A 72,089-nucleotide genomic window follows, 5' to 3' on the forward strand; every position below is an offset into this window, starting at 1 on the left:
TAACTAGATATTTGCTGTGGGACAAGCAACATATTAAATGCTTTACATGCATTATTTTATATATCCTTCACCAAACTCTGTGAGGTAGGTAATGTGATTACACTGTTTTACCAGTATAAATGTGGAATTAATGGCACAGAACAGTTGACGATCAAGCTGCACAGAAAGTAAGGGAGCAATGGAAAGCATGTGAGCTTAAGTCAGTTTGACTTCCAAACCCTCCCACTGTCCCTGTGCTGTGCTCTCTCCCGTCTCTCTCTTTTTCACTCCCTTTGTGTCTCTCACTCATACACACTCACCTATACTCATACACAGTCACATACTCACACACATATATATTCATATATATATAGCACTCACATACTAGTACACACTCACAGTCACACACTAATATACACACATATATATACACACTCACATATTACATATACTCACACAGTCACACTCATACACACACACATAATTCATACATACACCACCCATATACAGCACTCACATACATACTCACACAATCACATAATAATATACACACATACATACATATACTCACACACACAGTCACACACACATATATTCACAGTCACACCACAATTTCCTGGCCCCTGTCTCTACTCTGCTTAGGTGAAAATTCACTGTAGTCTCAGAATATCCAGGTTTGGCAAAGAAATGCTCGTTCACTTGCGTCAAACATGTGGCGGCTGAGCATTTCCTTACGAACTCAGGGAAGTAGAGGCAGGGAGGAGCCATCGTGTAGGGATTACACTGTCACGTGGTGCTGGGCCACGTTGGCTAGTATTGCTGAACGTTCACCTGGTGACACAAAGAAAGACGGACTGTACTCGGCGAGTTCCTTGATTAGTGAGTTCCTGGAGAATAAACTTCCTTCATTAGAAATAGGAGATCACTTTGCCAATCACATAAATGCCTCACCCCTACGCTGTACACCTGAAACTAATATCATAGGCTGTCAACTGTAATTGAAAAAAGAAATAGGGGCCTGCTCATTTGTTTTCATTCTTTTTAGAAAACAAGCAACTTATTCTGCAAAGCACAATTGCTCTTCTTTGCAGAAAAATACCTCAATAGAACATTTTTGCTTTTCATGGCCACTTTCAGATTCCCTGAGAATGATGTTTGAGTGATGATTGGAAATATGAACTAGACGGATTCCTTACACCGAGGAACTGGCAGGCACACGCAGCACTTGGAAAGCACAGAGAAGGCACGGTCTGGTGTGGGAGGAGGTGATGTCAGACAGTGTAACAGAGAGGTTAGGGTCCAAGCCCCAGCTCACCCCTCACAAGCCACGAGGTGGGGATGGCTACACAGTTTTCCTAAACACCAGTCACCTCACTCGCCCGGTGGGTGATACTATTTGGCTCACATTTTTGTATCCAAGCATTTACAGGAAATCACATTATCCTCTTCTCTTTCCACCACCTTCCCCTTCCCTTCATTGTGCTCTAATTTGGGGGTCCCCAGGATCACCCCTGGGCCTCTTGGCGTTTCTGTGTAACTCTCTCCCTTGGTTACCGCGCTCTCAGCCGTGTCTCCCCCAACATTCCCACCTCATCTGTGCACCTCCCGCAGTCACCCTGCTGAGCCGCTTTCACTCAACAGCAGCCACGCAGCCACGTTTGCTGTTTCTTCCCTACATTCAAAAGATGGCCCCTCGTCTCACACGCCCCAAAACTGAGTCATCCTTACGCTCTTTTCCTGTTCCTCATCTAATCAGTCACCACATTCTGCAGGTCCCTCCACCCAGCTTTCTCTAGGAGCCGCCTGGAAACACTGATGGCTTTCATAGTGGTGTCTGGCCAGGCTGCTTCCTCCATACAGATTTATTCACTTTAAAACTAAAACCAAAGGCACTCCCGGGTCTCTGCGTGCAGGGCCTCTCCCTGTGCAGCATCTTGCACACAACTCCGCAAATAAGCTGGTACTTCCTGCTGAAATCTCCATCAGCCCCCATGCACTAACACTGCCTGGTGTGGCGGCTTCTCTGTCAGCCTCTTCTGCCACCGCCCACGTGAAAGCCCCCATGCTCAGCCTCACGTAATCCCTTCCCTTTCTTGAAATCAACTGACATTTTCCTGACCCCAAACCTTTGTCATTCCATTCATTTCTCTTCCTATTTGTTCTATTGCATTGATAGATCTGTCGTTATGTAGCCAAGCCACTAGGCCACGGATTAGCCTCTTCCACCCTCATCAGCCAGGTTTCTCTCTCTCTTTTCTGAACACCCCACCCACTCTACATTGGTTGAGGCATTGCCATAACATTTATCCCATTTATTCCACCTCCCTGGTAGAATTTATTAATGTAAATTCCCTGACCCAATTTCTACATGGAGGACGGGGGGAGGGGCTTGAAGGTGGTGTTACATCAACACCAATAAATAATTCTCAGCACTCTGACACTATTTACCCGAGAGAGCATGGTATCACACAGGTTTAAGAGTTTAGTCCTATAAAACCCTCCCCCCAACACACACACACACACACACACACACACTACTAACAATTATTTCACACCAGCAGGGTGCCCAAGAAGTCACGTCCACTCTGACACTGTCTACTTAGAGACAAAGATGGCATCGAAATCCACTGGTTCAGGATTCAGTCCTACAAGACTGGCCTTCCCTCCAAACACACACACCTCAGATGACAGCAGCAAGCCCGGGCTTCTGTGCTTCTGGCCACTGGCCACAGATGGGAGGTTCCAGCAAACCCTCCTCTGAGAATGCCACAGGCAGGTGTTACCTGTGCTTCTAATCAACTGGCCGAAGTCAGAGGTTCCCACAACTCCGTCTGTGGGTGCCATCGGGTCACAGAACTCAGAGAAGCCTGTTAGTATAGGACTCTCTTTCACGGCCCGCGGCCTGGGTAGAAAGAGTTCCAATTCAGGGTTCAGGTTCTGGAGAAGGGCCGCACACAAATGAAAAGAGACTTGAAGAAATTCAATTTGGCGGTTTTGGGGGCCAGGCGGTAGTCCAACTCTAGTGGGAGAACTACTCCTGCTCTGGCCCTGCCATCCCCTTTTATTGAGGCTTTGGGGAACACATCTTAAGCAACATAAACAGAAATTTACATGTAGCCCTTAGGCAGGAAATAACAGAAACTTTCACAGACAAAGTAGATTCTGCTTCAGCTAACAAAATCTCAACTAAAGGTTAGACTGTAACTGTTAGAGCAATTAAGGTTTTTGACCAGCCTTCCTGGCTTCCTGTCAATATCTCTTTTTCAGTGAAACTGATTTGGTTTCCAGCCTGTTAGTTATTAGATCACTGGTTGATTGTAAGAGGCTATAACTCAGCAGCAGCCAGGAGGCGGAGATGCATGAAGTAGGGGGCAGATGGGCAGAGGGGCAGAGGGTTCAGCTCCCATGCCCTCTCCCATGAACCACTCTCCTGGCAACAACACGTGTTCACCAACCCTGAACCTTCCCGGACCCAGTCTTCTTGAGTTTTTATGTTGGCTTCATTGCAGTTCTGACTGATTAACTAATTGCCATGGGTAATTAACCTCTAACCTCTCTTTCCTGGAGGTCCAGGTGGGACTTAAAATTCCAACCCTCTATTGACATGGTTGGTTCCATTGCTAACCAGCCCCCATTCCTTTGTGAAGTCCAAAAGTCATCTCATTTAACATAATAAATTAAAAAAAAAACAACCTTTTCAGGCCTACCGGGTAAGGCTCAGTGGTTGAGTGTGGAACTATGAACCAGGAGGTCATGGTTTGGTTTCTGGTAGGGCACATGCCTGGGTGGGAAGCTCAATCCCCAGTGTGGAGTATGCAGGAAGCAGCTGATCCATGATCTTCTCTCATCATTGATGTTTCTATCTCTCTTTCCCTTTCTGAAATAAATAAAAATATATTTAAAATATTGTTTTAAGAAAACAAGTTTTTCAGTTTCAAATGCTTAGAAAATTCCAAGCGTTCTTGAGAGCTGTAAGCCAGGAATTGTGGACAAAAACCAAATAAATATAAGAAATATATTTAGATTGTCTTAATGACTCAATATACATTTCTTGAAAATCACAATTTCTTATATATCACAATTAGAGATTCCTGAATGCAAGTCCTGGCCCCGTCCTTACTATGCCTTTTAATACTAGATGATCTACAATTTGTTAAAAGCCTTTGATGTGGTCCCTGTATGGTTCCCGAGAGAGGGTGAAAGCTGTGTTAACTCTTTTCTGCCAAAAGCATAAACCTATTTTCTATTAAATGTTTAACCTAAATTTATCATTTTGGAACTGGAAAGCTCTACAGAGACTATTTCAGTTCTAAAGTCTTTCTTAACCAATGTGGAAATGAAACCCTGAGGGATAGGGTGACTGGGCTTAGAACGCAAGCTAGCTTCTGGTAGATTAAGTCTGAAGACTCGGGTCTACGTACTGTTGACATAGAGGGAGGTTGATTTGGGTGGGACACAAGCTTGCTTCCCAAACCAACCTCCCAAAGTACCTAATTCAGTGTCCTCAGGCGGAAGACACCTTTGCTGACTGCCTGCAGCAAAAAGAATGCAGTGTGGTGGAATAAAAGAGGTTCAGTATAGGTTTGGAATCAAACAAATTGGATTTAGATTCGGGCCTGGTCACTTAATAAGCCGCTCAGATTTTGGTTAATTAACTTCTTGGCTTGTTTCCTCATCAATGAAATGTGGGCCATTATTCCCAGTCCATGACGTTGTGTTGGTGAAAAGGTAAAATGTATTATATGAAATGACTGAAACCACAATAATTTGAGGTCATTATTTAAAATAATCCTTAGTAAGTTACAAATTTGCATATTTAATGTTTCTTAATAATCATATATTTTCATCCTAGAAACTTTTTCTGAATTGAGTAAGTGAATACTTTTGCCGGCAGAATGTTGAAATTTTGGGGGTGGGCAGAAGTCACCCAGTTATTTCTCCTAAAGTTCCTTTTTTTTTTTTTCTTAAATATATTTTATTGATTTTTTTTTTATAGAGAGAAAGGGAGAGAAATAGAGTTAGAAACATCAATGAGAGAAAACATCGATCAGCTGCCTCCTCCTGCATACCCCCCACTGGGGATGTGACCGCAACCAAGGTACATGCCCTTGACTGGAAGCGAACCCGGGGCCTTTCAGTCCATAGGCCAACGCTCTATCCACTGAGTCACACCGCTTAGGGCTCCTTTTTATTTATTTTTTTCTCAATGTATTATCAAGAAGTATGTGTTTTGGAAAGTGAGAGCTGAGAGCACTCAGTGCTGCTGGGGGACAGAGATAATTTTTTGGCACTCTGCTCTGAAGATAAGTCTTCTGGCAGCTCCATGGCTCATCTTGGCTTCAGCTCCTTGTCATGATGCTGCCTTGCCTTTCACACCAGTTCTATGAGCTCAGGCAGAAACAAAGACATACTGGCCTGGCAGAGGGTGTGGTGGGCAAGGTCCTGGGGCTCTGAGGGAGAATAAAGGAAGCCCTGGTGTCACTTCTAACGCACAGCTGGGCCCTGATAAACTTGGTGTTTTTATATCAAACTAGAGGCCCAGGGCACAAAATGAGTCCCTAGTGGCTGCCAGATGCCAGTCAGGGTCTCCCTCCCCGAGGTTGGCCAGCTAGCCCCACCCCTTGGTCGAACTTCTGGTCGAGGGGGCAATGTTCACATTAGGCTTTTATTATATAGTTTATGAAAGTAAAAGTAAGGTGGTTTAATATAAAACGTGAGAGTCACACTAGATGATTTAGAAGCCGAACTTCTATACTCTGGAGTGTTTTAATGCTGACGGGTTTTTATGAATGAGAACAGGAGTTTCTTTCCTGGAATCCCTAAGGGATCAGTCCAGCACGGTGGCCCAGGGCTCGGCTCAGTGTAAGTTAGCAGGAGTCAGAGGAAACGCTCCTGATGGGAAGCGCCGTTTCCTCTTTATGAAGCTCCCACTGGCCACAGAGAGCCATCCAGAGGCGTCTCAGGAGGAATACCGTGACCGGAGGCAACAAGTAGCCCCACTGCTGGCCCAGGGGCTGAGGCGAAATCCAAAGCCTGGGGTTTCACTCACCAGGTAAGGTGTTTGGGGCGCAGACAGGAAAGCGAGGCCAGGACTTTGCTAACCAGACTGAGTGACTGGGGGAAACGCTGAGGTCCCTGCCCGTGCTGTGAGCGGGGCCTGGCTCTGGTGTCCTTTGGCACAGGAGGGCTGGCCGGCTGAGGGCTGTGCGGTGGCCGATGCCGGTGCCCTTAACCAGCGTCCTCCGCCTGCGCACAGGGGATTACTCTCCGGACCCTCTCACCAGTCCGGTGCCCGCCATTCTCAGGAAACCCCTGAGGTGTGGCTGGGATTTGGATCTTGTTAAAAAGGGCACTACTTCTCCGCCCCAAGCCCGGAACCCACTGCTCTCAGCCTGAGGTCCCTTCTCAGGCTCCCGGGGCCTCTCCTCTGTCCCCAGTGTTTGTTACCTGGAAGCAGATCTTTCACTTTTCCGAGCCGCCCCGCCCAGCAAAGAGAAAAACTGTCCCTGCGCCCGGCCAGAGAGGGGGCTCCCAGTCCAAGTCCCAGTCCCGGGGCCGGGAGGCGGCGCCCCGCCCGCGCCCCGCCCCGGCCCGCGCCCCGCCCGCCTGGGTGCCCCGGGCTGCCCGCCGGCCCGGCCTCGGGTAACTGATTGCGGGGCCAGGACACTCCGCTCCGGCGGGAGCCGATCCCCGGAGGCTGGGTGCGGAGGCCCGCGCCATGCGCCCCGCCCGGAGCGGCGCCCCCCGCTGGCTGCCCCCGGCGCTGCTGCTGCCGCTGCTGCTGTGCTGCCCGCTGGCCGCGCGGGGTGCGTGGGGCCGGGACCCTGGCCTGAGGGGCTGTGCTGGGGTAGGGTGTTTGGGGACAGGGTCTGGGTCGGTCTCCGTGACCATCGGGGAAGGTGGGGTGTGGCGTCGGTAAGTGTCCCCGTATCCCCACCTTCAAGATCAGCCCCTGCCGGCCTCCCCGCGGCCCCCCGCCCCTGCGGTCTGTGTGCGCCCCCTCCCCGCACGGCTTGGGGTGAGGCGCCAGGACTCCGGAGCGGAAGGCGGCGCTGGGCGGCCCGGCGTCTCCCTCGGAGCGGAGCCGGAGAGCCCGCCGCCCGCCGGGTCCGGGGCAGCGGGGCCGGTCCCCGCGGGGCCCCGGCCGGACCGTCCTCCCGCCCCGCGGGGGCACTGAGCGCCCCCAATGCCGGGGTCACTCTCCGCTGACGCCGCTGAGCTCGCTGTCGGGGCTGGAGGCCGGCGGCACCGGCTGGAAATGTGGCACCGGCGGCTGCTTCTCTGGCCGGGGAGGGACGCCGATCTCCGTGGAAACACGGTCTGTGCCTCAGTTTCGCGTTTCCGTCGCCAGGTGACTGCGGGCTCCCCCCTGACGTGCCAGACGCCACGGCCCAGCTGGAGGGCCGCACGGCCTTCCCCCCTGGGAAACTGGTGGGCTACTACTGCAACGAGGGCTTCGCGAAGATCATTGGGAAGCCCAACGTGGTAAACTGCCTTCCCAGCGGCGAGTGGACTAGACTGGAGAAGTTATGTGAACGTAAGTTCTTCCTTTCTTTTCAGGAAAGTGATGGGGCCCTGGCCAGGTTGGTGCCGCTCAATGGTTTGCGCTTCCTTCCAGGCACCAACAGGTAGCTGGCTGAATTCCCAGTGGGGGCACATGCCAGGGTTACAAGCTCCATCCAGTAGGGCACGTGCAGGAAGCAGCTCATTCCATTGTCTCTCTGACCCTCTCCCTTCTCTCTCTAAAAATATTTTAAAAATCAATAAAAGCATATATATATATATATATATATATATATATATATATATATATATATATATATTTTTTTTTTTTTTTTTTTTTTTTAAGTTATGGGAATGGAATGTGACCTGTGAAGTTAAAATATATCGCTCTCCCCAGTGACTGGCACTTGGTACTCTTCTGGCTTTGTTACAGCCAGGATGTCCCTGTTAGCGCCTCACACTCTGTCCGGCCAGTTAACGGTGTTACTTCCAGGAACAGATCCTGTTCTTCGTTAGCAGCCCGCTGCTAGCCCCGCAGTGTCTCCTGACCTGACTGACAGGAAGTAACGATAATTACTGCTGTTGTTTAGGGAGTAACTTAAATAGGAGCGTGTTGGGTAATTGCATTGCGACACATGGCATGGGTGCTGGGTCTGAAATCTGATTTCCTGAAGAAGGACTTACCAAGTTCAGCACTGGGGTGGCATTTTTAAAATGTCTTATCTGTACCTCAAAACCTATGTATGGCCCAATAGCAGTTTTGACATACACAAGAAGGTGTAAAGATAAGAGTTTATTCCTGCCTTTGGACAAGTTTGGAGCATTGGGAGCGACAGTATACAAAAAACTGCCACCACAAGTTTTGGTTGGTTTTCTTTAACGGGTTTAACCTTTTTAAAAAAACGTATCTGTGGTAGAAGACAGTAGGTGGAAATGCTAAGCCTTGGCACATGGATCCTGTCACAGAGTTTGTGACGCTGCCGCCTCTATTACTTCCTTAATCCTCCAGACAGGCCATCAGTTCACAGCTGAGGAAAATGTCCTGAAAAGTTAACGCCCTTGAGATCCAAAGCTCTTATGCAGAAAAGCCCAGGCTCAAACTTGCGTGTTTGGACAATAAAGCCAACGGTCCCGTGCCTCCATCAGTTCCTGTTTGCCAGGGTGGCTCACCTCTGTGAATGCTGGAGTGTACACATCCGCTCCTCTGAGCTGCTGAGGGGTTGAATGAGTTTGCTGCAGAAAACGTTTAGAAGCCCCCATAAACTGAGCTATTGTTGTTACTGTAGCTGTCAACGTCCCCGACGTTAGCCAGGGGGGTGGGAACATTCACCAACCCCAGTGCTCCACGGGGCAGGCAGGGCAAGGGAGCCTGCGTGCAGTGAGCTGCGCCATGCAACGTCAACGGGTTATATTCTTCCAATGCTGGGCTGGTGACACCATGTGCCCAATCCACTTCACAGGCCTCTGGTCACTAGGAAACAAAAGCATACATTTCAATATGCTTGATACCCTACAAATGCCCTATTGATACTCATACAGCTAAGTGCCAAATGTGTACAAAGGAGGGGATGTGAAGACAGGTGGTTCTGATAATTAAACATAGATGATGAAATAAAGTGATATTACTCTTTGTTGTTGTTGGTTTGGTAATGCTTTTAGGTAGCTGTGGGATTACACCCAGAGTACCTTATGCACATAAGAAAGATATTTACATCCCAGTGAGTAATCACCACGCGGGTTTTGTTGTGGAATATGAGTGTAATCCGGGCTACGCAAGGAACCATTCCGTATCAGCGAACATAACTTGCCTTCAGAATTATACGTGGAGCAAACCAGAAATATTTTGCTACAGTGAGTATAATTTTAAAGAATTTTCTTAAACGTATGGTATTTAGGAAATAGTATTTAATCCTTTATTCATGCTGGAAGTCTGTGTGTCCATATTATTATTTGGAATGATTATTTAAAAAAAAAAAAAAAAAAGAATGATTAGAGTCATCTATGTATATAAAAGGCTAATATGCAAAGTGTCCCCTCGGGAGTTTGACCGGGAGTTCGCTCGCTTGCTATAACATGTGCTGACCACCAGGGGGTGGCACAGAATGTAGGAAAGCCCCAACCAGCAGCCGAAGGCCCTGATCGCCAGCCTGGCCTAGTGACCCTACCCGTGCACTACTTTCGTGCACCTGGCCTCTAGTTTTATTATAATTAGGCACACTAAATACTTGAGAGAGATAGGAATAGTAATTGATGCACAGACTTCACATTTAATTAGTTTAAGATTGCCTTACATGAAATAAAAGAAGTATATATTCCTAAATAGGCTGCTTCTTTGAAACTTATAAAATGACTGTAGGATTTAATCAGTCTCAGGATAAGAGATTACCAGTGGTTCAGATGATCAATTTGCATAGATGTGCCTAATAAATTAATTAAAAAAAATTTCTACTGTCTTCTAGAAAGATCATGTCCTGATCCTGGAAAAATAGAAAATGGTCATATCAATATACCAACTGACATATTATTCACCTCATACATCTACTTCTCATGTGACCCAGGGTAAGTTTTGAATACTAACCACTCTCTGTTAAACAAGCGAAAACACAAGTTAGAATTTAAGATGGAGATTTTAGAAATGTGTTCACAAGCCAGTAGCAATAAAGCAGTCCCTCTGCTCAAAGCTTTTCCTCCTGAGCTTATCAAAGTGAAACGCAGTAAAATGGGCTAAGACAGGAGGATGATTCATACCACCAAATCCTCGGATTTCTTAGGTGTGAGTACATATGGTTCAATATAAAAATTTTAATATCATTAGCAAAGGAAATTACTTGCAGAAATTAAATCCAAGAGTTAAATGAAACCATTCTTTAATTTACCTAAATAATAAATTTTCATAAGTTTTTTAGCATGTATTTATTTATTTTTATTTATTGATTAAGGTATTATGTGTCCTTATGCCCCCCACTATCCCTCCAGCTCCCCAACTCATGCCCTCATTCCCCTGGTGGCCGTGTCCATTGGTCGGGTTATATGCATGCATGCAAGGCCTTTGGTTGATCTCTCCCTCTTACCCCCACCCTCCCCTATCTTCCCTCTGAGGTTTGATTAATGCTTCTCTGTCTCTGGATCTGTTTTTGTTCATCAGTTTAGGTTGTTCATTATATTCCACAAATGAGTGAGATCATGGTAATATGTACTTTCTATGCAAACAATCTGTAATAAAATTTTTTAGGTTAAAAACATGTAGTCCTAGTGTTACAAGATCTCTGACCCAAGGTCTTTTATAAGATCTCTATGTAGAGAAAAGGGCCTCACTCATTGAGTATTGTCAGTGTCTCAGATCCTGCTGAAAACTTCATATTCATTTTCTCATTTAATATCTGCAAATTTTCTCATTTAATATCTGTGGATTTTACTCTGCGTGTATGTCCATTTTTTATAAAATAATATCAGTATCACTTATCTCCTGTACTAAACACCGATATTTAGATCATTAATATAAAATCTGGGAGTACTTTGAACCCTTTAAGTGTAAGTGTATTCTATTATTAAATGAAGCCTGTATTGATCTTTGAGAACTCAGAAATAGAAAATATTCAAGCATCAATATAATTTTAAAATCTTTTAAAACACTTTGATATTTTCTAAAATGTGACCCACCCAAATAAGAAATGTTTTGCATGTCTTATAATAGTTTATCCTTTGGATGTCACTTTTTTTAATTTAATTTTTTCTTTTTTAAAAAACTACCATACAAACTTTTATCAACTATTGTTTTATCTCCATCTACTAATCTATTGAATATTTTAAGATGATATTCTGGAGAATTTAAGAGAACCCAACTTTTCTTGTCCTCTCATTGTTTAGGTACAAATTAGTTGGTAAAACTTCTACTTCCTGTTATTATGAAGGAAATGATATGATTTGGGATGATCCATTTCCAAAGTGCCAAGGTAAGACTAAAAGAATCTAAGCACTCATATTGTGGGGCTAAATTATCAATGACAAATTACTTTCTGCGCATTAAGAATTATTCACAGTGTATATTTGTAGTACCCTTACCTTCTGTGTCTGAGCTAATTTAAAGACCTTTATTTGAAACTAGTGAACTGGTTCGTGAAATTCATGCACATTCCAAGGGGATTAATTAGAGAAAATAATTTAATATTGCCATTTGACCTTTCTCTATAATAGAAGTGTCAGAGATGAAAGAAAACCTTTCTCCTGTCACAGTCAGGGGCTCACCATGGGACCCAGAGTCCAGTCCCTGTCCACCCACATGCACCTCAAAATCACCTGAGACCCAGACCCAGCCACCCTGCCATTGGACTAGATTCAGACCCCACGGGTCCCACCCTTGTCAAGCCCTGTCAGGAAGGGGGTGTACTCTGAGATCCCCTGGCCCAGCAACAGGATGGGGGGCATGGCCTGAGGTCCCCCAGCCCAGACCCGGGCGGGAGTGTGCCTTGAGGTCCTCCATCAAACCCTGCCAAGTGGGGACACGGCCCGAGATCTCCTGTAAGCCCTGCTGGGTGGGGGGCATGGCCTGAGGACCCCCGTCAGCCCCACCAGGCAGGGGGCGTGCAGCCTCAGGTTCCCTGGCCCAGCACCAGAGGGGGATGCAGCCTCAGGTCCCCTGTCAAGCCACGCTGGGTGGGGGCATGGCCTGAGTTCCCCAACCCAGCACTCGGGGTGCACTTTGAGGTCCCTCATCAAGCCCTGCTGGGTGGAGGGTGTGGCCTGAGGTCCCCCGGCCTAGTGCTGGGGCAGCAGCCTGAGGTCCCTTAGCCCAGCACCAGGACAGGAAGCTCACCTTGAGGTCCCCCGTCAAGCCCTGCCGGGCAGTGGCCATGGACTCAGGTCCCCTGGCCTGGCACTGGGGCAGGTGGTGCAGTCTGAGGTCCCCCAGCCTGACACCACAGTGGGGTGCATGTCCTGAATCCCCTGTGAAGCCCCACAGGGGTGAGGGAGGATGTAGCCTCAGGTCCCTGCTGGTTGCTCATTAAGGCTCCTTATGGGAACTTGGCCTCAGCTGTGGGTGCAGCCATCTTTGTGATGCAGTGATGGTCAATTAGCATATTCCCTCTTTATTAGATAGGATTCTCCTTAATTTATTACCTTTGGAGATAAAGCATTAAAAACAAACTAAAATTTGTGTTGTTGTTAGTCATTTATTATCTTGCCATTCTTCCCACCAGTCAGACAAAATAGGGTGGGGGAGGAGCCCTCAATGGACTAGTCCTGTCAGCCCTGAAAATCCCCAGGTAGTGGAGAGAGGCACCCCCAGAGGAGGGCCGAGCATCGCCCTTTAAGGTGTGGGAGCTAGGGAGGAGCTCCATGTGCCTGAGTTCAAAGGTTATACTGATTGCAATGGCCTCGGCCTTCATTCTTGTATTTTATTACTGTTTCATCTACACTCTACCCAGAGTTATCCATCTGAAACACCAACATGACTTGTCTTTCCTTCGGATAGATTGTTGGGGCTGGCCAGCAGACCCTGAGTGATGAATGAATGATTACTTTGACCCAGGATGGCTGTGAAAGAGAGCGCTCAGGGACTGCCTGGCCGAAGGAACCAGACAGCCCCGATCACCCGCCTTGTTAAGCTTTTGTTGTGACAGTAGTTTGAGATAAAGTTTATCTTTGAGATACAATGAGCAGAGTAAGTGATCCCGGGAGAGCACACGTGTGTGCAGTGCCTTTAAGCAAGGACACCCAAGGATGAAGCATAAAGCTCCCTGTACACACCGGGGTCTGCACGTGCACAGACTTGTTTGGAGCGGTCAAGGAATAATTCGGGGTGCCATAAATGGCTGCCTTCACACACTTCCCTTTTCTCAATGTCCTCCTTAGAAACTTTCCAACCAGGTCCACGTGCTCCTCAGCATAGCTTATTAGTGTCTCCTCGTCACTTACAAAGTCCAAACGTCTTGGTATAATGTACAGGCTGCCTCGGTCCACCTACTTCTCCTCCCTCAGGTCGGCCCTCGAACTTCATGCTCTACCCACGCAGACTACAGTGGCTTCCTGTGTACCTCATGCTCTTCCTGTCCCCACATCATTCCTTAAACTGCTCACTCTGCTGATATGTCCCTTCTTTGCTTGATTGATTGGGTGTGTTTTTTCCTTCTTAGTGTGGGTCTGCTCCGATTGTCCTCCTAGAAGCTTTGTTTGTGACCTTCCAAGCTGGTTAACTGTCCTCTCTTTCCACACCACTGTGCATACATTTCTGTTAACCCTCTCCATTTTGTACTGAAATTATATCTTTATAGCTCTTTCCCTACAATATTTGAAGACATAGGAATGATATCTTATTCTGTTTTGTACTTCTATATGCACAATGCTTGGTGTGTATTAGGAGCTCAGGAAATGTGTGAACTGAACTGATGTGACACAGTGGTAATCACATACCTTAGCCTCGTGTAAATCAGATTACTCCTGATTTGCTCCTTGGTTTGATTAATGGCCTAAAAGGAATTTATAACGTTGTTAGTATTCTCTGGGTTCATAAGGACATTTGCTGTAATATAATTTGATGTCCACATGGGTTCACATTACTTTCCTGCTTAAATAAGAGAGGAACAACATCATGGCTTTATAGAATGTGGAATCGCTGAAACTTTTGTTGGGGCATCTGCTAGGGCAGACCTCTGCTTATAATACAATAGAGTAATTCTGCCTATATATGTTTTACAAACTCAGCTGCTCGATAAGATTTGCTTTAAATAAAAGGCTGTGAGTCAGTACATGCTTCAAGATTTGTATCCTAATGTCAAAATCAAAGTGGGACTTTTAAGATCTTTTGGTCTATTTCGATGATCTATTCCTAGTTCCCAAGTATGCTATTTGAATGCACAGTGTCTCTCATTTGATAACATTTCCCCAGGGAATGACAGCAATGCCTTTTTCTCAATTCTGTCTTAGAATAAGGGTACACCTTAGGTTTAAACCCAAGTCCCATTTACTCCCTGAAGTCTCTGTCCTGTGTTTTGGCCCCTGAACACCTTGACTTTTTCCAGACCCTGTTTGATAGATAACGCACGCAAAGTTATCTGTAGTTTTTGTTTTACACGTGTGTTCTAAACCTTATTGCAGTCCTGTGCTGCTAATGGCATTCCAGTCAATGGTGGGCTGCACTTACGATGATGGTTTCATAGGGTTATAATGGGACCTAGGTGTGCAGTCCCGTCTAGTTTGTGTAAGGTGCACTCTATGATGTTCCACCATGAACAAACTGCTTAACAAGGCCTTTCTCAGATCAAACCTCCATTGTCAATCTACACAGGACTATCTCTATAATTTGGTCTTAAAGTTAGCATTCATGTTTTACAGCATTTGTATTCACAACTCTAAATATACTACCTATTACTTACTAGGTATGTATAAGCATCCCTCAGTGATAATGCTAAATTTAGAAAAAAGGTAGATTTAAATCTTTTTTAATAAAATATTTTGATCTTACGTTAAGATCATAAAAATACAGCTAATTTAAATTATGTGGAAATTTTTCCAAATAATTTCTTGTCCAGAGCCACCAGAAATTAGCAATGGAATAATTCAAAGACAAAGGAGCTCATGAATATACTTTCCATAACAGATAAGGTGCTACAAAGACTTCTTCCTAATTGGAGACAACTCTACCTATTGTATTGCAAAGTGAACGTGGCCAAGGAAAATGGAGTGGCCCGAATGCAAAGCTTACCAGTTTACACAGCCATATTCTTACTGTCAGGCCCACATCTGGTCTTCAGAGATACTATTCACTCCCTGAGAAAGAATTGTACATACACATATTTGCATTTTTCTGGGGAGCACAATTTTTCATCAGATTTTCAGAGAGTTCTAAAAAGGAAGTTTTATATACTTACATACATGAAAGTATGTACACATATACATTTATATGCATACATATATGCCCCATATTTTTAGTGAATTAGCTTAAATTTGCTATCTCTATTTTTTTTTTAATTTAAAATTTTTTTAATTATTTCCATCCCTACCCCCTTTCTTTTGGCAACCATCGTTTTGTTCTCTATATCGATTGGTTTGTTTCTGTTTTGTTTTCTCATTTATTTTGTTTTCTTTTGTTTTTCAGATTCCACATATAAATGAAATAATATGGCATTTGTCTTTCTCTGTCTGACTTACTTTACCTAGCATAATACCCTCTAGGTCCATCAACTGTTGCAAATGGAAAGATTTTTTTTTTCAGTATTGATCTTATTTTATTTTTTAAAATAAATCTTTATTGTTCATATTATTACAGATGTTCCTCTTTCCCTCCCCCCCCCCCACCCATAGCTCCCCTCCACAAGATTCCTTCCCACCTAACCCTATACCCTTTCCCGCCGGACTGTCCTCAACCATAGATGTAAGATTTTTGTCCAATCTCTTCCCGCCCCCCTCACACCGCCTTCCCCATGAGAATTGTCAGTCCACTCCCTTTCTATGCCCCTGATTCTATTATATTCACCAGTTTATTCTGTTCATCAGATTTTTATTTCACTTTATTATTATTTATTTTCATTTTTTTTAAATAAATTTTTATTGTACATATTATTACAAATGTTCCTTTCCCCCCCCCCTCCATTGCTCCCCTCAACCAGGTTCCTGTCCCACCCTCTGCCCTTTCCCCACCCCCCATTGTCCTCATCCATAGGTGCACAGTTTATGTTCAGTCTCTTCCCACATCCCCTTCCCCCCTTTTCCCCAAGAATCGTCAGTTCACTCCCCTTCCATACCTCTGATTCTATTATATTCAACAGTTAATATGGTTAATCAGATTTTTTCCTTTTTGGTTTTAGATTCACTTGTTGATAGTTACGTATTTGTTGTTCATAATTTTTATCTTTATTTAATTTCTCTTCTGAAAGAACCCCTTTTAGCAATTCATATAATTCTGGTTTGGTGGTGATGAACTCCTTTAGCTTTTTTTATTAGTGAAGCTCTTTATCTAGCCTTCGATTCTGAGTGATAGCTTTTCTGGGTAGATTATCTTTGGCTGTATGTTCTTACTATTCATCACCTTGAATATTTCTTGCCACTCCTGTCTGGCCTGCATGGTTTCTGTTGAGAAATCAGCTGACAATCGTATAGGTGCTCCTTTATAGGTAACTACCTACTTTGCTCTTGCTGCTTTTAATATTCTCTCTTTGTCTTTTGCTCTTGGAATTTTAATTATGATTTGTCTTGGTGTGGTCCTCTTTGGATTCCTTTTGTTTGGAGTTCTATGTGCTTCCTGGACTTGTAAGTCTAATTCTTTCACCAGGTGTAGGAAGTTTTCTGTCACTATTTCTTTCAGTGTGTTTTCAATATCTTGCTCTCTCTCATCTTCTGGGACCCCATAATTCTGAGGTTGGTTCGCTTGAAGTTGTCCCAGAGGTTTCTTACATTATCTTCAATTTTCTGGATTCTCTTGCCTTCTTGCTTCTGCGGAGGAGTGTCTTCTGGCTCTTTATGTTCCAAATCTTTGACGTGATTCTTGCTATCTTCTCCATTCTGTTTTTAGGATTCTGTATAATATTTTTTATTTCAGACAATGTATTCTTTATTTCTTGTTGATCCCTTATCATTTCTTGTTGATTCCTTATTAATTCTAGTTGATCCCTTTTTATATCCTCATAGGTCTTATCAACCTTTTCTAGGAAATTCTTGAAAAACCTTATAAGCGTAGATTTGAACTCTATATCTAGTCGCTTTTTGTCCTCCAATTTTTTCGTTTGTGATCTATTTTGTTGTCTCGGCATTTTCACAGCTTCCCTGATTGGGCAGGGTTTCAGGGTGGAGCCTACAGCCTTGGCTTCTGTCATCCCAACCCTATGCGGTTCCTGAGTCTCAGTAATCCCCAGGGTCCTTCAGTACTATTTGCAAGCACCTCTGAAAGAAAGGTGCCCTTGATTTTCACCTGCTACAAAACAGTCTAGGCTCTCCCCCAATGAGCCCGGAACTGGGGTTCAGTTCAGTTGGAAGTGGAGTTGGAGGTGGCGTTCAAAGCAGTCCAGAGCTTTTGTCTCCTTCCCGCCAGGGCAATCCTGCGGCACTGCCAACCGTCCATTCTCTCCGCGCAATGTGCGCACCTCCAGGACCTCCTTTCACTGCTCCCCTGGGATTCTGCCTTACAGCCAAGCTCCCTCGGTTTGAGCCTGGGTCCCCGGGGTCTGGTCTAGAACTGGTGTTCAGAGCAGTCGGAACTGGGGCCCAGCACAGTCGGAGCTTTTATCTCCTTCCCGCTAGGGAACGCCAGCCAGGCACTCAGCCGCCCCTCCTCTCCGGCTCCGTCCTCTCCGCGCACCGCGTGTCTCCGTACCTTAGGCTTTTACAGCTCCTCCGCTCTTCCTTCTGGTTTTCTCCTTGCTTCTCATAGTAGAATTTCCAGTCAGTCAACTTTCCTGTAGTTCTGGGTAATGTCCATTTTATATTTTAGTTGTATTTTATTGAAATTGTTGTGTGTGGCTGTGGCTAGGTGTTTACCTGTGCTGCCATCTTGGATTCTCCCTCTATTTCACTTGATTTTTAGATTCACTTGTTGATAGATATGTATTTATTGTCACTTTGTTGTTCATAATTTTTATCTTTACTTTTTTCTTCTTCTTCCTCTTCTTAAAGAATACCCTTCAGCATTTCATGTAATCCTGGTTTGGTGGTGATGAATTTCTTTAGCTTTTTCTTGTCTGTGAAGCTCTTTAACTGACCTTCAATTCTAAATGATAGCTTTGCTGGGTAGAGTAATCTTGGTTGTAGGTTCTTGCTGTTCATCACTTTGAATATTTCTTGCCACTCCCATCTGGCCTGCATAGTTTCTGTTGAGAAATTAGCTGACAGTCATATGGGTGAGGTTGAGCATCATTTTACATGTATGTTGGGGATCTGTATGTCCGCTTTGGAGAGGTTTCTATCCGGGTCCTTTGCCTATTATTCAATTGGATTGTTTGTTTTTTTGGTGTTAAGTTGTATGAGTTTATAATGTATTTTTGAATATTAAACCCTTATTGAATGTATCAAATGCTGGTATCTTCTCCCATTCACTGGTTGTCTTTTCATTTTGTCAATAGTTTCCTTTGCTGTGCAACAATATTTTAGTTTGATGAAGTCATATTTGCTTTATTGTTTTGTTTTGTTTCCCTTGCCTAAGGAGGTATATCCAAAAAGATATTGTTAAGAACAGTGTCAAAGAGTTCAGGGCTTATGGTTTGTCCAGTATGTCTTGTAGTTTCAAGTCTTATACATAAGTCTTTAATCTGTCTTGAGTTTATTTTTGTATATGATGTAAACACATGGCCCAGTTTTATTATTATTTTTTGCATGTATGTGTTCATGTTTCCCTACAGCACTATTGAACAGACTGCCTTTATTTCATTTAGTTTTAATCTTTATTGTTAAAAGCATTATACATGCTCCATTTTTTCCCCTATTGACCTCGTCTAGTCCTCCCCTATCCCTTCCCCCAAGGCCTTCGCCACCCTATTGTCTGTCCATGGGTGGTGCATATATGCATACAAGTTCTTTGGTTGATCTTTTCCCATCCACCTGCCCAGCCCAGCCTTTCCTCTGAGATTTAACAGTCGTTCCATGCTTCTATGTCACTGGACCTAGAAAATGAACCTATACAAAATGAACAGACTGTGTTTAACCAATTGTATATATTTGCCTCCTTTTTGTAAATTAATTCTCTGTGTTAATGAGGATTTACTTTTGGGCTCTCCATTTTATTCCATCATTCTATATATCTGTTTTTAGGCCAGAACATAGTGTTTGGTTATTATAGCCAGATGCCTGGTGTACGAAATTTGTGCACTTGGGGTGTTCCCTCAGCCCTTGGGAGATATCTGACTGACGGCTTAGGCCTATCTCCTGCAGAAGTGGGCCTAAGCCATCAGTCAGACATCCTTAGTGCTGTCTCAGAGGTGGATGAGGCTCCTGACACTACCACTGTGCTCGCCAGCTGTGAGCCCAGCTTCTGGCTGAGCAGGGCAGCTCCTGCATTAAGCATCTGCCCCCTTATGGTTAGTGCGCGTCATAACAATGGGCTATTCCTCAGTTCAGTCTATTTGCATATTACCCTTTATTATATAGGATTTATAGTATAGTTTTATATCAGAAAGTGTGATACCTTCCACCTTGTTCTTTCTCAAAATTTCTTTGGTTATTTTGGGTCTTTTGTGGTGCCATATAAATTTTAAGATTAGTTGGAAACTCAAACAAATAATAAAAGCATGAAGTCGCAAAAAATGTAAAACTTGAAAATACAAGAGAATATGAAGAACACTGACAAGGGTAAATGAATACTGAAAGAAGAAATGCAGCATCTTGTGGGGTTTGAATTGTATGTAGGATACAGACATACAATAGCAATAAACCAATAGACAAGAAGGGTAACTTCAATGTAAAGGTTCCCAGGTTCCTACAGTACTAAAAAGTGGTCAGAGTGTTAATCTGCCTAACTGACTTACAGTCTAATACTGTAATCTCTAGGATTGTCTTGAGAATAGTAATAAAAGAATATAAAAATTACAAACTAACAAGGGAATTATAAGGAATATTTAATCCAAAAATCAACAAGAATGAAAGAGTGACAAAAAGAAACATAAAATAAGTCCTGGCCAGATGGCTCAGTTGATTGGAACATCATCCAGATACACCAAGGTTGCAGGTTTGATCCCCAGTCAGGGTACATACACAAATCAACCAATGAATGTGTTAATAAGTGCAACAACAAATCTATGTCTCTCTCTTTCTCTCTCTCTCTCTCTCTCTCTCTCTCTCTCTCTCTCTCTCTATCAATTCACAAAGGGAACAAAAAAAATGGATGGAGTAGAATACTGATAGTAATATGTTCAATCCAAATAAATGTAGATATATTATGATCACAATATAGATATAATTAACTGATACATTGTGACTTGACTAACATTGTCAGACTAGATTAATAAAATAAAAGTTAACTATTTGCTATTTATAAGAGCTGCAGTTTAATGATCAGAAAACTGAACAGGTGAAAGTTAAGGATGGAAAAAATATGCTATGCAAACAGTTACCAGAAAATAAAAAATTCCATTAGTATCCAAGCACACTTTAAGATAAACCAGCTAATCATCATAAAGAGGTCAGTTCCACTGGAGTATGTCCAAATCTGAACTCTATGTGCCCTTTGAAAACTTGCCTCAGTCTATCTATAGCAGAGATGGGGAGGAATAAAAATAGACAACTCCACAATTATAGTTTGAGAATTCCACATCTTTCTCTCAATAAGTAACCAAAAGTCAGAATATAGAAGACACGACCAACAATAAACTTTAAAAAAGTAGCTGATAAGAGTATCGAGCCCTAAAAGTGCTGTTTTAAAATATTCATGGAGTATGGACCATATCCCGGGCTCTGAAGCACCCTGCGTCTGAGAAGACTGAAGTTACTCAGAGCATGCTTCCTGACCCTGTGGAGTGAACGTAGACCTCCAATAAAAAGAGAACTAGAAAAGTAACTTCCAGGACATTTAGACTGCAGTACTACAAAGTCCTTTGATCAAAAATGAGAACTTGGAAGAACAAAACAAATTGTACATCTGATGGCCTTAGATGAGAAGTCCATGTGGAAACTTTACTTACCCTAATAATAAAGCCTATCACTTTCTGAGTGCCTGCTGGGAGCCGTGTCACCTGCTATGTATTTTACTTGTTATCCCTGGCAGGGTGGGGGACCTTTTACTGCCAAGGGCCATTTGCATATTTATAACATTGTTCATGGGCCTCACAACATTATCAGCTTTAATGTTCTTTATTATCCATAAATGAGTGAGGTCATATGGTGTTTCTCTTTCATTGACTGGCTTATTTCACTCAGCATGATGTTCTCCAATTCCATCCAGGTTGCTGCAAATGATGAATATTCCTCCTTTTTTATGGTAGCATAGTATTCCATTGTGTAGATGTACCATAGTTTTTGGATCCAATCATCTGTTGATGGGCACCTAGGTTGTTTCCAAATCCTAGCTATTGTAGATTGTGCTGCTATGAACATAGGGGTGCATATATTCTTTCTGATTGGTGTTTCTAGTTTCTTGGGATATATTCCTAGGAGTGGGATTACTGGGTCAAATGGGAGTTCCAATTTCATTTATTTGAGGAAACTCCACACTGTTCTCCACAGTGGTTGCACCAGTCTGCATTCCCACCAGCAGTGCACGAGGGTTCCTTTTTCTCCACAACCTCGCCAACACTTGACGTTTGTTGATTTGTTGATGTTGGCTATTCTGACAGGTGTGAGATGGTACCGCACTGTTGTTTTGATTTGCATCTCTCGGATAATTAGTGACTTTGAGCATTTTTTCCTGTGCCTTTTGGCCTTACTTCTGTCTTCTTTTGAAAATATTCTATTTTGGTACATTGCCCATTTTTTAATTGGATCATTCATCTTCCTTTTATTTAGTTGTATAAAGTGTCTGTAGATGTTGGAGATTAAACCTTTATCAGTGGTAACATTTGCAAATATGTTCTCCCACACAGTGGGCTTTCTTGTTGTTTTATTGATGGTTTCTTAAACTGATTAACCAAAAGATAGATATAGAGACAGTAAAGCAACAAGCAGACTGTCAAATTACAGCAGGGAGGGTAGGGAGATCTGGGGGAGATAAGAGATCAACCGAAGGACTGGTATACATGCATAGAAGTACAACCAATGGACGCAGAACTCTGGGGAGGGAGGGTGTGTATGGGAGGGGGGGAAATGTTAAAATATGCACACAGATAATAATTTAATTAAAAAATGTAAAAATAAAATAAAAATAAATAAATAGTGGTAGCAAAAACAAAACAAAACAAAACAAAAACATTATCAGCTTTAAAATGAGCCTGCTGTATTTGGTCATACACTGAATTAACTCACCCTAATACCTTGGCAGGGCCAGACCAAATCATTTCCTGGGCCTCACACGGCCTGCAGGCAGGAGCCCCCACCCCTGAAGCAGCATCCTGTGAGGCAGGTAGAGGATGTAGTGATATGGACACAGTGTCTGCGGGCCTAGAGCAGGGTGCGTGCTGAGGCTGTTGGCAGTAGTCGTGCTGGATGACATAAGATGTGGCTTCAGAGGCCGACTGTGTGACATAACTTACCCAAATTCTTCCCCTGACCCCTTACAGTGAGGTCACACAGCTGCTCTGTTTTCCCTCTTTGTATATGCCAGGAACCCGAAGTTCAGAGGGAGCAGAGAACTTGGTCTCTAGGATGCGCTGACACTGGCCTGAGCACTCTTCAGTACCCCCTTAAGAGGGCGAGGTGTTTGCATAGCAATCTGGAAAATATTATGCTAAGTGAAGTAAGCCAAAGGGAGAAAGCCAAATACACATGAGCTCACTTATTTGTGGAATCTAATGAACAACAGGAATTGGCCAGCAAAATAGGACCGGAGGGAGGGAAGCCTGAAGGCAGGGAAGCCTGGGACTGAGGACATACCTCGATGTGGGGTTTGGGGATAAGAAGAGATAAACCACAAACTTAATGCTTAGCCCATGGCCACGGGCAATAGAGTGGTAAAGAGCTGGGGAGATGGCGGGGTTGGGAGGAGGGGGAAGGAGGAGAAAGAAGGAGATGTCTGTAATACTATCAAAAATATATTTACAAAACAAACAGTTAAATGGTCTTGAAGACCTAAAATTTTACTCTGTTGTTATTTGTGATTCTCAAGAATAAGATCTTAACTGAAGTTGTACAGACATCTGTTAGCTCACCTAAATAATAATAATCAGACATCTGTTAGATCACCTAAAATAAGAGAGGAATAATCTAATGTGTGTAAAGTTGGTAACCAGCACAAGAGAAACAAGGGCAGTTGTTTTTTTCTGTCTGACTTTATTCCTTTAAAAAAGAAGTGAAACAAGAGACGTTTCAAGGTCACTGCCGTGTCCGGAGAGCCGCAGGAAGCAACTCTGCGATGGTCTGGGCCATGATGATCTCTTTGGTCCAGTGTTTGCATCCTGCTGCTCTTCGGTCTCGGCGTGAGCAAAGGAAGACGATGTGAGAGAGAAAGAGTCTTTGTCTGGGTGTGTCACAGAAGGAGGACACTGCCAGCTCAGACTTTGGTTTCCTTTCTCCACCCAGAGAGCAGTTTAAGTACCTCAGTACTGCTTTGGTGTGCTTAGTTGCCTACAGGTGTAATTTCTGTTGAAGCAAAAACAGTGTAGCATTTAGATCCTTGGGAAATACTCAAGGCCTGGATTACTAAATGTCATATTTAGGTGTTTGTGGGGTGAGAAAGAGAAGTCATTGAGTTAGAAATTGGTTCCTAAGTCTTAAGAGCATTCCTTTGCTAACTTTTAAAAACGTTTTCCTCCACAGAAATTCCGACAACTCCTCAGACACCCACCACAGCAGATGCTCAAGGTACCAAAGCCCCGTCAGCTCCTCCAAAACCCACCACAGTGACTGTTCCAGCTCCAAAGTCCCCGCCCCCCCCTCCACATCCCACCACAGCAACCATTCCAGACACGGAAGGCACACCAACTCTTCAGAATCTCCCTACAAGAAGTTCTTCAACTATAGAAGCCCTGCTGAGTCCTCAGAACCCCACCTCACCTGTCCTAGCTATGGATGCCCCACCACCTTCTCAGAAACCCGTCACAGCCAGTGACTCAGCCACAACAGCCAACACATCTCCTCTCTCAAAGGCTCTATCTCCAGAGCCCCAGCTAGCAGTCCAGACTCTCCTCCTGACAGATTCTCCTGCTACTCGAGCCACACCAGAACCCCAGAGCCTCACAACAGCAAAAGCCTCACATGCACAGAGTCTTCCAGAAACACAAACATTCTCTACTGTACATACTCCAGGGACTGAGGGTCCCCAGACAACCCAAAGATTGACCTCTGCTCATATTGCAGCAACACAGAATCGAACTGTTTTCCCGCCACCTAGCACCTCTAGAGGAAGCGGACTCCTTACAGCAGGTGAGCTGACACTGTTCGGTTCCAGAGTCCACGTGGATCTCTGTGTGATGGGGGAAATGTCTAGGTGACCAGGATTGTGTGGTTACATACTCTGGGATTTGTAGTCAGGGTTGTTTGCATTCTAACGTTTGGCACTTTCTTCAGAGGCAGAGTTGGATTGTAGTGGGGCAAATCTTTTACAAAGGAAACAGTTTTGCAATAATATAGAAAAGGGTGGCCCCATAAAAAACAATGCTGGGTTAAAGTTGGTGAAAAAATTCTGTTTTCTATATCAGCTTTAGGGAGTCATTGAATTTCTCAAGACTCTTCAAAGAACCAAATATATGCCATCCTTGAAGTTGGTTTCTGGGTCTGGTTCATTGAGAGACCCATCCCTGCCGCACGCTGACAGATCCCTCCAGGTTCCCAGAGCTGCCCCTCAGCAGTATCTAAGGAACTGAGAGCACAGGGCTTGGGCCTAGCTCACATGAATGCAGGGCTCCGTGAGCAGAGGCCCTGGAAGGAGAGTGTGCTGTAGGCTTAGACCTGCCTGTGGAGTGACCACATGAAGCCCATCTGCTAATCAGTGCCTCTCTGGACCATCAGCTGTCTTCTTGCCCCACAGCTTGCTAAAGGACAGCCATTTTTATACGCATTCTCCTCCAGGAGGGATGCCTATTTTGTTCTATTTTATTTTATGTTGTTCCTTGGACAATCTCAATAGAACTGAGCCAAGAGATAAATTTAAAAAACATTACTTTAACATTTTTATTGAGGTTAACACCCATGAAGAAATCATACATGTGTGGTTTAATAATTTTTTTTAATTAAATTTATTGAGGTGACATTGTTTAATAGGATCGTATAGGTTTCAGGTGAGGATTTCTGTTACATGATCTGTGTATTGCACTGTGTGCCCACCACCCAGTGTCAAATCACATCCCATCACCATATATTAGGCTCCCTTCACTCCACCCACACCCTTTGGTCTGGCAACCACCACACTGTGGTTTGTGTTCATGAGTATCAGATTTATATCCCTCATCTGAATGAAATCATACGGTTCTCAGTTTTTTCTGCCTGACTTATTTCACTTAGCACAATATTCTCAAGATTCATGCATGTCATCACAAATGGCAGTATTTCATTGTTTTGATGGCTGAGTAATTTTCCATTGTGTATATGTACCACGTGTTCTTTATTCAATCTTTGACACATTGGCTATCTCTATGACTTGCCCACTGTGAATAATGTTGCAATAAATAAAGGATGCATACATGTTTTTAAGTTTCATATACACAAAGAGAACTATTGCTGGGTCATATGGCAGCTCTAGTCTTAACTTTTTGAGGAACTGCCTGCTGTTTACCACAGTGTCTGTACTGTGTACATTCCCCCCTGCGGTGAATGAGGGCCCCTTTTCTCCAGCTTGTTATTACTTGTCTTGTTGGTAATAGCCATTCTAACAGGTGTGAGGTGGCATCTCATTGTAATTTTGATTTGCATTTCTCTAATTGTTAGTGAGGTTGAACATATTTTCATATATCTGTTGGCTGTTGGTATGTTTTCTTGGAGGAAGTGTCCATTCAGATCCTCTGCCCATTTTTTATTGGGGTTTTTTGTTTGTTTGTTTGTTTGTTTGTTTGGTGTTGAGTTTTATGGTTGTTTTTTTTTTAAATATATATCTTATATATTAAACCTTTACTGGAGTTATTGTTTGCAAATATCTTCCACTTGGTTGGATGCCTCTTTATTTTGTTGTCTTGTTTGTTTTGTTTTGTTTTTGTTGTTTGTTTGTTTGTTTGTTTTGCTGTGCAGAAGCTTTTTAGTCCAATTCATTTATTTTTACATTTACTTCCATAGCCTTTGGGGTCAAGTTCATAAAATGTTCTCTACGACCAAGGTTTATAGTTTGGTACCTATGTTTGTTTCTATGTAATTTATTGCTTCAGATCTTATATTTAGATATGTGATCCATTTTAAATAAATTTTTTAACATGGAGACAAACTATAATCCGGTTTCATTCATTTGCATGTCACTTCCAGTTTTATCAGACCATTTATTAAAGATAGCAATGCATTAATTATTACAAATATATTTATTTGAAAGTAATTTTTGCAATGCCTCACTCATATTCATTGAAAAGTTTAAATAATAAGGTGATATAGTAATTTAAGTTTTGATAACGTCCGCTAAAAAAAACTTTAGTTTCTGATAGTTTCTTGATCATAGGATTAGATCAGTAGTTACTATTAAAGCTTTTAAACTTGTTTCCTATCATCAAATTACATAACCAAATTTACATGGTGTTTGTTTCAGTATTCAGTAACTCATGTTTACTGTTTATAATATTAACTTGCTGAATAGAAATAGGGACTGGTGTGTATTTTGATTGTTCATAATTTGTAATTATTTTCATAAATTTATTTATAATTATTTATTTTAGTTATGAAAATCTGAGTTACTTTTGAACTTTCAAGTACAGTTTATATATGTATATATTAAATTTGTAGCAAATAAATGACTTTAGTGATCTTTTTTAATTTCCTTCTTCTTTAGTGGCGACCATCACTGCATCTGGTAAGTCTGACTCCTTGTCAGTTAAAAGAAATTGTCATCGCTGTAGTTGGTACATCCCATGTTACTGGAGGAGAATGTTGTGTTATAACTGTGTTAGGTATACGGTTAAAAGGCTGTGTACAAGGATGCCAACGAGAAAACGGGTAAATGTATTTTATCATCCTGTTGTATGGACACCATTCAGTACTTGGAATGTTTCTAACTACTATTCCCAACCATGTTCTTGTTCCAAAGTAATGTTAAGAGCATTTCGAATCATCTGGCCAAGCAATCACATGGTGTTACATGCCTATTGTTTTTAAGGCATCATTCTAGGGACTGAAGAATGACAAGAAAAGATAGTTACTAACACAGTTTCTATCCTCGAGTATTTTACAATTAATCAGAAATGACTTCTTGTTGTTATTTTTAATCTTTATGGTTGGAAGTATTACATATGTCCCCTCCCCCACTCCACTGACCTGTAAGAAAGTACTTCTTGCCGAAACCGGTTTGGCTCAATGGTAGAGTGTCAGTCTGCGGACTGAGAGGTCCCAGGTTTGATTCCAAGGGCATGTACCTTGGCTGCGGGAACATTCCCAATAGGGGGTGTGCAGGAGGCAGCTGATCGGTGTCTCTCTCTCATCGATGTTTCTAATTCTCTATCCCTCTCCCTTTCTCTCTATAAAAAAAATCAATAAAATATACTAAAAAAAGAAAGTATTTCTTGACCATTTCTAGACTTCTGTCCTACCCTCAAATAAAATGAAAAGTGCTACCTTTGACTACATGTTCTTTCTTTTCCCTTCCCTATCAGTGATTTAAAGCAAAATTATTTTTTTTTAAATATTCTGTTACTTTAGGCATGAGGCCAAAAACATCTGTGTTGCAATTTATTTTTGCATTTAGTCCAGTCCCTTATTTTATCCATAAATATATTATTTAATGTTATATATTAACAATAAGATTAATAAACTTCCAAAGAAGATGCTTAGAGAAATGTTGGTTAAGAAGCAATACAGTTAAACTTGCATATTGATAGGTAACATTAAATATAAAATACACTCTTGTAAAAAAGTTAATATTTTAAAATTATATCTTTATAATCTGCAATCTTCTGTCTTATGTATGTATGAATTAGCCAAGGGACTATAAAGCTGAAAACAGGTATTATGAAATTATTTTTTAAAAATAATTTATGGCCGAAACCAGCTTGGCTCAGTGGTAGAGCGTCGGACTGCGGACTGAAAGGTCCCGGGTTTGATTCCGGTCAAGGGCTTGTACATTGGTTGCGGGCACATTGCCGGTAGGGGGTGTGCAAGAGGCAGCTGGTCAATGTTTCTCTCTCATTGATGTTTCTAACTCTCTCTCTCTCTTCCTTCCTCCTCTCTGTAAAATATCAATAAAATATATTTAAAAAATAAAAATAAAAAATAAAAATAATAAAAAATTTATGATAATTTTTTAATATTTTGAATAAATGTCTCCTAAAGTTTAAAACTAAAAGATTTGTTTTGAAAGATCCTGTCAGAACTCAATATATTTTATATTTTAAATAGAAATAAATTCATAATAAATGAATATGTGATCATTTCATGATTTAATGTTGACAACAGTGATGTGTTTAATAGATGTGTTTTTCACCTGCTCAGTGTTGTTCAATAAAGATTTGAAATGCTTATTATTTTCTTTTGAAGTTCCTAAAATATGTATTATGTGATTTCTCAGAAAGCTTTTTTTAGGGTTAGTTGTAATTTTAAATTATCCTTAAAAAAAAAAAAAAAAGAGGAATTTCTTCTCTTTTAAATCAGACATATAGTAATATTTTTATTTTGATCTATATTTGTAAAATATAAACCTGAAAAAATTTTATTTAGAGTGACATTTTAAAAAAATCATTATTTTTCTTACTTTTCATTTACAGTTGACATATAATATTATATTAGTTTCAGGTATACAGTAATTAGACATTATGTAACTTACTAAGTGATCACCTTGATAAATCTAGTACTCATCTGACAACAGACATAGTTATCACAATATTATTGACTTTATTAATTATTCTGTAACTACCAATTTTTACTTTTCAATCACATCACCTTTTTATCCATTTCTCCAAACACCCCTCCTCCCATCTGGCAACTATCAAAATGTTCTCTGTATCTATGAGTCTGTTTCTGTTCTGCTTGTTCATTTGTTTGGTTTTTTAGATCCTATATATAAGTGAAATCATATGGCATCCGTCTTCCTTTGACTTGTTTCACTCAGCACAATGGCCAGATTTCATTCTTTTATATGAAATTCCACTTCTTTAGTTGTTCCTCTATGGATCGACACTTAGTTTGCATGCACATCTTGGCTATTGTAAATAATGCTGTAATGAACACATGGATGTATATGTCTTTTTCACTTAGTGTTTTGGGTTTCTTCAGATAAATATTCAGACTTGGAATTACTGGGTCTTTCTTTGTTTATTTTTTGTTATATAGCCCATGTTTTAAAATCGATTTTGCCTAGTATAATTATTGTTACCCCAGCCTTTTTGTTTGCTTGTTTCCATTTTATAAAATATCTTCTTTCTATCCCTTTACTTTCAGTCTGTCTGCATTGTAAGGATCTTGTTTTGTTACCCATTCAGCCTTCATATGTCTTTTGATTAGAGCACTTAATCCATTTGCATTTAAAGTAATTGTTGATAAATATGTATTTATTGCCATTTTATTCTTTATACTTTTTATCTTTTTTCTTCTTAAAGAAAACCCTTTAAGATTTCTTGTAATATGGATTTGGTGGTGGGGAACTCCTTTAGCTTTTCTTGTTTGGAAAACTCATTATATATCCTTTTATTCTAAATGGTTACTTTGTTGAGTAGAGTAATCTTGTTGGTAGTCCTTGCTTTTCATCACTTTGAATATTTCTTGCCAATATCTTCTGGCCTCAAAATTTCTGTAGAGTAATCAGCTGACAGTATCATAGAAGTGACTTTGTAGATAACTAACTGCTTTTCTCTTACTGCTTTAAGATTCTCTTTGTTCCTAACCTGTACTAGAGGCCCAGTGTATGAGATTGTGCACTGGTGGGGGAGGGGGTGTCCCTCAGCCTGACCTGCACCCTCTCACAGTTCAGGAACCCTTGGGGGACGTCCACCTTCTGGCTTAGGCCTGCTTCCCCAAAGAGTCCTTAGCGCTGCCACGGAGGCAGAAGAGGCTCCCACCACTGCCTCTGTGCTCACCAGCCATGAGCCCAGCTTCTGGCTGAGTGGAGCTGCCCTGTGGGAGCACACTGACCACTAGGAGGAAGCTCCTGCATTAAGCATTTGCCCTCTGGTGGTCAATGAGCATCATAGCGACTGGTCGTTCGCTGTTTGGTCTATTTGCATATTAGGTTTTTATTATATAGAATAGTATTCCATTGTGTAAATGTACCACAGTTTTTTTATCCACTCATCTACTGATGGGCACTTGGGCTTTTTCTAGATATTAGCTATTGTAAGCAGTGCTGCTATTGATATGAACATAGGGATATATAGTCTTTCTGATTGGTGTTTCAGGATTCTAAGGGTATATTTCTAGCAGTGTGATCATTGGGTTAAAGGGGAGTTCCATTTTGAATTTTTTGAGAAAACTCCATACTGCTCTCCACAGTGGCTGCACCAGTCTGCATTCCCACCAGCAGGGCATGAGGGCTCCCTTTTTATTGTGTCTTAATACTTGTCTACGCATGGCAAACTTAAATCCCATTATAAAGTGACTGCAATTATCTCCTTGTCATTCCAAGTTAAGAAGTCAGATAATCATATAACTTTTTAGTGATCTTTTTGGTCTGGAAAGGAAAGTGTGTGGATTTTTCTTAACATTTTTGAAGAAATACAGAAGCACAGAAAATCCAGCTCTGAAAGTAAGATCCTGTAGATGTTGCTGAGGAAGGTGTGTTGAAACCTGACATAAATCTGAAAATTGAAGGTTTTCTCAAGCATATTCTTTTCTCTTCGGCAAAAGTCACTTTCCAGTGTGACCTCACTTTTCCACAATTGCAATCTCTTTATTCTGCTGCATTACATGAGATTGTAAGCAAGAACTGGATCTACCCACCACTTCCTTGTATTTTAGAGCACATGTGTCAAACACAAGGCCCGCGGGCCAAATCCAGCCCGCCAGGCCTTGCAATGTGGCCCGCACCGCGCTGTCATCACTGCACTCCGCTGTCAGTTTATGACATTGTCAGTTTATGACTGTTCAGTAAACCATTCGGCCCGCGATTTAGGCTGGATTTTAGATTTTGGGCCCTTCTCTGATTGAGTTCGACACCCCTAGTGTAGGGTATAAGTTAAAAAAATTGGGTGAAGTATTATAAAAACTTCCCTGTGGTGGAAATAGCTTGGTTGGTTTTTTTTTTTTAATCATTTGTCCACATGGTAGTGCAATTGTGTGATATTTACATATTGCTGATTTGGAACCAGATACACTCATTAGACACATTAGCTTCAATTTGCTTTTCGGGTATCATCTCTACTTTCCTTTGTAGTACAGATCAGAAGAGTAGAGTTCAAGGACATTGGAGGGTGGAGTGGGGAGGACATGTATATATGAAAGATTAATAGTCAAATCATTTAAAATTAAACAGTATGGGATTTAATACTTAATAATCTTCATAAACCTATCAAACTAATTTTATTTCATCATTATAATACTTTATTTGTAATTCTTTATTTTATTTTTCTTTGAAATAAAACAGACAAATGGTAAATAATATGCAATTTTTACTCTTAAATTTATAACATATAGAAATCATATGCAAAAACATAATTTCTGTCCTCTATATTTTGTTTAATTTGCCTCTCATTACTATTGCCTCACAATGTCCTTATGAAATTACACTGTATATATAATTGCTTATGTGACTATTGACTGTGTTATAGTGTTTTACCCTCTCAAGGTCTTACTGTTGGTACTGTAATAATTGCAGGCTTGTCCCTTCTCCAGGCTACAAAGTTTCAATTGTAGAAGATAAATAAACCCCAGATACCAGGGTTTCTGCTTTGGTTGCCAGGGGGTGTGGCTGGCCTCCAAACCACCACAGGCCCCTTGCTGAGGCTGCCTCACACTCCAAGGAACCAACACCTTGATCCAGGTCACCCTTCAGGCGAACCAGCCGGCCCCCACCCATGCACCAGGCCTCTATCCTATCTAAAAAAAAAGTAATATGCAGATTGACCATCACTCCAACACACAAGAAGGCTTCCCCCGTGTGGTCAAAGATGGCTGCCCTCATATGGACACAAGATGGCCACCATAAGATGGCCAGCAGGGGAGGGCATTTGGGAGGCACCAGGCTTGCAAGGGAGGGCAGTTGGGAGGACCAGTCCTGCAAGGAAGGGCACTTGGAGGTGATCAACCCTGCAGGGGAGGGCAGTTAGGGGTGACCAGGCCGGCAGAGGAGCAGTTAGACATCAATCAGGCTGGCAGGCAGAGGCAGTTAGGGGCAAGCAGGAAGGCAAGCAGGTGAGCAGTTGGAAGCCAGCAGTCCTGGACTGTGAGAGGGATGTCCGACTGCCCATGGGATCAGGCCTAAACGGGCAGTCAGACATCCCTCGAGGGGTCCCAGATGGGAGAGGGTGCAGGCTGGGCTGAGGGACACCCCGCTCAACCCCATGCATGAATTTCATTCACGGGGCCTCTAGTCTATAAAAATAAAAGCGTAATGTGCTAATTAGACCAGAAGACCTTCCAGAGGAAGCGGGGGCTGTGAGGAAAGCCTGGGTCCCAGGAGCCGGCAGCGGGGAAGGAAGGCCTAGTCTTGCACAGGTTTGTGCTTCGGGCCTCTAGTAAATAAATAAGAGAATTCAGTCCTCGCTGGTTTGGCTCAGTGGATAGAGGACCCACGTTCGATTCTGGTCAAGGACACATGCCTGGGTAAATCAGACCTAATGTGATGTCAGCATGGATTTACAGGGTGTGAGGGCAAGACCCGCCTGCACCCTGTCTTTAAGGAACTTAGAGCCAAACAGGGGGACAGAGTAAGCTCTCCCGGCACACCGACACGAAAGCCTACGCGCGGGCACACTGGGCAGCCCCTGCAAACGCCTGGCAGGCTGCTGTTCAGGCACAGTGAGGCCCTGTCTGTGAGGCCCTTGTCGGCAGCATCTGGGCTGCCCTCCTTCCCTGCGCGGCCGCTCGGCACTGCCCTCGGCTGCTTGGCCAGGCCAAGGAACAGACTTCCCGCGGGGAGAGCAGAGGTCGCAAAAGGCGGCGGAGGCGGCCTGGCAGGAGCGGACATGCTTGTCGCGGTAAAACAAAGGAAAGGGTCTGGGTGACAGTGACTGAGCTGGGATCTGTCCGCTGGTACTGCTTGCTGTGTAGGTACATTGTCTCCTCCTGTGAGAAAACAGGCCCAGAGAGGCTGAGGAGCTTGCCCAAGGGCACAGAGCTTAGCGTCAGCACTGATTCCGAGTCCCCTGCTCCAGTGTCACTTTTTCGGCCTTCCAGTGGAGCAGGGAGACACCTCTGACCTGAGTTCACAGGGGTGAGAGCAGCACCCCAGCAGGTGGGGTGGGGGGGAGCGGTCACTGCAGCAGGCAGGGGGGCAGGGGGGCAGGGAGGCAGGGAGGCAGGGAGGCAGGGAGAAGGAGAGTCCTCACGCCATGGCTCCGTCTCCCTCAGAGCTCAGCCTCCTGCCCCTTTTGATGATCATCCTGGTTCCCATACTCACGCTGCTCGGCACCCTCACCTGCGTCTGCATGTGGAGAAGGGGGAGGAAGCCGGCAGGTAAGGGGAGGGGCCCTAGGACAGGCTGCCTGACCTGCCTCCCCGCACCGGAGGGACTTGCCTGCATCAGGGAGGGAACGCAATGGCTGCTCCGGGTCTCACTGGGAGAAGGGGGTGCCAGGGGAGGGGTGCAGGGTGTGGGGGGAGATGTGCATGGCCTGATCCCTAGCAGCAGCTTTACTGGCTGTGGCTGGTTTGGGGGAAACTATCAGGCAGGAAGATTCTAGAATCTTCCTCAGGGTCTCGCCACCTTGAACGAGGGTGGATGCTGGGAGCCAGCACCTGCCTGTCCCCCCCGGAGGTCTCTGCAGCTCTGCTCTGCTTCCCTCCCCCGAGCCCGGCCCAGAGGAGGCACTGACCCTTTATGAAGATGTCCGCAGCCCGCCCATCGGGAGCGGCCAGGTGCGGCCCAAGGCGGGTTCTCTCCTTCCTTCCGGACGTGTCCTGGGAGCATGGCCCTGCCCAGCAGGGGCCCGAGAGCCCGCTGCTGCCTCCGAGTGGCCTCAGCCCATCTCGGTCCCTCTCAGGTCCTAGCTCTGGCCGCGGGTGGACAGAGAGAACTGGGGGGAGATGATGAGATGAGGCTCAGTGCATGAAATTCGTGCATGGGGGTGTGGGTGGGGGTGTCCCTCAGCCCAGCCTGCACCCTCTCCAATCTGGGACCCCTTGAGAGATGTCTGACTGCCCATTTAGACTTGATCCCAGTGGACACATCTTCCCAAAGAAGAGGGAAATGGGAATGTGAAGAACAGTGTTAGCATTTAGCTCCACAGAATCACAAACACATAAAATATGGGATTGGGCCTAAACGGGCAGTCGGACATCCCTCTCACAATCCAGGACTGCTAGCTCCCAATTGCTCGCCTGCCTGCTTTCCTGATTGCCCTAACCACTTATGCCTGCCAGCCGGATCACCCCCTAACCACTCCCATGCCAGCCTGATTGACGTCTAACTGCTCTCCTGACAGCCTGTTTGCCTCCAACTTCCCTCCTCTGCTAGCCTGGTCACCCCTAACTGCCCTCCCCTGCAGGGTTGATTGCCTCCAACTGCTCTCACTTGCAGGCCTGGTCCCTCCCAACTGCCCTCCCCTGCAGGCCATCTTGTGGTGGCCATCTTATGTCCACATGGTGGCAGGATCTTTGACCACATGGGGACAGCCATATTGTGTGTTGGAGTGATGGTCAATCTGCACATTACTCTTTTATTACATAGGATAGAAGCCTGGTGTATAGGTGGGGCCAGCTGGTTTCCCCTGAAGGGTGTCCTGGATCAGGTGGGGGTTCCCTTGAAACATGGGGCAACCTGGGCAAGGGGCCTGTGGCAGTTTGCAGGCCGGCCATGCCCCCTACGACCCAAGTGGAGGCCTTGGTATCTGGGGTTTATTTCTCTTCTACAATTGAAACTTTGTAGCCTTGAGCAGAGCCAAGCCTCCTACTCACTCAGTGGCTGCTGCCATTTCTGTTTGCATTGGTTTACCTTCTATAATTGAAACTTTGTAGCCTTAATCAGAGGCTTGGGCAGGCCAGGTTTTGTGGAAGGCTTGGCTTCTTCCATCACCTGGGAAATCCAAGCCTCCCTCCTGCTTTCTCTGTGGCTGCAACCATCTTGATTGGGTTAATTTGCATACTCGCTCTGATTGTCTTGTGGGCGAGTCTGATGGGTATGGCTTGTGGGTATAGCGGAGTGATGGTCAATTAGCATATTACTCTTTTATTATAATGCTAATATTAGAGAGGAAGGGAGAGGGAGAGAAACATCAATGAGAAGAATCATTGATCTGAAGGAAAACCAAGATGGCAGCATAGGTAAACACCTGAACTTGGTGCCTCTCACAACAACTTCAAAACTACAACTAAAAGACAAAACAGACATCATCTAGAACCACAGAAAGGCTGGCTAAGTGGAAATTCTACAACTAGAAGGGAAGAGAAAAGCACACTGAGACTCAGGGGAGCTGCAGAAGTAAAGTGCAGAGGTACAGAGGTGCATGTGTGCATGGAGGGGACTGGCAACTGAGGATGCGGCTGGCTTTTTCAATCCGCAGGGAGACACAAGCTCCCAACTGCTCTGAACTCCAGTTCCGGACAAGACTCTGGGGACCCAGCCTCATTTGGGGAGAAACTGGACTGTCTAGCAGCAGTGGAACTGAAGGGCGGCTTTCTCTCAGAGGTGCTTGCAGTGATTATCAAGAGACACTGAGACCCCAGGGCCTCTTAGGGCAGAGCTGATGGGAATCCATTGCTGTTTGCTCCACTCTGAGACTCTGCCCCATTCAAGCTGTGTGCAGAGGCTTTTGCATATGAATGACGTGGTCCTTTGAAATATAAACTTACCTAACAAACTGCAGCTGAGTCAGAGAGACCCAGAACATCCAAAAGAAGGCCCAAGACCCCACAGCAGCTTGCATTGCTTCACAGCTGGGCCTCATCTGGGCACCTCCAAAAGCAAACAAAGAAGAGGAATCTGCAGATCTCTCTGTTGTTCCTGTTCGGTGGCCTCAGGCAGAGGCTAAATTATCACCTCCTTCGAGATCTAAGAGCCAGTGTACACAGGAGTCAGAGTAGGACCATCCAGATTACAACTACTCAGATCCATAAGGGACACACTAAGGGGGCAGACTCAATGAGCACCAAAGACCCACTGAAGCAAGTCTTGCCCCATAAGGGTGTCTCCAGTACAGAAGTCCATCCATCACAGACACAGTTGATCCTCACTGCCAACTGGCCTGGAGGTCAATTCCTCCCAGTGATACCGACAACAATCAAGGCTTACCTACAACAAGACTGTGCACACAGCCCACAAAGGGGTGCACCAAGAGTGTCCACCTCAGGTAACTGAGGAGGCTGAGCCACTGGGCCCCATCGGACACCTTGCACACAAAGCCACTCTATCAACTCAAGGAAGCAGCCAAAATGCAGAGACAAAGAAACAGGTCACAAATGAAAGAAATGGAGGAAAGCAAACTACTGGATATAGAATTCAATACCATGGTTATAAGGTTTTTCAAGAATTTTCTAGAAAAGGACAATAAATTTAGTGAGACCCTCGAGGATATGAAAAAGGACCAACTAGAAATTAAGCATAAACTGACTGAAATAAAAAATAATATTTATAGATCTAATAGTAGACTAGAGGATTGTGAGAATCAAGTCAAAGATTTGAAATACAAAGGAGCAAAAAACACCCAACTGGAAAAGCAAAAAGAAAAAAGAATCCAAGAGAAACCAAAATGGTGGCAAAGGTAAACAACGTAACTGCCACCTCACACAACAATTCAAAACTACAACTAAAAGACAAAACGTCTATCACCCAGAACCACAGGAAAGCTGACTGAATGGAAGTCTTAAAACTTAAAACAGAAGGAAAGAGAAAGGAGGACAAATGCTGAAAAGCTGAGGGACAGAGGTGCACAAATCAGGCTGATGGCATGCAACTGGGCACGTGGCTTTTTTCCAACCCAAAGGGAAACAAGCTCCCAATCACTTTGAAATCCAGTTTCTGGAGACACGAGGAGGCCCCAGACGCCTGCAGGGAGAAGCTGGTCTGTCGGCCATCGGGTCCCAACGTGAGGGTGACTTTTTTGCAGAGGTGCGCGCAGCAATCATTGTTTACTGTGCTGGAGCGCAGGACATGGGGACTTGGAAATGCAGAAAGGCAGAGAAGGCTGATGGCAGCCATTGCTGTTTGCCATGCCCCAGCCTAGTGATGCCCTGAGACCCCGCCACCCTACACATTCTACAAACCCTCCCAGGCTCCACACAGTGGCTTTTGCATATAAATGGCCTGCCCTGTGGCAGCTTAACAAAATAAACTGCAGCTCTAGTCAGACTGCTCCAAAACCGCCAAATCCCAAGCAAAGAGGAGAAAATTATAGTTCTTGCTGTAGCTCCTGCATGGTGGCCTCAGACAGTAGCTGACCTACACCCCATTGGAGATCCAGAAACTAGTGTATCTAGTTGTTGGTGTGAAACAACACTAGATTTCAACTACTCTTATAAGGGACACATTCAAGAGGCATACTCAGTGAGCACCAAAGCCCTACAGGAACAAGTCCTCCCCCATAAACGTGTCTCCAGCACAGCAATTCTTCCATTATAGACAGCGCAAGTCCTCACAGACAATTGGCCTGGAGGTAAATTCCTCCCAGTGCCACCAACAACACTCAAGACTTTACTACAACAAGGCTGTACACACAGTCCACAAAGGAGTGCACTAAGAGTGTCCACATCAGATAACTGGGAGGCTGACTCACTGAACCATATAGGATACCCAGCACACAAAGCTACCCTACCAACTCAGGGAAGCAGCAAAAATGAGGAGACAAGGAAACAGATCACAAATGAAAGAAATGGAGAAAAACAAATGACTGGACATAGAGTTCAAAGCCACGGTTATAAAGTTTTTCAAGAATTTCCTGATAATTTAATGAGACCCTCAAGGATATGAATAGGCACCAACTAGAAATTAAACATACACTGACTAAAATAAAAAATATTATACAAGACCCAACAGCAGATTAGAGGAATGCAAGAATTAAGTCAAAGATTTGGAATACAAAGAGGCAAAGGACACGCCTCTGGAGAAGCAAGAAGAGAAGAAAATCCAGAAAGTTGAAGATAGTGTAAGAAGCCTCTGGGACAACTTCAAGTGTACCAATATCAGAATTATGGGGGTGCCAGAAGAAGAGAGAGAGCAAGACACTGAAAACCTATTTAAACAAATAATGACTGAAAACTTCCCCCACCCTGTGAACGAAATAGACTTACAAGTCCACAAGCAAACAGAACGCCAAACAAAAGGAATCCAAAGAGGACCACACCAAGACACATCATAATTAAAATGCCAAGAGCAAAAGACAAAGAGAATCTTACAAGCAAAAGACAAAGAGAATCTTACAAGTTAGTTACCTACTAAGTAAAGAAGCATCCATTATCAGCTGATTTCTCAACAGAAACTATGCAGGCCAGACAGTAGTGGCAAGAAATATTCAAAGTGATAAATATCAAGAACCTACAACCAAGATTACACTACCCAGCAAAGCTATCATTCAGAATTGAAGGGCAGGTAAAAAGCTTCACAGAGAAGAAAAAGCTAAAGGAGTTCATCACCACCAAACCAGTATTATATGAAATGCTGAAAGGTGTTCTTTAAAAAGAAGAAAAAGAAGAAAAAAGTAAAAATAAAAATTATGAACAACAAATACATAACTATTAACATGTAAATCTAAAAGTCAAGTGAATTAAAAATCTGATGAACAGAATAAACTGGTGAATATAATAGAATCAGGGGCATAGAATGGGAGGAGATTGATAATTCTCAAGGGGAAAGGGGTGTCTGTGTGGGAGGTACAGGAAGAGACTGGACAAAAATCATACACCTATGGATGAGGATAGCGAGGGTGAGGCAATGGCAGAAGGTGGGGTGGAGACTGGGTGGACGGGAGCTATAAGGGGGGGAAAAAGGAGAAACAATTGTAATAATCTAAACGATAAAGATTTATTAAATTTAAAAAAAGGAATCCAAAAAAATATGAAGAATGTGTAAGGAGCCTCTAGGACAACTTCAAGCGTGCCAACATCAGAATTATGGGGGTGCCAGAAGAAGAGAGAGAGCAAGACACTGAAAACCTATTTGAAGAAATAATGGCTGAAAACTTCCCCCACCTGGTGAAAGAAATAGACTTGCAAGTCCAGGAAGCGCACAAAACTCCAAACAAAAGGAAGCCAAAAAGGACCACACCAAGACACATCATAATTAAAATGCTAAGGGCAAAAGACAAAGATAGAATCTTACAAGCAGCAAGAGAAAAACAGTTAGTTACCTACAAGGGAGCACCCATAAGATTATCAGCTGATTTCTCAACAGAAACTATGCAGGCCAGACAGGAGTGGCAAGAAATATTCAAAGTGATGAATAGCAAGAATCTACAACCAGGGTTACTCTACCCAGCAAAGTTATCATTCAGAATTGAAGGGCAGATTAAATCTTCATAGATAAGAAAAAGCTAAAGGAGTGCATCATCACCAAACCAGTATTACGCAAAATGCTGAAAGGTATTTATTAAGAAGAGGGAGAAGAAGAAAAAGGTAAAGATAAAAATTATGAGCAACAAATACATATCTATCAACAAGTGAATCTAAAAATCAAGTGAATAAAAAATCTGATGAGCAGAATAAACTGGTGAATATAATAGAATCAGGGGCATAGAAAGGGAGTGGACTGATAATTCTAGGAGGGAAAGGAATGTGGGGGGTGCAGGGAGAGACTGGACCAAAATTGTACACCTATGGATGAGGACAGTGGCAGGGGGAAAGGGGGGAAGAGCAGAGGGTAGGGTGGGGTGGGAACCAGGTGGAGGGGAGCTATTGGGGGTGGAGGGGAAGAGGAACAATTGTAATAATCTGAACAATAAAGATTTATTTTTTTTTTAAGAAAAGAATAATTGCTCTGCTGCCTCCTACTGGGCATGGAGCCTGCAACCCAGGTACTGTGCCCTTGCCTGGAATCAAACCTGGAACCCTTCAGTCTGCACATCAATGCTCTACCCACTGAGCAAAACTGGCTGGGCACCCCATTTAATATACCTGTTTTCAGGAAATACCCCGTCTGTGTTGTTCTCTTTTATCTTATTACTAGTGGCCTGCTGCATGAAATACACCCACAGAGGGGGGATTCCCTCAGCCCAGACTGCACCCATTCCAATCAGGGACCGCTTGGGGGATGTCTGACTGCCATTTTAGGCCCAATCTCTACGGATTGAAACTGGCAGTTGGACATCCCTCTGGCAAGCTGGGACCACTGGCTCCTAACCACTCTCCTATCTGTCTGACTGATCACCCCTAACTGCTTCTGCCTGCCTACCTGATTGCCCCTAATTCCTCTGCCTGCCTGCCTGATCACCCCTAACCACCCTCCCCTGCCAGCCTGATCTTGCCCTCAACTGCTCTCCCCTGCAGGCCTGATCTTGCCTCCAACTGTCCACCTCTGCTGGCCAATTTGGTTCTGATTGGTCAGTTTCTATGCCAGTCAGTGTCATTGGGCCTATCAATGGGGCCTGTCTATTTTTTAAATGAATCTCCTCTAATAGTCTCATGGTCTGTAGATTGAGATAAATGAACGTGCTCAAGGCCAAGAGCTGGACAAAGCTGTGCCATGGGATCCGGAGTCTCCCCTGCACTGGCTCTAACCTCCAGGGTTAGAGCTGCACCATCAGTAGTGGACCCGGCTGGGCATCTGAGAAACACTGCCCCCTGGTGGCCAATGATGAAAAAGTTCTGATAAAAATTACTTTAAGAAATTACTTTTTTTAAAAAAAGTTCTGATAAAAATTACTTAAAAAAAAAAAAAAAAAAAAAAAGCAGCAACCTCTTCAGCTTGGTGGAATGTGGATGGCTCAGAGGACGGCCACGGACAACAGAAGGAAGAGAGCAGAGGTGTCTGGTCCCTCAGTGCCGTCCTAGAATTCCCAAGAAGTGTGTTGCCTCCTCCCACTCCCCTTACAGTAATGGGGCTCATTGGGTCAAGTCACAGAGCCTTAAAGAGTCCAAACCTGTAAGAAATCTTAAAAATATATATTTTATTGATTTTTTTTTCAAAGAGGAAGGGAGAGGGATAGAGAGTTAGAAACATCAATGAGAAAGAAACATTGATCAGCTACCTCCTTCACACCCCCTACTGGGGATGTGCCCACAACCAAGGTACATGCCCTTGACTGGAATGGAACCTGGGACCCTTCAGTCTGCAAGCTGACGCTCTATCCACTGAGCCAAACTGGTTAGGGCCAGACCTGTAGGAATTTTTATGAGCTTATTTGATACAAACTGACCACAATCATCTGGAATCAAAATCTATGGCTTGAGAAAATGCTCTAGAGAATGGCAGTTTTGCCCCTTGTTTTGTACATTACAATAAAGAAAGGCATAAGTGGGTTACATGAACTCCATCAGTGATGGATTCTGGGGGCAGGAGAAAGCAAAGGGGGGGGGGGGAATCTCTGGGATTGGATAAGAAGTAAAATGAAGCCTGGCCAGCATGGCTCAGTGGTTGAGCGTTGACCTATGAACCAGGAGGTGAAGGATTGATTCCCAGTCAGGGCACATGCCTGGATTGAGGGCTCAATCCCCAGTTGGGGGCGTGCAGGCAGCAGCTGATCAATGGCTCTCTCTCATCCTTGATTTCTATAGTGCCCTTTCCCTCCTCTCTGAAAAAATTAAAAATATATATATTTAAAACAAAAAAAGTAAAATGAAAAGACACAGAAAAGAAAAAATAAACAAAGAAAGAAGCAAAATAAGAATAGGTGTTTGTGAGTATAGGATAGCTAACAGTTTCCAGTGAACATGCTAACAGTAACCATGAGAGGTGCTGTGGTCTGCTCTGGTGGGAGCTGCACCCTGAGGGGTCTGGAGAGGGGGACCACGCCACAGGTGTTAGCTGTGGTAGATGCAGAAAGACAATAGGCAGGCTCGGGATTGGCCTTTGTCGAGGAAGATGCAGGCCTAGGACATGACTGCCCCCAGGACTCACTTTCAGCTGGGAAGTTGTGACGCAGGCGTCCTGTGTGGTTCCCGCAGGTCTCCGGGTTTCTAAGGCCTGCCTTGCAGGCCTCCCAGAGCCTGTCAGCGTTAGTATGTGGCCCCTTTTGCCCCCAGTTGTAAGAGCAATTGATTCCCGAGCGTTGGGTTTAGCCACATTGTATTCTAAGAAGAGGACTTTGAGCCCTGACTGGTTTGGCTCAGTGGATATTGCTTTGGCCTGTGGACTGCAGGGTCCCAGGTTCCATTCCAGTCAAGGGCATGTGCCTTGGCTGCTGGCACATCCCCAGTAGGGGGTGTGCAGAAGGCAGCTGATGGATGACTCTCTCTCATCGATGTTTCTAACTCTCTTTCCTTCTCCCTTCCTCTCTGTAAAAAAATCAATAAAATATATTTTAAAAATATAAAAAGAGGACTTTGAGATGCTGAGGGAGACTTCCCTTGCCTGGAGCATAGAGATGCTTCTTTCAGACACAGAGAAGGAAAATGGTTGCCAGAAGGAGACATGGAGGAAAGAACCCTGGGGAGTCTGTGTTTAAATTCTGCTGCTTCTGTGACACTGTGACTTGGACTGTTTCTCTTTTTGGAGGCTCCTCTGTAGAATGAGGTAAATCATAGTCATTCTTATCAGATACGAGGGGCCCAGTGCCATCCTGAAGTTGGTCACATGAGCCAGGGCCTCGAGCATACCCAAATGTGGTCACGTGAGTCAGGGGAGGTGGGGTCTGGTGGGCTGCCAGACCTGTTTATGTCATCAGGGGGAGGGGCCAGCTGACAGCCAGTGGTTGTTCACATGAGTGCTGGGGCCAGATGCCATCTGGACCTGGGTATATCATCAGCGGGATGGGCTAGCTGGACAACCAGAATTGGTCCTCCACTAGGCACCTGGGGTGGCAGTGTCTGGGAAAGGCACTTAGTCTATAGTCACCTCATGGACCCCCACCTAAGTCCATAGACCCTTTCCACTATTGTGGCATCTGATGGTCCTTCTTATTCCCCCAGTACCTCCAAACCTTCCTATGCTGACCCCAACTCTCCTTCTGCACCAGCCCTCCTCCTCCCTCCACACCCAGATTTCACCCTCTCTCTCCCCATCCCCCATCAGTGCCCTTTATTTGGGTGGAGTTAAATCCCTGAGTTTCCAAGGTCCCATTTCCCTCTGCCTGCTATGGAAGAAGTGGAGCTGTGGCTTCAGCAGAGGTAGAATTAAAGCCATTGCCCAGCCCTAGTCGGTGTGCTCAGTGGATAGAGCATTGGCCTGAGGACTGAAGGGTCCTAGGTTCAATTCCAGTCAAGGGCACATGCTGGGGTTGTGGGCTCGATCCCCAGTAGGAGACAACCGATCCATGATTCTATCTCATCATTGATGTTTCTATCTCTCTCTCCCTCTTCCTTCCTCTCTGAAATCAATAAAAATACTTTTTTTTTTAAGCCATTACCTAGTTTCTGTTCGATGCTGAGGTACAGTCCAGCCAAGCATGAAGCTAGCTTAGTTTCTGTTCCCAGTTGCAGTGTATCAATCCATTGCACATGGGGCCTCATGGCCATGGGCCATGCTCCTCTAGGGCCACGGGGCTAGGGAGGAGACACGGGTGAGTGCAAGAGAGACACACAAGAGCCAAGAAAGCCAACTCCTTTGTCCGGTGACTATGTGTCCCCACATTTTCATCGACTTGCAGTGGGGCCCTTCCACTCCGGCCAATGATCTCCTTCCCAGGTTTGATTGACAGGCACCTTTCCTGTATCACCCCAACTGCACTGCACATGTGCCCATCTCCCCTTTGTCCGGTCCCTCCCTCCAGCTCAGCAGGGAATGGACCTGTGGTTCCTGCGGAGGGTAAATTGCAGCGGATTCCTGGTGGAGCTGCCCAAATGACATGCCTACAATGCCTGGCCTTCCTTTTGCTCATTTCCTATTGTTACTAACTAGTAGTCCGGCACACGAATTCATGCTCCAGTAGCTCTCCACCCACTGCTCCACCCTCCTTTAGCTCCCCTCGGCCCCCCCACCCCCACCCTCCCTCATAGCTTGCTGCCCTGCCCCCTCCTGTAGTTCTCCGCCCCACCCTCCTGCTGGTCCCTGATCCAGTTGTTACAGTCATTAAGCGTCAGGGAATAACAGATAATTAGCACATTTCTCTGTTATTACATAGGATGAGCTCGTTACAATGGTATCAGTATGACTAAAAATGAGGGGATCGAAATCCTCATTTGTGCTGGTAATCAGGCACACTCAAAACTAATCACAGATTTTTATTTTAGTACAGACATAAGGGCTAAAGAGTACCCAGACCTTCTTCCTCCCTATCACAGGTTATAAATAATTACAGCCTGAATGATGTATTTTCCTGCCCCTGGAAAGGTTCCATTATGTCTGGACAAGTGCTTTCCAACCCAGGTCAATATTATCTTAATTGTTTTTCACAGACAGGCCGACTCTGAGCAAGTTCTCCTGCCCGGGACTTTTGAATTGTGTCTTGAACGGACACCAGGCTGGGTGTCAGGAAATCAGATTCCAGCCGTAGCTGTCACCGACTTTTATGATCACCTAATACCCTCAGGGCCTTCATATCCTTGACACAGAGTCCAGGCGATTAAAGAGTGGGGAGGTTTTAATCTTGAGCTCTGGGGCAAAGCTCACTGGTCCGAGGGTGGGCCAGGGAAGTTCGAGCCAAAGGAGGGCCTAGGTACGTCTTTCATACAGCTGTTCGGTGAGGGGAGGTTGGAGGGCATGAGAGGTATGAAATTCCTGCCTCGGGTTTGCAGATGCTTGCATAGGCTCTGAGCTTCCCCCCTGCCTAGACCTAACATCCAGGTCTTTTGATGATACGTGGGCCTGAAATTGTCCGGGCTACTTCCTGCTGACAAGGGGCGAAGAGGGTGCGGGGTGTTAAAGGCCAGGGTCAGGCAGAGGCAGATCTGAGGGCAGCCGAGTGTAGGGATGGAGCAGGAGCTGGTTTACAGTCACCTGAGACATTTCAGCGATCCAGGAGTGGATGAATTTGAGGAGGCAGAGAGCTAGGGGGAAAAAAGACACAGATGAGAATTAGGGGCCCTAACGGAGGTAGGACCCAGGTAGCTAAAGGGCTTTGGAGCCAGCCGAAAAGAGAGTTGTCCCGGGAGTGTCTTGCACGTAATTTTTCACTCAGCTTAGTCAGGGCCTGCACATTCTGCTCCACCACTCTGGACTCGTTGATGTAGTAGCAGCATTCTTCTTGAAGGAACATGCAGGTTTCTCCTCTTTCCACAGTAAGAAGGCCTAGGGCCCTTCGGTTCTGCAGGGCTATTTGAGCTACCAATGTTGCTTGCCTCTGTGGGGAAGCTAAGGAGGTAGTGATTGACTCCAGGGCTATCTGGAGTTTGTCATTTAAATCCTGAGCAGAGATTATGCTGTTACCCAGGGCCCCCCCAGATAGGCCTATTGAGGCAGCTATACTTACCCCCAACATGATAGGGAGAAAGGCGGCCCAGCGGGCCCCAAGGTCAGATGAAGGAAGCAACCAGGCAAGCTCCGACTCTCCATACAAGGTTAGCAGGAACTACTGTGACCACAATGCAAGGCCTGGGGTCAGAAGAGTTTATGCAGTTGCTTAAGGTGCCGTTGCACCAAAAGAAGGTACCGGGCTGGCCTTGGTCGGGTCCTTAAGTCTGATCCTGACCAAGGAATGGTGTCTAGTAACCACCAGGGTAGAGGTGTCCCATACTTTTGGGTTGACAAGGGACTCAGGCAGTGGGGGATCAGTGTTCCTGTGAAGGGAGGGAGCCAGGAGCAGAAGAAGCTGGGAGGCTGAAGGACTCTGAGTGAGCTGCAGAGTGGCCCCTAGTTTGGTGAGGATATCTCATCCTAAAAGGGATCCTAAAAGGGGTACAGGGCACGAAGGCAAGACTAGGAATGAGTGGGTTATAGGGCTATTGTCAAGGAGACAGGGAAGGGCCCGGTGGCCAGCGGGCAGGTGGATTTGCCTCCAATACCGAGATCATGGGAGGGAACAGTGGCCCAGAAAAGAGGGCAAATCAGAAAAGGTAGCCCCCGTATCGATCAAAAAGGAGATCTGCTTACCTGCTACCTTGAGCTTTACCCGGGGCTCGGCCAGGGTGAGGGGGATGGTCGAGTCCAGGCATCCTCAGTCTTCAGCCAGTCCCAGCATGGCCAGCAGTGGGCCATGACCTGGAAGGACGGCCCCTCCACGCTGAGACGCGGAGGGCCCATCACTTTTCCAGGGGCAGTCACTCTGTCACTCTTCCAGTGGACGCCTTGACCACACACCAGGCGGGGCTTTGTTGGAGCCCGGGGATGAGGGCATTGTTCAGCCCAGTGGCCTTTGTTTCTGCACTTGAAGCATCCTCCAGGCACTCGTCCTTTCCTTGCACCCCACCACGCACAGCTCCCCTTGGGCCAAGCGTGGCTGTCAGCTTAGGACTGCTACCAAGGCTGGAGTTTGCAGGTTCACCTTTTGTCGAAGGCGGGCTTCCCGATCTGATTCTGCCTGCTCCTCACGGGCATTGAAAACCTTAAATTCCATATTCACCAGATTCCAGACAGGAGTCTGAGGGCCATCCTCTGCCTTTTTTAACTTTTTTTCTAATATCTAGGGCTGACTGTGAAATGAAGTGAGTGGCTATAACAGTTGCTCCAGCCGGGGACCCAGGGTCCAGGCGAGTATATAAGGTCAGAGCCTCAGTCAGCCTGTTAAGGAAGACTGCGGGGTTCTCATCTGGTCCCTGAGTAACTTCCCTCAGCTTGTCAAAACTAACTCCCTTGTGGGAGATGGCCTGCAGGCCGGCTATTAGGCATTGGAGCATCTGGTCGCAATGTCAGCGCCTGTCTCGCCCTTCGGGAGTATCTAGTTGGTACTCCCAGCCTGGTTCCTGCCGAGGAACGGCCTGGGCCCCCACTGGCATAGAGGCAAGCATCTGTAAGGTGGATCTGATCTGCGTGGTCTGTCGCTGCTCCTAAGACTCTTTCCCTTTCATTGTTGTTAGGGTGGAAGAAAGAATGATATGGATGTCATGCCAGGTGAGGTCATGGGCCTGAGAAAGAATTCCTTGGTGTACGTGGTGGGGTTGGTGGAAAAGGACCCCAGCCGCTTCTCAGTCTGGGATAGATCCAACAGAGAGAAGGGAACGTGAACCCTGACCACTCCCTCAGCCCCTGCAGGAGTGGGCAGAGGAAAGGAGGACCCCAGGAGCCAGTGTGCCTGCTGACTAGAAAAGCAGGCAGGGTGGGGGAAGGGGAAGGTAAGGAGGTAAGGGAGAAGGTGCTGGGGGAAGGAGCAGCAGAGGGAGAGCTGGGAGTGAGGATGGAGGAAGGGAGGGAACTGAAGATGGGGCAGAAGGAGGCAGGGCAGAAGGAGCCCTGTCTTAGGGAAGCAGGCAAGAAGGCAGGGGGCAAGGAGGTGGGCGAGTCAGAGGGGAGGAAAGATTCTCAGGGGGTTCAGATAAGGCGAAATTGGAGGAGTGTCTGTAGGCAGGGGGAGTTTCTCACAAGCTAGGAGAACCTGGGCAGTGGAACAGGAGGAGCAGGAGGAGGGACGGGAGTGCAGATAGAAAAAGGCCTGGACATATGGAACCTCCAGCCACTTCTCAGCTCGTTGGCAGAAATTGTTGAGGTCCATCAGAATGTTTGACCTGTGATCAGATTTGATTGCCCATTTTGAAACCTAGGGTCAGTAGCAGAGGCCCAAGGACCAGTGTCCCAATCGTTGAGCCAAGGCGATGGACCAGGGACCGGAGGGACGGCAGGGGACGTCTCCCCCGCCTCCTGGGGTCCAGAGGGAGGCCAAAGGGCCAGAGAGCTAAGGGAGATAGGAAAGTCTTCACTACCTCCCAAGGCTCAGAACCTTCCTGGGATGCCCAGAGGGCTATGCCTGGAGGCAATCTCTGATGCGGGACATGGATGGACAGAGACTCCAAAAGGATGACCCTAGGAATCAATAGGGACTGGGACTCACCTGCTGATGCTGCTGAGCTGGAGAGAAGCCTGAGGGTTCCGGGGAGACAAGAGTAGGGCGGGTATCCCTGACCTTGAACAGTCAAATGGAATACACTCTCCACCTCCCCCGGTTTCAGCTCCAGCTGAGAGGTTTGCTACTCAGAAGCAAGACACAGAGTCCAGGCGATTAGAGTGGGGAGGTTTTAATCTTGCGCTCCTGGGAGAAGCTCACTCACTGGTCCAAGGGTGGGCCAGGGAAGTTCGCACCAAAAGGGGGCCTAGGTACTTCTTCTATGCAGTTTGGTGAGGGGAGGGCGGAGGGAATGAGAGGTGTGGAGTTCCTGCCTGGGGCCAGGAGCTAGGAAGGCTCCAGCTATCTGTGTCTCCATCCACCTTGCAGATGCTTGCATAGGCTCTGGGCTTCCCTCCTGACTCAACCTAACAATCCTCACCTGAGAACTGAATGAGTACAAGGGGAGAATCTCAAAGGTTCCTTCCAGCATTAGTGCCGATTCTACTACCATTTAAGCAAAAGCTAGAAATTAGTTCCTGACCTTCCTTCAAAAGTCCTTGGAATTAGAATGAGTGATTCTATGAACAATCCCCGCTGAAAAGTAACTGAAGCAAATTGGCCTGTGTTTTTCCAAGAGAGAATCCCTTCTTCCTTCCTTCCTTCCTTCCTTCCTTCCTTCCTTCCTTCCTTCCTTCCTTCCTTCCTTCCTCCCTCCCTCCCTCCCTCCCTTTCTTCTTCTTCTCCTTCTTCTTCTTCTTCTTCTTCTTCTTCTTCTTCTTCTTCTTCTTCTTCTTCTTCTTCTTCTTCTTCTTCTTCTTCTTCTTCTTCTCTCTCTCTCTCTCTCTCTCTCTCTCTCTCTCTCTCTCAGAGTAGACTGAAGCTGTGATTTTTAAAACAAAGAAAGCAGAACTAGAACATCTTAAATTTTTAATCCTTTCTTTACAGGATGCCTAAGACCACTTTCGATTGAAAACCACAGAAAGTTAGTAACTGCCATGATCCCTTCTTCCTTTTGGTTTAACAGTTGTTTGCCAGCAGAGCTAATCTGGTTCACGAATAACAAACAGATTAACTCAGCTTCATCTCTCTCTGGAGAGCAGTCATTATTGCTGCTTTCCCTCTTTCTTAGTAATCTCTACTCGAGATTTTAAAATTCCATGGAAATGACAGCTATTTGGGGTGTGTTTAGCTTTTTAAAATACACTGCTGGGTGTTATCTTCCTGGGCTCTTTGAGAGTCCCTCTCTGAAGGAGGCCTCGCCCAGCGGCTGGAACGTTGCCTCTGTCCTCAGCTTGGCAGCAAGACCCACCAAGTCTGTTCTGCTCAGAGCTGAGACCCCCTCACTCCCAAGCCTGCCCTCACCCCTTACTACCTGCTCCTCCAGTGACCCTGGAACTTTCTGCACAGAGGTTTCCTAAGATCCTGATGTAGAAATCAGGTCCCCAAATCAATCATTCCCCTGATGTAACCCCCAAGTTTTTTAAATGAGTGTCATGTGTCCCTCATTCTCTGTGTTCCCTCCTTAGGAGAATCCTCTGACTATTCATAGCCTCGAGTTTTCCAAGTGATCCATTCCTTGGCAGAAAGCAAGAAGTTCCTCCTCCTTTTGGGAAGTCTGAGGCCGTCCAGCTGCATAAATTTCCAGCCAAGCGTCTCCAGGGATTCTCTTAACCTGAGGAGAAGTGGGGTGCTTCTACCCCTCCTGAAGTCCAGCTGGGAGGTCAGCGGAGGCCTGTCCGCCCCTGGCCACAGAAGCCCCCTGAGGCACGCTGCCCTGGGTGGAGCTACAACCAACAAGTGTGGGGAGCTCAGAGCTCCGACAGCGGTCACCTCCTCCTTACAGAAGGGGTCCCTCCCCCTGCACCCCACTCTGTCCTGGCTCCAGACCCTGAGGCGGCCCCTGGGTGCCTCAATAACAGACCCAAAAAACACCAACACTCACCCCTTCCTGAGCCCCCACTCCCATACACAAGGCTTTGTTTTTTATACTGTTTGCTGGAGTTTGCTGTATATTTCTCTACACGTTCTTGTTTATCTGAATTATGATCAATAAAACAATCTCAAAGGATTGGCTCTAATGTGTCACTTTCCACTTTTAGCTCACTGAAACATGGCTTCTTACAGAAAGTATTTCTTATTGAGATTTTCCTATCAGATTAATTGGGGGGAGGGGGAGGGTTAAGGTAGCTACTATTTGAGAGATTCTTTGCATGTTTAAATATTTAACAGTTGTCTTGAGATCAAATAAAAATGGAGAGATTTTGTCTTAAGTTGTATTTTAAAGAATTTGAACTTAATAAATACCAGTTCTTAGGAAAATTTTAGAAAGCTCCCTTGTGTTCTTTTCAGCAGATCCTTACTCAATGCCATATTAAGCTGGTGTTGCATCTGAAGTCCTGGAGTGTACAAATTAAAACAACACGCTCCGTACCTTATTGACATACCTTAAAATCAAATAACGAGATCATAAATTCATGCACTAGCATCTAACATTCTGTTTTGGAACAAAGCATGTGGTAAATAAAACATTCATGAAAAGTGAAAGACTGTGATTCAGAAAAATGTGTTCCTTGAGAACCAATGTGACGCACCCCTTATCACTACACATCCATCAAGTCAACACAGTAGACTATACTGACTTCCCACACAAAATAATACAATAAATCCAAATTAATTTTTTAACATACATAACTGAGATTGAAACTAAGAGTAGGAGAAATGAGTACAATATTCAAAATCAATGTAGTGAGCAAGAGCTAACCCCAGTGACCTATAGAGGAGTTCCCTCCGGAGACCAGGGTTGGGAGTTGAGCTGAGTCCCAGGCAACGTCAGCCCCCAGAAATGGGCCCTTTCATAGATGTGGGAGCCAGGCCGTACAGTGGGAACTGGAATACCCTGCCCTCTAGGCCAGGGAGGCAGCAAAAAGGCAAGGAATCCACCTCAAACCTTGCTCAAGGTGTTGAATGAATTTGCATGAAGACATGCAAAAAAACAGAACTAATCAAACTGAAACCCTTGCGGCCTTGGTACATTCTTTTGATCATTTTTCACCCAATGTTTCTGGTTTTATCTGGATGCTCAGTGCTGTCCAGTATAATAGCCAAACTCGTGGCCCACAACAGGGGGACCTTCGAAGACCAGTCAACTTCATTCCCATGGAAACAACTCCCACTGAAGAAGAGTTCCTAGTAAAAATGTATAACCCCCAAAAGGAGACAGAGAACTAAGGAAGAGACAGAGAAATAAGGTACAACGAACTAGAGAAATTACATCTGAAGAGATATAGATAATAGAAAAATATGAACATGCCATCAGTTAGGGATATTAACAATGTTCAAAGAGCAGTGAAGAGTAGAAGTCATAAGACAAGAACAACGCATAATGAAAAGGACTAGATCTGATTAAAAAAATGACAAAGCAAATTCTAAAAATTAAAAAGTATGTAGTAATTTACACTTCCGTATCTGGCCAGACAGCATAACCAGCGCCAGGCTTGTCCCGCTACCATAACACACAAGTGAACCGGATTACATATAGAGAGCAGATGCTTTCAGACATTAAATAACAGCTGAAGTAGGACTGTGATCCTGAAGGAGGAAAACAAATTAGATGGCGCCTACACATGCTCTGGCTTCTGGTGGAGAAGCGTTTTGGATCAAAACAGAGAGAGGGGTGCCCTCTCAAAAATGCTGATCAGAGTTCAGGAAGTCTGAAGCTGTGGAAGCTGTAGGTGGGACAAGTAAGCATAGGGAGGAACCTCAGCCCCAGGGTGAATATTTCCTCCTCTGGCATAACACAGGTCACGTGGTTTAGACCTCCCTGACCATTCACATCATTGGTCATGCAGCTGGTACCCTCCCCTCACCTTTCCTCCCCTCGCATTTTGCTGGCCATGTAGTTGACCCCCTTATAGGAAGAGCAAGGGGCTAGAATAGCCTCATTCTACTCCCCTTGCACTACCACTCCCTTAAGCATTAGGTCTAGAGATTCAATTGAGTTTCAGCTCCAGGTCCAGAAAAAGCAGCAAGGTCAGGAGGAGTGACCCCATGGCTGACATCAGGACCAGCTGCAATGACTAATGATCCCTGTGCTGTTACCAACCAATCAGGAGAGACCACAACCCTGAAAAGACCCAGCTGGAAAACTGATGAACATTCTATTGAGATCCTCTCTCCCCTCCTCTCCCCCCACCCCAGACCTCCAGATAAAAGCCTTTAAGATGAATACCCAGCAAGCAAGCATTCTCTCTATCTCTGTAGCACACCTGCCCTTCCTTCCCACCGCCCTGTCCCACCCTCTCCTCTCCCCAGGGTGCACACAGGATCTCTCTCTCTCTCTCTCTCTCTCTCTCTCACTCATGCCTTTCTTCCTCTCCTTTCTCTGGGTGTATAACTTTGCCTTTCTTTCCCCTAAGCTCCAAGGGCCCTTCTTTTGCCTCTGTAACTCAAGCATGTCAAACTCACGGCCCACAATGAATATTTTTGCGGCCCATCCAATATAACATAATTATACATAACATAATTACAATATACATAACATAATTACAATAATGTTATGTAAGAAACATTTTAATAAAATTTTTGTAATTTAATTTTTGCAATATCTTGTTATACGTAATTATTAGGAATGAACTACCACGTTCACTAGTGACTGATTACTGTAATCATATTGCATTGATTTCCCTTACACACCTATGCACAGGTGAGAGGACGGGGCTAACTCCTGATCCTCCATTTTGTAACTGGACCCTAGTCCTCACCCAACCAATTGGGGACAGCCAAAACAGTGACATCACCACCCCTATAAAACCCCTTGATGTGTTGAAGCTCGGTCTCTCTCCCGCCATGCCGCTGTCAATGTAAGTGGGACAGAGCTTGGACTAGTCCGAAATACAGGTTTTCTGCTATTGCATCGGACTCGGCTCCCTGGTGGTCTCTGGGGATCATAAAATCTGGGCATAACACAGGCACACCATTTCTCTCCACTGAAACTAGCAGTGAATATTTTAGCAGCCAACTGCCAGGTCATTAGTCTTATACTGACTTGCTGTGGAGCGAACATGAGTAAAGGAGCACTGGAGTCCAGAACAAATTAAAATTCAGGGAGCCTTTTAAAAACGGGCCGGCTGACTGCTCTCTCCAAGAAGCCCCGAGAGCAGCCAGAACCTTTGTGTCCGGCCATATTTATACCTATTCACTGCCTCCTGTTTTTGCAGAGAAAACAATTTTAAAACAATTTAAACAAAGTAGTTTTTCTTAGGTAAAGTCAACATGTCATTTATAGGGTCCTGGTGCCTGGTGAGTAAGTATCAGGAAAGTTGACAGGGATCTATCTTGTGTGAAGGAAAAGAGCCACATGCTGACCTGACATGCTCAGGGGAGTCCTTAAAGGCAGTCTTGCAAACCCAGAGACCTAAAATAACCACAAAAGATGGTTTGAAAATTAAATATCTAACTACAAACAGGTTATAGTGGGTAGTCATATCCTAGGCCGATATTTTCCCAAAGATCAACTTCGATCTTTTTACTGAGCCCATTTGCCTTTTTCCTCTAAGATAACATATCTATGAGATGTCTGGGTAACTTGTAACTTCCCTTTTTCTGGAGCCCCTGGGGCACAACCCAATGTGGTGGGTGCCAGGACAGATGCCTCAAATTCCTTCGTTATCATGTTAATTGTTCCTGCACTCACTGAGTACACTTCCATCATTTTACTTTTTATTCAATCCCAGGGGTCTCCCACCGCTTTGCTTTCTCCCGCTCCTTACTCCATCACCAATGAATTTCTGTAACCCACCTATGTCCCTCCTTTGATTTCAGTGTATAAATAGAAATGTAACCCCGCCATTCTTCAGAGCATTATCTCAATCCATTGAGGTTCTGCTTCCCGGCATATGTCGATGGTTTGGCTCAAATAAACTCACAAAAATTCTTTACAGGTTTCAATGGTTTTTTCCCCTTAACACTTGTAAGGCTATTTTGTTAGCTGCAGCTGGGATTTATGGCCAAGTCGACGAGGAGAAAGCATGCTCAAAACTTCCCACTCTCTAACAACTTGTCTGGTGTGTGCAACAGGAAATATTTCCCTTTCGAAGAACAAGAAAAATAGGTGTATTTGCCTTACACTTATTAATTTGTGCAGTTATTCAGTGTCTGGTAAGAAAAAATATTAATTATTAAAATGCTCTATTATTTTATGCTAATGATTACTCATTTATTTCAGCCCTTTGTATTCAGCAAGTCTCTATTGAAATAAACCTCTGTTTCTACAAAAATTAAAGCTTTTGATGTTTTGCGGCCACATACACTTACACCTTGTTTACTTGACCTGTGCTAGCCTTTGGGTGTGACACGCTTGCTGTAACCGGTTTCCTGAGCTGACACAACCTCGCTGACTCACTTCTTTCCAGTTCTGTGGCTTCGAAAGAAACTTCCTCCTTCATTGGATTTCCCTGGACTTGGATCCTTTCTTAGCCAAACTGAAGCACTGAGGTCCAATCACCAATAACGCCTGGCACGGTTCTACCACTACCTTGGTGATAGACATTTGGGTCATTCCCACATTTTGGCTATTTGAATAGCTTCAATGAATATTGGTGCACAAGTGTTCATGTAAAAAAACAGTCAAACCTGTAAAGGATTTTTGTGAGTTGAAACCAGTTTGACTCAGTGGATAGAATGTCGGCCTGCAGACTGAAAGGTCCCAGGTTCGATTCCAGTCTAGGGCATGTACCTTGGTTGCGGGCACATCCCCAGTAGGGGGTGTGCAAGAGGCAGCTGATCGATGATTCTCTCTCATCGATGTTTCTAACTCTATCCCTCTCTCTTCCTCTCTGTAAGAAATAATATATATATATATATATGTGTGTGTGTGTGTGTGTGTGTGTGTGTATATGTATATATATATATATATATATGTGTGTGTGTGTGTGTGTGTGTGTGTGTGTGTGTGTGTGTATGTATATATTCAATATATATATGAATTTTTGTGAGTTTATTTGAGCCCAACTGTGAACAATTGCCAGGAAGCAGAATCTCAACACATAATGCTGGATAATGCTCCAGAATGGCAGTTTTTCATCTTGTGTTATGGCCAGATTTCATGATCCCCAAAGACCACCAGGTAGCTGAGTCCGATGCAATAGCAGAAAGCCTGTATTCCATGCTAGCATGGGCTCTGTCCCACTTACACCTACAGCAGCGTGGCGGAAGAGAGCGAGCTTCAACAGATCAAGGGGTTTTATAGGGGTGGTGATGTCACTGCTTTGGCTGACCCTGATTGGTTGGGTGAGGGGTAGGGTCCAGTTCAGGAGTTCTGCCCCGCTCTCTCACTTGCTTTGTACATTACCATTAAAGGAAGGGATGTACGTGGGTTACAGGAAACCCATTGATGGGAGATTGGGGAGGCGGGAGAAAGCAAAGCAAGGAAACCTCTGGGGTTGGATAAAAAGTAAAGTGATAGACACAGACTTCTTTTACTTAAGAGGCTATAGGATAGTTAACAGTCAACAATTAACATGATAACAATAACAATTAAGGAATTTGTGATCTCCAGTCCTGACGCATTTGGTTGTGCCCTGAGGGGTCCAGAAAAAGGGAAGTTACAAGTTACTCTGACATTTCACAGGATTGATATCTTAGATGCAAAAAGACAATAGACTCAATAAAGATTGAAGTTGATCTTTGTCAAGGAAGATACTGGCCTAGGACATGACTGTTGTGGGGTCAAACCCTGGGTTCAAAATAGACCACCAGAAGCCGATGATTAATTAAAAAAAGCAGGCAAGGATTTATTGAAAAACTGGCCAGGACAGCCGCAAGAGCACCACATGCAGGTGGAGTCCACACAACCACACCTTTGAAGGTGTAGGCAATCCTTTTGAAGGCCTAAACCACAAGAATTTTCCTTTGTTCTAAATTCTAAGTTCTAAATTCTAAAGGCTGGGAACCCTGCAGTCACATCCTGCTGGATATTGGAATGTGGCCCTATCTTGTGATAGCTGATAATACAGAAGCAAAGCTCAGCGGTTAGTCTCTAAAGGTTATCTACAGTTTCTACCCCTGAAGCTACTGAGTCAGTGGGATTCAATCTCCTGTAGTTCTAGTCCCAGGCACAGGAAAATTGCCTTAGCCTCCAGGTCTCCACCTGGAAGCTGAGGTAACCATCCTGTGTTTAATCAGGTACAGGAGCCAGACAAAAGGGTTAAAATTCAACAGCAGTTTTTACCAAAGTATGGTTGCTACCATATTTCAATGACTACCCACCATCAACTGCTTTTTAAAGAAAGGTTTTTAATCTCAGACCATCCTGTGTGTAGGTCTCTTGAGTTTGCAAGGCCTCCACGCAGGCCTTCCCTGAGTTAGTCAGGCTAGCTGTCTGCTTGTGGCCCTTTTTTTGTCCACACAAGTATGTGTTGGCATTTGTCCTTTCCATTATCTTGTGTCTATACCTGGAAGTAGAATTGCTGGATCATGTAACTCCTTGTTTAACTTTATGAGGAACTGCTAAACTTTCCACTGTGGCCGCACCATTTCACCTTCCAATCAGCAATGCATTTCATTTTCATTCTATTTTTTTTTGGGGGGGGGGGGGGAGGAGGCGGGGGAATATTTTAAGTTGATTTTAGAGAAAGGAATGGGGAGGAAGAGTGAGGAAAAATTGATGTGACAGAGAAACATTGATCAGTTGCCTTGCACACACACCCCAAATGGGGATCAAATCTGCAACCTGGGTATGTGCCATGACTGGGAATCAAGCCCAGCCATCTTTTGGTATACTGGACAGGGTTTCATTTTGTTCACTTTTTTTTTTTTAATATAATTTTAGTGATATCAGAAGGAGAGGAAGGGAGAGGGAGAGATAGAAACATCAATGATTAGAGAGAATCATCCATTGGCTGCCTCCTGCACGCCCCCTTTTGGGGATTGAGCCCACAACCTGGGCATGTGCCGGTGACCTCCTGGTTCATGAGTCAAGAATCAACCACTAAGCCACACTGGCTGGGCCACTTTTTTTTGTTTAAGCTTCTTAAGTCAATATAATTTACAGCCGAAACTGGTTTGGCTCAGCTGTAGAGGGTTGGTCTGGGGACTGAAAGGTCCCAGGTTCAATTCCGGTCAAGGGCATGTACGTTGGTTGCGGGCACATCCCCGGTAGGGGGTGTGCAAGAGGCCGCTGGTTGATGTTTCTCTCTCATCGACGTTTCTAGCTCTCTATCTCTCTCCCTTCCTCTCTGTGAAAAATCAATAAAATATATTATAAAAAATATATATATATATAATTTACAAATCCTTCCTGACCAGCTGGAAGGAAATTTCATTCCTTCCTTTGCCCTTCACACCTACACCAGGACTGTAATGAAATTCAGGAAGTGGTGTTGGGCCCTTTGTCCACACAGATTACCACTGACATGTTCTTTGCTGCTATCTGACACCTTCATGGTTGGCAGCTTTCTCTCACCCCCTTGAGACCAGGGTCATTCTTTTTTTCTTTTTTTTAATATATTTTATTGATTTTATACAGAGAGGAAGGGAGAGGAATAGAGAGCTACAAACATCAATGAGATGAGAGAGAATCATCGATCAGCTGCCTTTTGCTAACCCCCACTGGGGATGTGCCCGCAACCAAGGTACATGTCCTTGACCAGAATTGAATCCTGGACCTTTCAGTCCGCAGGCCGACGCTCTATCCACTGAGCCAAACTGGTTTTGGTCGGCAAGGGTGATTCTTATAAAGCAGAGAATCCCAAGGTTTGTAAGTTCTCCCCACACGTTGCTTGCAGCCATTTCCCTCTGAGGTTATGTAAGACCCCAGGTCTACCAGATGGCCCATCCTGATGGCCTGTGGTCTGAAATGCACAGACCCTTCCCTCACTCCCTAAAAGCATTTTGCTTTCTGGGAGCAAGTTATATTGCCCTTCCTGTTTGTTGAAACCCCCCAATTTCTCTTAATAATTTTACACATCTTTACATCCTCAAGCAAAAGACCGGAAATCTTGCAGAGAACTTCACTTTTCTGCCAACCACACACTTTCCCAGAAATGAGGGTGCCCAGGTCAATTGGGCAGAGGAAGGAAATGGAGAAATTGTAGGGCAGAATTAGTACTTCAAAAGATTATCCAGACTAGTAAACAGTTAGCTATAAAATAACAACATATGCATGCTCATGGAGAAAATTTGAGAAGTGCAGTAAAGAAAAGAAAAAACTATTATTTATAATTACACCACCTAAACTTAACATTTTTAATATAACCTTCCAGCCCTTTCTCTGAACACAGAAATGTACAATACTTTAAACTTTAAGTTTATACACTTTACCTTTCAACATTTTAGAGTTTCCCTTTCTAAAATAATGAAATAAACTATTTCAAGCTTCTATTTTATGTGATTTCCAGATATACTAGTTCTGAAAATTCTGAATGACAGATGACCTACTTACATTCTTTTGATCGTCTTTCACCCACGGTTTTCTGGTTTTATCTAGATCCTTGGTGCTGTCCAATATAATAGCATATGTGGCTGCTTATATTTAAATTAATTATGTCTAAGTAAAATTGAAAATTCAGGTCCCCAGGCTGAAAATATTCAATAAGCACAGATGGCTATCTTACTGCAGAATGTTCCATCGGGTGTCATTGCTCTGGTTCACCCTCGCTCATCTGAACCCCCTGCCCCCGCACCCCCCACACACCCGCTTATCCTTTCCTCTTACTGCCTAGCTCCCACTCCTATAGTTCCCAAAACACCAAACCCGCATTGCTGCTGGATATTAAAGTAAAGGTATTTGCTAAAGGTCTAGCAATAGTGAGGAAAGTGACAGGAAAATAACTGGAAAAGAAATAGCAGGTGTCCCTGTGGCTCAGATTCACTAACCTGCAGGTACAGTGTATAAATCCAACCGGCCAGTGAACTGACTGGGCCTCAGTTCTGCAGCTGGTGAGTAGAGATATAATTACCTTTTTATTCAAGTGTTAACAGATTTTGAGTATTTGGCATGCTCTTCTCTTCTAATTAAAAGAATTTCCGTTATAACCGGCAATTTGTCTTCCCCTTCATGCTGCTTTCTGAATTTCCCCATGTTTTCCTTATAATGTTTTACAGATTTCTGTGTAATATTTCCTTCATAGATCCTACTTTACTCAGCTTTCCATGCTTTTAGGAATCTGCATGTTTGGTTCGTTTTCATCTTACTACAAATGCAGAGATTGGTAACTTTGCCTGCACTTCTCATTATTTCTCTAGGATACAGTCCTAAAAGTGAAATCATTTGACCTGCAACAATTTAGTAAATATTCCCTGCTGGCCCACAGGAGAGACATTCACATCCCTTCCCCTCCTCTCCCACCACTGATGTGGCCTTGGCCAATGACTTGCTTTAGCCAGGGAAACTTTCGCACATTTGACACAATCAGAAAACGTAAATATGTGTCTGCATTTGCCCCACTGCCCATGGATAAACAGCCATGGAGACCTTTAGACGAGGCCCTGGGGAAAATGGGGAATAGGCGTGAGTTCACCAACAACCTAGCCCAGCTTCCTCCTTCTAAAGCAGAGCCACCCAGCTGAGCTCATCCTAAATCAGCCAAACTGCCAACAACCTACAGAAGCAGGAGCAGGAGAAAAAATATTGTTCATGTGGCAGTTTTAGGATGGTCACACAGCATATTGTAGTGCCCAAATAATGCATTTTTCATATTAAGATTGCATTCAGTTACACGGTTTCCCGAATGCTCTTGTCAAGGGCTCTAGGCAAAACTTAATGGTTCTGTTTCCAGAAAACTCCCAGACACATATTCACTGTGATTAAAGAATTTTCTTATATTATTTTAGACTATTAGTTTGTTCTTCTCTCTTTTTTCTAAATTATTGTTGATACTGTTACCGATGTTCACCACTCCCCCACCTGTTTCTCTCCTCCAAACACCCTCCACCCCAAGCCCCCTAGGCCTTTGTGACGTTATTATCTCTCCAGTCGCTTCCCACTCCCCTCCTCTTAGATCTGTCAGTCTGTTCCATGTATCCATGCCTCTGGTCCTATTTTGTTCACCAGTTTATTTTGTTCATCAGATTGGACATATAAATGAGATCGTGTGAAATTTGTCTTTCACTGCCTGGCTTATTCGCTTAGTATAGTAATCTCCAGGCACATCCATGCTGTGTCAAAGGGTGAGGGATCCTTCTTTTCTTATAGCTGCCCAATATTCAATTGTATAAATGTACCACCTCTTTGTTTTCCACTCACCTACTGATGGGCACGTGGGCTGTTTCCAGATCTTCGAGATTTGATAAACAGCCATGGAGAACTTTAGACGAGGCCCTGATTTGTGTTCTGGGATCCTAAGGATCTATTCCTAGAAGTGGAGTCACTGGGTCAAATGGCAGTTCCATTTTTAATTTTTGGAGGAAACTTCATACTGTTTTCCACAGTGGCTGCACCAGTCTGCATTTCCAGTGAACTAGTGTTCTCTTTTCTCAACTTCCTCACCAGTACTTGTTGTTTGTTGATTTATTGATGGTAGCCATAGTTCCTAGTGTAAAAACTTTTTAATGTATTTCTGGATCAATTTGCTAAATATTTTGCTGAGGATTTTAGCATCTATGTACATCAGCCATATTGGCCCATGATTTTCTTTCTGTGTAGTGTCTTTTTCTGGTCTGGAATAAAGTCTTTTTTAAATTTCTTTATTGATTATGGTGTCACATAATTGTCCTCATCCCCCCATTCTCATCCCAAACCCCTCCCCATGTATGCCCACCCCCTGTTGTCTATGACCTCTGGTTAGGCTTATATACATGCACCCAAGTCCTTTGGTTGATATCTCCTTCTTGCCCCCACCCTCCCCTACCTTCCCTCTGAGGCCTGACAGTCTGATCGCTGCTTCTCTGTCTCCAGGTCTGTTTCTGTTCATCAATTTATGTTGTTCATTATTTCCCCTAGATGTGTTAGATCGTGTGATACAAGGAATTCCCTTATAAGGACCAAAACTGAGGATAAGTCTTGACTGTAGTGAGTGTCCTGTGGGACCCAGTGGTGTAATCTCTTTGATCTCCTGAGCTGGGTGCTGTAGGAATGTCCCTTATGTGGGTCATGTAGGCCCCCCTGGTATGGTTGAGTTTTGATTGCTGTTGTCTGGATAATGGGAGTTGACTGATAATGCGGCTCAATCCCGGCCACATTGTGCAAACTGTTGTACAGGTACTGACAGAACAAAAGAGACAAAACAGGATCAAACTGAAAACAAAAGGAACTTAAAAACCACCACTACTAACAAAAACAGAAACAACAACAATGTATAAGGAGAAAAAAGAGACACACACACAAAAAATAAATAACAAAATATGCAAAAAGGATTAGAGGAGAAAAAAACAACTGAAATAAAAAAAAGAGAGAATATACAAGGAAAGATAGAAAAGAAAAGAAAAATTAAAAAATGAAAATAAAATAAGTTTAAAGAGTAATAATAGTAAATAATAAACTATAGAGTAGAAAATAGGAATAAAGAGAATTAAAAAAAGGGAAAATAGGATAAGAAAAGAGAAAGCTGAAGTACACTTCAGGATTTTCCAGGCTGAGGAACATCCGTGTGCTGGGAGGTGGCATATCCCAGCTCCAAGGGGGCAGGAGCACCTGCACTGGGAAATTCACAGACCTGGCCTTATGTATTTCTTCAAGGGGCTGTTCACTTGTGCTCTTTTGTAATAACTCAGTAATAGTAAGTTAACTGTCCCAGGGTTCTGTGAGTTGTCTAGCAACTTATAAAACCCAGGAAGAGGATGCTAGAACCTCAGATTTGTAGCTATGTCAGTAGGAGGTTGTGGGTAACTGGGGAACCGCTTATTACAATTGCCATCTGAAGAAGGGGGAACTCTTTTAGCATAGAACCCTTAGCCTGTGGAGTCTGCACGAACTCCAGGCAGTGCGTGTTAGAACTGCTTGTTGTAAAAGCCCATACATCTGGGTCAGAAGTGTGAGTGTGAGGAGAGAAGAACAGTTTCTCCGGACTGTGAGACCACAGAACTACCCCACACTCGCCAGCAGCACTGCCCAGTAGAACTTTCTACAATGATGGGATGCTCTGGATGTGCACTATCCGGTACAGCAGTGTTAAAATTTTTAACAGAGACCTTAACGGAGACAGGAATTGAGAGGGCCTATGGGAGGAGCTATCACTCCATATGCTGGTCAGGAAAGCCCTACAGAAAGAACTTTCTATGGTTTCAACAGAGCTGTATGTGTAACAGCCCCTGCTCTTAACTTCTTCCTTCCATCTACATAAGGGACTTCCTGTTTTTACCTTGGCTCAAGTTTGTGAGTGTGACTTATTATGTCTGCATGTAATAGACTGCAATCCCTTCTTTTTCCTGAATAAATCATTTTTTTGGTAATAGAATGCCTAGTTGACTTTATTTTTATCATTGGCAGTAGCCACTAGCCACATGGACTACTGAGGAGTTTAAATATGGCTAGTGTGACCGAGGACCTAAATTTCAAGTTTTATTTAATTATGATTAATTTAAAAGTAAATTTAAACAGTTACATTGTATAGATCACTAGGAGTAATAGGACAAGTGTATGGCATTAATATAAAAGCAGAACATCTTTCTTTCTTCCTTTCTTTTTTTTTTTATTCCACTCTACATACAGCCAGAATCCTAGTAGGCCAAAGGTTCACTGGTTCCTTTTGTTTAACTCCACCACAAGAACCAGTTTTATCTCTATTACATATGGGAAAAGGAAAGACCTTAAAATATATAGATCAATAATATATGCAAAATGAAGCGTTGATTTGTGTATCCATTCCACTTGAAACACTATGGAAATGATAATAAAGATAATCATGAGATTTCATTCCATCATATACAATGCTTTAAAGAAACCCCAAATGTCTAAATTCCTATTTCTGCCAGAGACTTATATAAACGAATCTTAAGGTCCCAAAGCTCTGTCTCTGGCTTTTACTCCTTTTAATGCCAGTAAAGGACAAAGCCCTAAGTAGTTGATATTAGATCTCTCCATCTCATCAAATGGGTTTGTCTGTTCTGTTTCCTCATTAAACTCTTTGTAAATATGGCTCTTATTACTTTGTTTTGTATTAGCTGTATAACTAATATAAAACAGCAAGAAGTACATGCCATGGAAGGCAAATATACTGTCCTACTGGAGTGGAAACAATTTAAAGCAAAGGACTATATTTTTAAAATATATTTTTATTGATTTCAGAGAGGAAGGGAGAGGAAGAGGGAGATAGAAACATCAATGATGAGAGAGAATCATTGATCAGCTGCCTCCTGCAACCAGGTATGTGTCCTGACCGGAAATCTAACTGTGATCTTCTGAAATATGAAATGAGATGAGGTAAATTCATAACTCTGACATCAAGCCTACTGACAGAGAATCAGGGAAAGCAGGAGTGCCTTCCAGGGAAAGTGCCTCATAGATCAGTAATGCAGATGTCATAATTGAACTGAATTTTGAGAGCATAATAAATAAATTTTTTCTTTAAGGATTGTATGCTAGTACAAGTTTTTGGAAGTCAATATGGAAATTTCTATCAAAAGACTTTGATGTAGCCTTGGCTGGTGTGGCTCAGTTGGTTGGAGTGTCATCCTATACACCAAAAGGTGGTGGGTTTGATTCCCAGTCAGGCATATACCCAAGTGTAGTTTCGATCCCCTTTGGGGTGAGTGCATATTGATGTTTCTCTCTCACATCGAAGTTTCTTTCTTCCTTCTCTCTAAGATCAATAAAAACATATCCTTGAATGAGGGCTTTTTTCAAAAGACTTTGATATAATAATTTTGTATGTGAGATTTTATCCCAATAAAATAATTTTTGTCACTTTATTGAGATATGATTGACATACAAAAAGCTGCACATACTTAATGTACACAGCTTCATGACTTTGGAAATAGTATATAACCACAACACATTGCCACAATTTGTACCGTAAACCATCTATTACCTCCTAAAGCTTCCATCCATCCTTTTTATTCACTTGTATGTGTGTGTGTGTGTGTGTGATAAGATCACAGACATAAGAACTAACCTCTCAGCAAAATGTTAAATGTATAATACATAATTGTTAACTATAGTCACTATGCTGTACAGTAGATCTCTAGGACATATTCATCTTTCAAAACTGAATATTTGCATGCAATGATTACTTCTTCCCAATTTCCCCTTAGAATCTACTTAATGTCAATCATATAAAATCTATATCAGTATGTAATGTGTGATTTTACACTAATTATTTTCTCTTTTTTAAAGGTAATTCTGACTAACAGAGATGCAGAGGAATAATCAAACTTTTAGAAAGCCTATATTTTGTGGAAAGTGAGAAGGTGGCTTACTATGTCCTAATCCAGATCTTAATTTTGAACAAATAGCCTAAGTGCTCAAGATTTTTGTGTCTAGATAAGTGAGGATTGGTCAATGGTGAGTTCCAAATTGACGAGTGCCCAAAATATCAAAATCTATATATCTATATCTATATCTAATTTATATCTACATCTATATGTCTACATCTATATCCATATATAAGTTTATTTATTTATTTATTTTAAAGGTGGATCTTGTAAATGAATAAATATTAGCTTTCTCAAGAAAACTAAAGTTAATATCAGCAAAGGAGTCAAGTGTATGTTTATATCATAATGTAAAGCCTCATGTTCCAGCATAAGTCTTGCCTCTTCAGGCCTTCCTATGATAAAGCTTTGATTGCTTCCTGCCCAACAGATCCAAAAGTGGCCGGTGTTTGAATAGGACAGAGAGAAGAAAGAAAACAGCATCTGGGAGAATGGGAAGTCTGGGCAAGTCCAGATATAGCTATGCAGGTGATGTACATCTGGCAATCCTTTTGAGAATTCATATTCCCATCAATTCAAGTTTCATTCGCCAAAGCTGTGCACCAAGTAGAGAATCAGTAAGTACTGACTGAATTAAAAGCATAGGAGTTGAGATTTCATCTGCTCAGATTATTTGTTCTTCACAGTTTTCTTCAGCTGAAACTTGCCTTTTTCCAACAAGGTGTAATTTTAAAGGGTAGCAGCTAAAAAGAAGTTAAAGTTGTAGAAAAAATCCAAGAAAGGTATAAACATAATTTTTCCTGGAGGATTTATCACTTAAAACTGCAGCTGTTTTTGATGCCAGGTATCACCAACGAAGCTGCGAGTTCAAATGCTTCCAAGGGCGCGACTTGTATCTTTCCACTCACTATGGAGTCAAGCCTTGACAGCCAGTCCCCTGTCTGAGCCCGGCGCACTGCCCTCCATGGTGAGAGAACTAAGAGGATCTGGAGAACAGACCTGGAAGACACTGGACAGTGATTAAGTTGAGGGATCTGTGTTTTTAAAACATTCAGACCTCATTTGGACATGAAGAAAGGAGCCAGAGAACATACTGTAGTGGGAGGAGTATAATCTCAGACGTACTCAGACTTGGGTTCAAATTTATGCTTTGGTCCAATTATTTTCTCCTCTGAGTCTCTGTTTCACCATGTGAAAAGGGATGTGATAAAAGTCTATTCATGCCATTGCTGTAATGTTAGTCTCAAACTAAGAATAGCACATGGTGTGTGGTCTCTTTCACCCTTTGCAATTCTAATGAGCTCAGGTTATAATTCTGCTTCTTCATTGGTAAGATCATAAACCAAGGCAAACAAAATGCAGATGGGACTACAGTGGAGGTGGGGGAAAGCCAAGGTTTAAAAATACTGAATCTTTAAAAATGCCCCAATTTTTGACAAAAAGCAAACAAACAAAAAACACATACACACAACCAAATTCTAATGGGTGGGGAAAGAATGTTGAATTACCTCAACACTATTAGCATCTCCTTTAGATACTTTATATTTGTTTTATAGATATTTTTCTGATTCTGATTCCATGGCATGCCATGTCCTCTTTTATAGATGACATGAAAAGCAGGCAAGACACCGAAACCGGTTTGGCTCAGGGGACAGAGCATTGGCCTGCAGACTGAAAGATCTCAGGTTCGATTCCAGTCAAGGGCATGTACCTTGGTTGCAGGCACATCCCCAGTAGGGGGTGTGCAAGATGCAGCTGATCAATGTTTCTCTCTCATCGATGTTTCTAACTCTCTATCCCTCTCTCTTCCTCTGTGAAAAATCAATAAAATAACTGCTCTTAAAAAAAAAGAAAGAAAGGAAAGTAGGCAATTACTGGTACATGAATGATTCGTTCATGTCAGTCATTACCATCAATTATTTCTAATGCTAGAGGCGAGGGGTGTGGGGGTGTTCCTCAGCCCAGCCTGCACCCTTTCCAATCTGGGACCACTCGGGGGATGTCCGACTGACCAGCAGTCAGACATCCCTCTTGCAATCTGGGACCACTGGCTCCTAACCACTCACCTGCTTGCCTGCCTAATGCCCCCAACTGCCCTCCCCTGCTGGCCAGATCTCACCCCCTACTGCCCTCCCTGGTTGCCCCCAACTGGTTGCCCCCAACTGCCCTCGCCTGCCTGCCTGATCACCTACAACGGCCCTCTCCTTTCAGCCTAATCTCACCCTTAACCCCCTGCCAGCGTGATCTTGCCCCTAATTTCCTCAGCCCCAATGGCTTTGTCTGGAAGGAAGTCAGACATCCAGAAGATGGCTGGTTGACCTGGTCCAATTAGCTATTACCCTTATATTAGTATAGATTTTGGAACTAGAGGCCCAGTGCACAAAATTCATGCATCAGAGCCAGGCTGATCTGGACCAGGCTGGAAAGGAGGGGATGGTTGCCGGTCTGGGTGCAAAAGGAACAGATGCCAGATGCTGACGGCACCATCATCAGTGCCCTGCCACCACAAGGTTCCCAACCTCCCGCCCTCTTCCTTCCCTTGCTGCTGAGCCACCACTGCAGCGGGGCCTGCCAGGCGGGGGAGAGACAGGGCACGGAAAGTTGGCCACTGGCACTGAAGAGGGAGCCAGCCCTTGGACCCCTTGGAAAGGGGCCACATCTGCTGCCACCCACCCCCAGTTCCCCATTCCCCTTCCCAGTCCAGGGCCTGGACCGCGGGAAGTTGGCTGGTCAGGGGAAGTTGGCTGTGGGAGCACACTAACCACCAGGGGGCTGGTCCTGCATTGAGCATCTGCCCCCTGGTGGTCAGTGCACATCATAGCAACCCATCATTCTAGTTACTTAGGCTTTTATATATATACCTAGATATTTGCTGTGGGACAAGCAACATATTAAATGCTTTACATGCATTATTTTATATATCCTTCACCAAACTCTGTGAGGTAGGTAATGTGATCACACTGTTTTACCAGTATAAATGTGGAATTAATGGCACAGAGCAGTTGAAGATCAAACTGCACAGAAAGTAAGGGAGCAATGGAAAGCATGTGAGCTTAAGTCAGTTTGACTTCCAAACCCTCCCACTGTCCCTGTGCTGTGCTCTCTCCCGTCTCTCTCTTTTTCACTCCCTTTGTGTCTCTCACTCATACACACTCACCTATACTCATACACAGTCACATACTCACACACATATATATTCATATATATATAGCACTCACATACTAGTACACACTCACAGTCACACACTAATATACACACATATATATACACACTCACATATTACATATACTCACACAGTCACACTCATACACACACACATAATTCATACATACACCACCCATATACAGCAATCACATACATACTCGCACAATCACATAATAATATACACACATACATACATATACTCACACACACAGTCACACACACATATATTCACAGTCACACCACAATTTCCTGGCCCCTGCCTCTACTCTGCTTAGGTGAAAATTCACGGTCGTCTCAGAATATCCAGGTTTGGCAAAGAAATGCTCGTTCACTTGCGTCAATCATATGGCGGCTGAGCCTTCCATGTGGCGACTGAGCCTTTCCTTATGAACTCAGGGAAGTAGAGGCAGGGAGGAGCCATCGTGTAGGGATTACACTGTCACGTGGTGCTGGGCCACGTTGGCTAGGTATTGCTGAACGTTCACCTGGTGACACAAAGAAAGACGGACTGTACTCGGCGAGTTCCTTGATTAGTGAGTTCCTGGAGAATAAACTTCCTTCATTAGAAATAGGAGATCACTTTGCCAATCACATAAATGCCTCACCCCTACGCTGTACACCTGAAACTAATATCATAGGGTGTCAACTGTAATTGAAAAAAGAAATAGGGGCCTACTCATTTGTTTTCATTCTTTTTAGAAAACAAGCCACTTATTCTGCAAAGCACAGTTGCTCTCCTTTGCAGAAAAATACCTCAATAGAACATTTTTGCTTTTCCTGGCCACTTTCAGATTCCCTGAGAATGCTGTTTGAGTGATGATTGGAAATATGAACTAGACTGATTCCTTACACCGAGGAACTGGCAGGCACACGCAGCACTTGGAAAGCACAGAGGAAGGCACGGTCTGGTGTGGGAGGAGGTGATGTCAGACAGTGTAACAGAGAGGTTAGGGTCCAAGCCCCAGCTCACCCCTCACAAGCCACGTGGTGGGGCTGGCTACACAGTTTTCCTAAACACCAGTCACCTCACTCGCCCGGTGGGTGATACTATTTGGCTCACAGTTTTGTATCCAAGCATTTACAGGAAATCACATTATCCTCTTCTCTTTCCACCACCTTCTCCTTCCCCTTCATTGTGCTCTAATTTGGGGGTCCCCAGGCTCACCCCTGGGCCTCTTGGCGTTTCTGTTTAACTCTCTCCCTTGGTTACCGCGCTCTCAGCCGTGTCTTCCCCAACATTCCCACCTCATCTGTGCACCTCCCGCAGTCACCCTGCTGAGCCGCTTTCACTCAACAGCAACCGCACAGCCACGTTTGCTGTTTCTTCCCTACATTCAAAAGAGGGCCCCTCGTCTCACACGCCTCAAAACTGAGTCATCCTCACGCTCTTTTCCTGTTCCTCATCTAATCAGTCACCACATTCTGCAGGTCCCTCCACCCAGCTTTCTCTAGGAGCCGCCTGGAAACACTGATGGCTTTCATAGTGGTGTCTGGCCAGGCTGCTTCCTCCATACAGATTTATTCACTTTAAAACTAAAACCAAAGGCACTTCCGGGTCTCTGCGTGCAGGGCCTCTCCCTGTGCAGCGTCTTGCACACAACTCCACAAATAAGCTGGTACTTCCTGCTGAAATCTCCATCAGCCCCCGATGCACTAACACTGCCTGGTGTGGCGGCTTCTCTGTCAGCCTCTTCTGCCACAGCCCACGTGAAAGCCCCCATGCTCAGCCTCACGTAATCCCTTCCCTTTCTTGAAATTTTCCTGACCCCAAACCTTTGTCATTCCATTCTTATTTCTCTTCCTATTTTTTCTATTGCATTGATAGATCTGTCGTTATGTAGCCAAGCCACTAGGCCACGGATTAGCCTCTTCGCCCTCATCGGGCAGGGTTCTCTCTCTCTTTTCTGAACACCCCACCAACTCTACATTGGTTGAGGCATTGCCATAACATTTATCCCATTTATTCCACCTCCCTGGTAGAATTTATTAAAGTAAATTTCCTGACCCAATTTCTACATGGAGGACGGGGGGAGGGGCTTGAAGGTGGTGTTACATCAACACCAATAAATAATTCTCAGCACTCTGACACTATCTACCCGAGATAGCATGGTATCACACAGGTTTAAGAGTTTAGTCCTATAAGACCCTCCCCCCAACACACACACACACACACACACACACACACACACTACTAACAATTATTTCACACCAGCAGGGTGTCCAAGAAGTCACGTCCATTCTGACACTGTCTACCTAGAGACAAAGATGGCATCGAAATCCACTGGTTCAGGATTCAGTCCTACAAGACTGGCCTTCCCTCCAAACACACACACCTCAGATGACAGCAGCAAGCCCGGGCTTCTGTGCTTCTGGCCACTGGCCACAGATGGAAGGTTCCAGCAAACCCCCTGCTGAGAATGCCACAGGCAGGTGTTACCTGTGCTTCTAATCAACTGGCCGAAGTCAGAGGTTCCCACAACTCCGTCTGTGGGTGCCATCGGATCACAGAACTCAGAGAAGCCTGTTAGTATAGGACTCTCTTTCATGGCCCGCGTAGAAAGAGTTCCAATTCAGGGTTCAGGTTCTGGAGAAGGGCCGCACACAAATGAAAACAGACTTGAAGAAATTCAATTTGGCGGTTTTGGGGGCCAGGCGGTAGTCCAACTCTAGTGGGAGAACTACTACTGCTCTGGCCCTGCCATCCCCTTTTATTGAGGCTTTGGGGAACACATCTTAAGCAACATAAACAGAAATTTACATGTAGCCCTTAGGCAGGAAATAATAGAAACTTTCACAGACAAGGTAGATTCTGCTTCAGCTAACAAAATCTCAACTAAAGGTTAGACTGTAACCGTTAGAGCAATTAAGGTTTTTGACCAGCCTTCCTGGCTTCCTGTCAATATCTCTTTTTCAGTGAAACTGATTTGGTTTCCAGCATCTCCCCCGTTTTCTTTCCTTAAAAAATTTTGCATATGCAGACTAGAAATAAACAACAACAACAAAAAAATGAAACAAGCAACAATGGCTATGCTGAGTCAAATGAAATCAGTCTGCAGTATGTTTCTTTCTGGGCCAACAGTTTTGAATCCCAGATTCAATGTCCAACAGTTTTTTGAGTCCAAATTTCAGTTTCCAAAAGTTTCAAGTCCAAATTTTAATGTCCAACAGTTCTGAGTCCATGTCAGCAATGGTATCTGGATGGTGGAAAAAATGGTGGCAATGCAGGTCCGACCTCTGGTTTGGTCCTGGACAACCTGCAGCAACGCACATCTGCTGACTGCTAGTATGGCAAGGCGTCGTCAGCATCTTCCATCTCTGGTCTGTTTTTCCTCCTGTCTTCATGGCTGGAGTATTCCTGTCAATTCTTCTCTGTTGCAGGAATCCACATGGTCTTAGAGTTGTTTTCTGAAAATATACAAACATATCTCGACCAAAATTAATAAAGGAATCTTTTCTATAAATTTTACTTGGGATACTTTTAATTTTTTTGCCCAAACAATTTTTCTTTGACTTATTTTGGTACTATGTGTGTTTTTCATGGCTGTCTTACTGTTATCATTACAAATGATTTTGAAAAATTGGTTTTCAAAAGAAGAAAAAATTTTTCTAAATGTAATTTACTTACAGGACATTTTTTCTTACATGGTATTTTCCACTATCCCCCTTTTTTCTATTTAATTATTAGGAGGTTTTTTGGAAAATTTTTTTATAATGCTGTTTTGATAACTTTTAATTTTTAATTTTTTGTACAAAAACTATGACTGCTTTAGAGTTTATTGTATGTTAAACAAATTTACCATGAAATGGACTACCAATAGAAATTTTGGTTAATACTTTAGGAACAGCCTGTTGTACAATTAAATTTTCTTGAATATTAACTCATTTCATTTAGCCAATTTAAATTAATCTGAAAACTTGACTATTTTACTATCAAATTTAATACTTTAACAACAATTTTAGTTTACTCTGTAAATATTAATGGAAAAGATTATATGCATCCTTGAGAAAGCCCTGAGCACTCCTAGATTTAGGCTGGATCTAGATTTAGGACAGTCGCCATCAGCCACTTCTCTGTTGCCTGGGTCTCAATAAGAGCCGTGCCAAGTCTCTTGTTTGTAGCTGGGTCTCAATCTGAGCTGGACCAAATCTGTTTGTTGCCTGGGTCCCAATCTGAGCTGGGTATGGGAAGCGTAAAGCAGCCATGGGGCAGGAGACATCCCTCAAAAGGGCGAGTGTTCAAGCCTCTGCAGCGTTGGGGGGGTGAGGATCTGTGCCCCACCTCTGTTGGCCCCCAAGTCCTCTCCTGATGGCCCTCTGCGGCTGTGCCTGTCTTAGGTTGTCCCTCCCTTGAGGAATCTTACCCGTCATTGGCTAACCAGCCAT

General features: G+C 44.2%; 1 protein-coding gene across 11 annotated transcripts; it reads left to right on the forward strand.

The window, feature by feature from the left end:
• Positions 1 to 6,606: 6,606 nt before the first annotated feature.
• LOC311613315 (complement decay-accelerating factor-like) lies at positions 6,607 to 50,442 on the forward strand. Of its 11 annotated transcripts, XR_014793431.1 has the most exons (10): positions 6,607 to 6,785; positions 7,331 to 7,516; positions 9,142 to 9,333; positions 9,942 to 10,041; positions 11,350 to 11,435; positions 23,809 to 24,414; positions 26,954 to 26,974; positions 44,680 to 46,921; positions 49,143 to 49,179; positions 49,724 to 50,442. XR_014793431.1 is itself a non-coding variant. In XM_084867080.1 (9 exons), exons 1-9 carry the CDS (start codon positions 6,698 to 6,700, stop codon positions 49,744 to 49,746), a joined length of 807 nt encoding a protein of 268 aa, XP_084723206.1. In that variant the 5' UTR covers positions 6,607 to 6,697; the 3' UTR covers positions 49,747 to 50,434. The 11 variants fall into 11 exon arrangements, 8 of the variants coding, with proteins under 8 accessions (XP_084723206.1, XP_084723207.1, XP_084723208.1 ...); XR_014793430.1 differs by having other exon boundaries at positions 44,680 to 49,179; XR_014793432.1 differs by lacking the exon at positions 49,143 to 49,179.
• Positions 50,443 to 72,089: the final 21,647 nt, after the last annotated feature.

Source organism: Pipistrellus hanaki, assembly GCF_964339955.1.
Source record: "Pipistrellus hanaki genome assembly, chromosome: 18".
Lineage (NCBI taxonomy): Eukaryota > Metazoa > Chordata > Mammalia > Chiroptera > Vespertilionidae > Pipistrellus > Pipistrellus hanaki.

Bases quoted from the DNA above. Each gene is read 5' to 3' on its own strand.
- LOC311613315 (XM_084867079.1), top strand. From the start codon at position 6,698: ATGCGCCCCGCCCGGAGCGGCGCCCCCCGCTGGCTGCCCCCGGCGCTG. The intron at 9,334-9,941 runs GTGAGTATAATT...ACTGTCTTCTAG, and splicing joins ACCAGAAATATTTTGCTACA to AAAGATCATGTCCTGATCCT. The intron at 11,436-23,808 runs GTAAGACTAAAA...TTTCCTCCACAG, and splicing joins TCCATTTCCAAAGTGCCAAG to AAATTCCGACAACTCCTCAG.